We start from the raw sequence: 67,509 nt of genomic DNA on the forward strand, positions 1-67,509 counted from the left end.
GGCGGGAGAGATACATAATAATTTACGCGTGGAAAATAATTGATGGGCTGGTCCCAAACCTGCACACAGAAATAACATCACATGAGACCAGAAGACATGGCAGGATGTGCAGAATACCCTCTTTGAAAAGAAGAGGTGCAACAGGTACTCTGAGAGAGAACTCTATCAACATCAGAGGCCCGAGACTGTTCAACACGCTTCCACTACACATAAGGGGCATAACTGGCCGACCCCTTACAGTGTTCAAGAGAGAACTGGATAAGCACTTCCAAAGGATACCTGATCAACCAGGCTGTGACTCATACGTCAGGCTGCGAGCAGCCGTGTCTAACAGCCTGGTTGATCAGTCCAGCAACCAGGAGGCCTGGTCGACGACCGGGCCGCGGGGACACTAAGCCCCGGAAGCACCTCAAGGTAACCTCCCTTCTGCATAGGCAGAGAACGGAGAAGGCAGACCCCAAACAGGGCCAACAGAGACACGACAAAACCCAGCAGGCCCAGAAACCTGCACACCAGGCGACCGACGGCGGAGAAACCCCGCTCGATACCTGCTGGATGGGTTACTGGGAGCTCATTTACACCCCAAGCCCGACCCGAGGCCAGGCTAGACCGGCCAGAGGGTGGCCCACCAGGCAGCTGCTTGGAGCGGCCCGCAGGCCCACATACCCCCACAACCAGGATGGGCAGGAACATCTATTCGAAAACAGGCTAGTATGCTCCGGAAGTCCATGGACTTACCAGCTATAAGGCTTATGCTCGCAAGTAGGTCATGTAACAACCGCAGACCTCTGATGGTTATACAGTGTTCCCCAATTGTGCCTATAGCACCACTGCACTCCACTGGTACTATCCCGCAAGTTCTACCAGATAGGCAGGACCCAAGAGCCAGAGCTCAAACCCTGCAAGCACAGCCAGGAGCCTTACCAGGTGAGTACAGAATCAACCCCACAACCCCCACACCACACAATATTGGATGGGTGACAGGTACGCTTCTAACATGGATGAAAAATTTTCTGACTGATAGAAAAATGAGGGCAGTGATCAGAGGCAATGTATCGGACTGGAGAAATGTCACAAGTGGAGTACCACAGGATTCAGTTCTTGCACCAGTGATGTTTATTGTCTACATAAATGATCTACCAGTTGGTATACAGAATTATATGAACATGTTTGCTGATTAGGCTAAGATAATAAGAAGGATCAGAAACTTAGATGATTGTCATGCCCTTCAAGATGCCCTGGACAAAATAAGTATATGGAGCACCACTTGGCAAATGGAGTTTAATGTTAATAAGTGCCATGTTTTGGAATGTGGAATAGGAGAACATAGACCCCCACACAACCTATATATTATGTGAGAAATCTTTAAAGAATTCTAATAAAGAAAGAGATCTAGGGGTGGTTCTAGATAGAAAACTATCACCTGAGGACCACATAAAGAATATTGTGCAAGGAGCCTATGCCACGCTTTCTAACTTCAGAATTGCATTCAGAATTACGGTGTATGCGCATGACACGCTGGCCGAACCGCACAACCCTCTCTGCGGGAAGGCGCCAACCAGGACTACTGCACTAGAAAAGTAGCCAAAAGAGGAAGCAGGAACAATAAAACCGGCCAACGAAGCAAAGACAGAGCCAAAAAAGGAACCCAACAGGGCCACAAGCAGCCCAACAGGGCCACAAGTAGCCCAACAGGGCCACAAGTAGCCCAACTGGGCCACAAGTAGCCCAACAGGGCCACAAGTAGCCCAACAGGGCCACAAGTAGCCCAACAGGGCCACAAATAGCCCAACTGGGCCACAAGTAGCCCAACAGGGCCACAAGTAGCCCAACAGGGCCACAAGTAGCCCAACTGGGCCACAAGTAGCCCAACAGGGCGACAAGTAGCCCAACTGGGCCACAAGTAGCCCACACGGCGACAAGGACAAGGAGCCAACAGACGTTCCAATAATGCAGGAAGTAGCGAAAAACCTTCCCGTACACTCGAGAACACAGAAGCTAACACTAGTCCCGAAGGCACACAAAGGCGTAGGCGCACCCGAGACTAGAAGTCACGTAGAACCCCAAGAACGGGGAAACATGACGAAGACACCATCCCAAAAAGGGGTGGGAGGAAACATCCACCCACAGGACGGAACCAACCGACTCAAAGGCCAAGGAACCGAGCCCGGGGAGAGGCCGACGCCCAACAGCACGTACGGCGAGTGGGGAGGAAAGACCCCACTCCGCGTAACCAAAAGCCCCGCCTAGAGAGGGATAAAAACCCCCACGGGGTCCAATGGGGACAAGGCCCTCCCAAGTCAGCCCCTCCCCAGCCCCGGGAACCTACACGACAGGCCCCGGGGCCGAGCCGTTCCCCCAAAGCCCCGGACGTACCAGAAAACCGGGGCAGCCATGAAAACACTAAGGAAGGGAGCCCACTGGCAGACTCTTACAACACGGCTGGAGGAACAGGCTCAAATGCCCCCGTCACTACCCCAGAAGGGGAAGTCCCCGAGACTGCCAGTCTCTCAACACCATCAAATCCCCGCCCCGAACCTACAGACGGTAAGGAACCGGATGCAGGCAGGAAGGGTGATCCAGGGGAAAGACAAGGGAGCGTGGATGGAACCGAAGTAACCAACACCCCCAAGTCCCAAAACGAACCAAAACGCGGCAGCCCCGGGGCTCCCGGGGAGTAAACCATGAGAACGTTGCCACCACCAAGGCTCAAGTGCAACTCCCCTGCTGCCCGCACCCGCTTAGTCAGCACAACTGGGTAACCGAGCCACAACGAGCAACCAAACTCGTAGGACTCTGGGTCGAAGGTGTCACTGACCCCACAGGCAGCAAACAGAGGCAAAACAGAGAGTCACCCAGAGACAAAGGGTGAGAGCAACCCTCAAACTCGCTGGAAGCGAGGGGGGGACTCTGGGGTCACATCCATCGGACCCGCGCGCCCCCAGGGGTTTCCCAGGGTTCCGAGCGTTTACTATAAGAGGACTCGCGCTCAGGTAATCCCAGGCAGGGTACTGCTAACCGGCACCCAAAGCTACCAAACAACTTTCTAAGAGCTGAACCCCCGGGACGTGTACTCTCACGGGGACCTAGCAGGGGGTACCACCAGAAAATACTCAGAATACAAGGGACACAAGGGGCAAGAACGAAGGCAGACCCCCCCCCCCCACCAGGTAGATAAACAAAAAGAAAAAGAAAAACCCTGCAAGAGTACAGCATACCCAAGCGGAACAGAGCCGGCCGCCATGATTGGTAAAGACAAGCTGCACAGTACCCTGCGCCCCACCAGTGCAAAAACTGCTCCTTACTCTAAGGCGAACAAGGGAGACAGAACTCCCGAGCACACAAAGAGCGGCCGAAAACCAAGCAGTAAACGGCCTAGCAGGGGCAGGACCCAAGGAACTTGTGGAAGGTGGCCCCCAAGCCCCAAGGGCAGTACTTACAGGGCACCTAGGGAAGGGAACCCTAGACGCATGCAGCCCGAGTACTGGAGAATCACTCCCAGCTCACGCACCACCTAGAAAACAGACACCACACTCTAGGTAGAGTGCTGAAACAACCACTGGAGCCGGAGCACATAACCGGTGCCTATAGCATCAGCCGAAGAACTAATGGGTGGATAGCCGGCGTGGAAGGTCTGGGGCTCCCCCTTCCCTCTCCCGGGGAGGGGGGAGCTGCGCAGACAGCGGCACGGGGACGTATGACGTCATACTAGTTTGCTTGTTTTCTGTTGAAGAGTTCTATCCACTAGTTCGGCTTTAGGTAGCAATTTTCACCAGAATAGGGGTTTGTTTTGGAATGCTTACCTTTCTGGATGCTTGACCCGGTCGATGGCAGACATAGAATGCTTCCAACCACACGGGGGTTTCTATAGGCCATTGCTCCCCTTGCCTTTCTGAGGGGGGCCAGGTTCTGGCTGTGGTCCCCGGTAGGCCCTAGAACTCCATACACATGACTGATGCCAAAGTCTGACATTAGCATATCAGCCTGGTAAAGCTCTGGGAGGCGACGGGGCTCCTCCCAGAAACAATTATCAAACACAAGTGTCAATTGAAATCATGTATATGACTCTCAGCTATCACAATAGAATATACAGTGGCACCTCGATTAATGAGCGGCTCTATCTACGAGCATTTCGAGTAACGAGCGAGCCGCTCGCAGCAAATTTGTCTCTACTGACGAGCTTCACCTCTATTAATGAGCAAAACCACATGGTGCTTCCTAGCGTCTCGCGGGTTCTCGCAAATTCTCGTACGCCTCCGACCCCAGTGTTGTTGTTGTATCGTGCACGACAAGCATCCCTCTGCATTTATTTGCGCTTTGGGTTTTTTGGTGGATTTGTGACTACAATTTGTAATGCACGAAGTCATCAAAGAAGCTGCTTGCTAAAGATAATGTTGTCAAGAGGAAGAAAGACACAATTACTGTGGACTTGAAGGAAATTATAGCAAAGCATGAGCGTGGTGTCCGTGTGACTGATCTCACAAGGTAGTATGGCAGGGCCTCATCAATAATTTGCACCATTAGTAAGGGGATGAGGAGGTAAGGGAGGATGCTGCCTCTTCCAGCGAGATCAGGGAAGTGTTGGGAATCTTTGAAAAGGTGAACACATTCTTAGAAAAGCTGCCCTGATAAAGCACTAACAACCCGTTGTGTGACAATTTGCCGTCCCATTTTAGGAACATCCTAAAACAAAGATAAAAGCAATTGTCAATAGATAGGTTCTTTGCAAAAGTAGAGGAAAGAAGAGCCGGTGATAATGAACCACAACCTGGTCCCAGTAGGGTGAAATTCCCAAGAAGAGAGAGCCCGCCTGACTCAAGAGGTGGATTTTCCTTCCACACCATAACCCCTCTCCTCCATCCCATAGTCTCCCTCAAGCCAGCAACGACTCTTCATAAGGTAAACATGAAAACAGTACAACAAAACATTTATAATTACATGTGCAGTATTATATTTACATTATAAAATGTTATACAAGTATGGATGTTTTTGGGAGTGGAACGGATTAAATTTATTTCCTTTATATTAAATGGGGAAATTTGTTTCTTAATGGGATTCTGCGCTATTCTTGAGCATTATTAGACAGGCACGTGACACAAACCTCCTCCATCCACATAGGAAAAGTTTCCAAAAATGAAACAAGAACAAGCCCCCAAAACGACACTCCAAGCAAACTAGTAACCAGAGAGAAATGTCAGCCATCGAATAGGTAGCAGACTATGCCAGCCACAGTGCATTCCCCCCCCCTCCCCCAGCCAATAACACTTCCCTACCCAGGGCAAGACGGAAAGCCCCAGACCCTCTACTTCCCCCTTCCTCGGGGAAGACAACGACAAGTGACAAAGCCCCCAAATGCAGAGCTAGCTCCGAACGTCCAGAGAAGTCGACTCCAATACACAAGGGTAGTACTTTCAGAGCACCCAGAGAAGGGTACCCTAGGCACGTGCAGCTCCAAGTACAAAGAACACCTGGGCACCACACCACACACACACAGCTGGTACAGCCACACAGGGCACAATCCAGAACAGGAACTCGAGACCAGAGGTGACTGAAACACCCGCTAGCACATCAGGATGAGAACTGAGGCGGTGAAGGTCGGTTTGCCTGAGCAGATTCCCACTCCTCCCTTGTCAGGGGAGGTTATTATAAACTATCTCCTCTTCTGCCTTGGAAGTCAAGTTATTCTAACACCTTGACAGAACCAAAGTCACACATGGCAAAAAGAAATGGAGACTTCCAGGGGTTAAGAGTGAGTACAGAGAACATATACGGCATACACAGACACAATAAAGCACCTAAATTATTGGGATCGTTTCAAAGCTCTTCAAATGTACTCACTGGAAAGGAGAGGAGAGATATCAAATAATATACACATGGAAAATACTGGAGGGGCCAGGTCCAAAATCTACACAACAAAATAACAACATACTGGAATGAACGATATTTAAGAAAATGCAGAATAGAACCAGTGAAGAGCAGGGGAGCCATAGGCAAAATCAGAGAACACTGTATAAACATCAGAGGTCCACGGTTGTTCAACATCCTCCCAGCGAGGGTAAGAAAATTGCCGGAAGAACCGTACTCACCTAGTTGTGCTTGCGAGAGTTGAGCTCTTTCAATCAATTAACTGATTTCAAGAGGAAACTAGATTGTTTCCTCCAAGGAGTGCCGGACCAACCAGGCTGTGGTAGGTATGTGGACCAACAGCCTAGTGGACCAAACTCTCACAAGTCAAGCCTGGCCTTGGGCTAGGCTTGGAGAGTAGAAGAACGCCCAGAACCCCTATCAAGCAGGTATCAAGCTTCAGAGAGCCTCCGGGGCTACCCCCATAAAATAATTGTTTTATTTGCTTGATATTTCAATTTTGAATGCATATAATATGTATATGATGGTAACCGGTAAACAACTGTCAGTGAGAACATACAACTATAATCTGGTAACACAACTTCTAACAAAGTATGGTACACTGATGCACACCATTCTTGAAAGAAATATACCTCCTTTATACCTACTTGATGGGGTTCTGGGAGTTCTTCTACTCCCCAAGCCCGGCCTGAGGCCAGGCTTGACTTGTGAGAGTTTGGTCCACCAGGCTGTTGCTTGGAGCTGCCTGCCGGCCCACACACCCGCCACCGCCTAATTGGTCCGGCACGTTTTTTAGAAAACAGTCTAGTTTTCTCTTGAAAATGTCCACGGTTGTTCCGGCAATATTTTTTATAGGTTCTGGTCCAGACAGAATTGCAGCCAAGGATCACATTTGCATGCCAGTACCTAGCTAGTGTGCCAGGGACAGGTTCACAAAACATAGGCCAAAGAGAATGCCATATGTGTGCAGGCACAGTGAGACACAAGACAACTTGTACATGCATGGTGTGTGGAGTTGGTCTCTGTTGGAGCAGGTATCACACACTACCACGTGTTAAAGTACTGAAGTAAAAACTTGCATTGTAATACATTGTAAACTAGATACACTAGAAACAACAAATGTGTGCAATAGTATTTTTGGTGAATTATTTGAAACATCAAGTTATTCAACACACATACTCTTGAAAATATAAAGACAAACAAATGATAAATAATAAACAAAACATCCAAGTAGCACATAGGAGTCATATCTTGTATACTCGGGTGTGTCAGCAAAGTGGCTATTGTGTGATGACTGACACCAGACAACACAGGCACCGCACATTTCACATCTCCTCTACCCAGTATGAAGGTAAATATCCACTTAAAGCAGAGGTGAAATAGGTACGCTGAGAGACAACTATAAACATCAAAGCCCCAAAACTGTTCAACACGCTCCCACATTACTGGGGCAAAACTGGCTGCCAAACACCACCAAAGGATACCTGATCAACTAGGTTGTGATTCAAATGTCAGGCTACGAGCAGTCACATCCAACAGCCTGGTTGACCAGACCACCAACCAGGAGGCCTGGATCAAACACCGGATAAACAGGAATGGTGATCCTCGGAATAACAGCAAGGTAAGGTTAGAGGCAAAGCAGATAATAAAACTGACTGAGGCTGTCACATCAAAGTTGGTAGTAAACGCAACAAACAAGAAATGGAAAAAGCGTAATCAGTTCTTGTAAACAACTTGACAGAACCAGAGGGTATGGAACATGGAAGGAGCAAAAAATGGAGACTGCCAGAGGTTAAAAGGAATCTTAAATAAATTACAGGCAAGAACAACCAAACAAATAGAAAATGTTTGTAGGACAGGAGGGGCACAACATGGCCGACAAAGACCAGTGAAGGTTACTTTCAAAACACATTCAAGTATGGTATATACTTGCATAGAAGAAAAGATTAAGGGATGGGGGAAGATACAGTCAGGTTTTCACTGACAGATATAAGTAAGGAAGAAATGAAGCTAAGAGAAGGAGAGAGGAAACGTGATGGGAAATTGAAATTGAAGGGAAATTGAAAGAGAGCAGAAATGGAGTTGGGATGGAACAAGAAGCTAGACCAGGACAGGGAAGGATAACTGGGCACAGTAAAAAATTGGGCCTAGTCACACTGGCAAGGAAAGAGCCCAGGGAAAATGAGAGTACAGGTATAAGATATACCATCACAATGCCACCGTCTACAATGGCACTAGCCCAAAGGGAGAACCTGCCCCCTTGGGAGGAAACAAAATGCGCAGAAATGAGTAGTATAAAAATTTAGTACATAAGTGCAAACAGCATTACAAATACAGTACAACCTCGATTCAACGAATCTCCGGCTAGTTCGCACACTTTTCAGGCTGGATTTACTCACCCGGTTGACGAACAATGGTTCACCGAAGCAGGGGATGTTTGGATTTGCTTACGACGTCGAGACAGAGTTCACAGATTGGTGGAAAACTTTCACATTTTTCACAGAACAGCCGTACCCAGCACGAGAACAGCCGTACCCAGCACGAGCACAGTTGTACCCAGCACTGGTACAACAACAGCCAGCACCAGCTCAGAAGCAGCTGAACCCACAGCAGCAGCGAGCACCAGCAAAGCTGATGCAAACATCTAAAAACATCGTGTGTGTGGCATGAACAGTTAGAACAAGTGTTAAATTTAAGTGTGTGTACAGTGTTAAAATTAAAGTTGTAGTAATTTTAGTGTACCTGTACAATAGTTTTCATAAACAGTATTGTAGTACTCAACATTCAGCAGAACTACTTTTAATCAACACAGTGCTAACGGCATAAGGCACTGCAGTACGTATTTACTGTAGAGCATTCACAACTTCACGAAACTTCAAGATGGACGTAACTTCAACAATAAGGTAAATTTATGAATTACAGTATTTTTTAGTAGAGAAGTAATATATAGGTACAGTATGTAATATGATAATGCATTTTTATTGTGTACAAGAAAAAAAAGACACTGACACAAACGCCTCCTGAAGGTCACCTCTTGCAACGAATCAAACGCTCCAACAAACTGGGGTTGGTCCCAAATAGTACGTTGAGTCGAGGTTGTACAGTAAAAGAGTAAAGCAACAAGAATGGACGGGAGAACTGCAGCCTCACAAGATCTCGGTTACCGAGACAAAATTGACAACGTAATGGAGAATAAAATATTCCCAATATGATGCTAGGTAGTAAGAAATGAAAGGATAAAAAGGAGTGTGTAGGGAAGTGAAGTAGTCTTTGTGATACAACAATGAGGCTTCAAGAAGATAATCTGGAGGTACTGTAATCAACCAGAAAGATTTTATGCTAGGTATACCAATAATGAGGACCATGAAGATAGTGGTAGGCATTATTTATAACCCTCAATTAACTACAAGAAGGTCAATGGAGGAAAATGATAATTGCAATACCTGGATTGTACTTGCTACTACTTTACTTTCCTTAAAGGCTACTTTATTACACAATTTCATTAGATTTAGAAAGGGTCGAGCAGGAGGCCTTTGGTGAATTCACATGGAATGACCCCATGGAGTGATAGCACACAAAACGTGATCAATGGGAATAACTGGTCAAGTAGAACGCTGGATACTCAATTTCCTGTCGAACAGAACACAAAGAGTAATAGTCAATCAAAATCGAGTCTAAGCGTAGTCAAAAGCTCTGTACCTCAAGGTACAGTCCTTGCACCACTGCTGTTTCTTTTTCTCATATCAGACATAAGACAAAAATACAAGTCACAGCTTCATGTCATTCTTTGCAGACGACACAAAATCATTATGAAAATTACCTCTGCTGAAGACATTGAAAAATTACATGCAGATATCAACAAAGTTTTCGATGGGGAGCAGAAAATAACTTGATGTTTAACAGTGATAAATTCCAGGTACTCAGGTATGGCAAAAATGAGGATCTGAAACATAATACAGGGTACAAAACACAATGGAATCTGCCCATAGTAGGAAAACAGCATGTCAAGTATTTGGGAATAATGATGTCTGACGATCTGACGTTTACGGAGCATAACCAAGCAAATTTTCACAGTCTCCATGTTGTAGTGGTAAGACACTTGCCTGGCGTTCCGTGAGCGCTTGTCATGGGTTCGTATCCTGGCCGGGGAGGATTTACTAAGTGCAAATCCTTAACTGTAGCCTCTGTTTAACGCAACAGTAAAATGTGTACGTGGTTGTAGCAACGATTCTTCGCGGCGAGGATCGTATTCCAGGGACCTGCCCGAAACGCTACGCGTACTAGTGGCTGTACAAGAATGTAACAACTCTTGTATATATCTCAAAAAAAAAAACTTTCAAATCTAGGGATCCCATCACAATGGTTGTACTCTTCAAGTCACTTGTGTTGTCCCGTCTCGAGTACTGCTCAGTATTCACTTTCCTTTTGAGAGCAGGAGAGATTGCTGAAATAGAGGGAATACAGAGAACATACGGCACGCATATATGTGATAAAGAGCCTAAATTATTTGGATCATCTCAAAGCTCTCCAAATGTACTCACTAGAAAGGAGACGAGAGAGATACCAAATAATATACACATGGAAAATACTGAGGGGCCAGGTCCCTAATCTACACAGTAAAATAACAACGTACTGGAGTGAACGATATGGAAGAAAATGCAGAATAGAACCAGTAAAGAGCAGAGGTGCCATAAGCACAATCAGAGAACACTGTATAAACATCAGAGGTCCACGGTTGTTCAACATCCTCCCAGCGAGCATAAGAAATATTGCCAGAACAACCGTGGACATCTTCAAGAGAAAACTAGACTGTTTTCTAAAAGAAGCTCAGGACCCACCAGGCTGTGGTGGGTATGTGGGCCTGCGGGCCGCTCCAAGTAACAGCCTGGTGGACGAAACTCTCACAAGCCCGGCCCGAGGCCAGGGGCCGGCTTGGGGAGTAGAACAACTCCCAGAACCCCATCAAGCAGGTATCCCACCTCACAGCTGGCTCCCAGCTACCACCCTGGGGCAACAACTGCCTCACAGCTGGCTCCCAGCTACCACCCTGGGACAACTGCCTCACAGCTGGCTCCCAGCTACCACCCTGGGACAACTGTCTCACAGCTGGCTCCCAGCTACCACCCTGGGACAACTGCCTCACAGCTGGCTCCCAGCTACCAACCTGGGACAACTGCCTCACAGCTGGCTTCCAGCTACCACCCTGGGACAACTGTCTCACAGCTGGCTCCCAGCTACCACCCTGGGACAACTGTCTCACAGCTGGCTCCCAGCTACCACCCTGGGACAACTGTCTCACAGCTGGCTCCCAGCTACCACCCTGGGACAACTGTCTCACAGCTGGCTCCCAGCTACCACCCTGGGACAACTGTCTCACAGCTGGCTCCCAGCTACCACCCTGGGACAACTGCCTCACAGCTGGCTCCCAGCTACCACCCTGGGACAACTGTCTCACAGCTGGCTCCCAGCTACCACCCTGGGACAACTGTCTCACAACTGGCTCCCAGCTACCACCCTGGGACAACTGTCTCACAGCTGGCTCCCAGCTACCACCCTGGGACAACTGCCTCACAGCTGGCTCCCAGCTACCACCCTGGGACAACTGTCTCACAGCTGGCTCCCAGCTACCACCCTGGGACAACTGTCTCACAGCTGGCTCCCAGTTACCACCCTGGGACAACTGCCTCACAGCTGGCTCCCAGCTATCACCCTGGGACAACTGCCTCACAGCTGGCTCCCAGCTACCACCCTGGGACAACAGCTGGCTCCCAGACCCCACCCTGGGACAACAGCTGGCTCCCAGCTACCACCCTGGGACAACAGCTGGCTCCCAGCTACCACCCTGGGACAACAGCTGGCTCCCAGCTACCACCCTGGGACAAATGCTGATGAATCATGACATCATCACAAGACTTCCCGGCATCACCGTGGCCAACGTAAGACATGTACAATTTTTGTACTATTTTTCCCCATGATGAGGGAGTTTATTTTAACAATATTAGAAAGTAATCATTTGCTTAATTTTTTATTGCTCCCCGTTGGTGATGTCGGCAATAATAAGGGGCAGAGCTTAGGGGTTAAAGGCATCACCCCCAATTACCATACCCCACACAATGCTCTTGCATAATCCATTAACACACAACTTCACCTAATTTTGTATTTGCAACACTTTTTATAATTTTCCTTTTACCTAATTCTCCCCGATCACTCACAGCAAGGAACGCCCTAATAATATCTGTTTCTCCATATCACACACATAATAGATATCTTATTGTATATGTGTGATACTATATAAGTAATACTATATAAGCAAGTAGTGATATGTAATACTATATAAGAAGTGCTACTGCATCACACAGAGTACAGTACAGTATCACACTGTTATAACTAGTGTGATACTGCATTATTTGATGCATTACTGTATACTATCTACATAATACTCACATTCTGTAGACCAGATGGCCCAGGAAAATCACTTTGGTTAAAATCACTCATAGCAACTGGCTCTTCCTTTTCTATTGTTGACTGAAGAAACTCGGGAAAGTAATTTGTGTTGCTGTCACGAATCTTATTACGATTCTGCCAATTCTCCCGAACCTAGTATTATGTTATTGTTTTCTCTACGTAAATATTGTTGTCAGTTGTATAATTTTTGTGTATATAGATATATATACATTATATATATATAACATAGATAGCTGGGTAGAGTGTGTAAGGTTTGTTTTGGTGGTGGATGTCACGTGAAATTAGCCGTGTGGGCGTTTGACAATATTTGGGAATGGCCAGGGCGATTGTTGGTAAATCAATTGCCTATAGTTTTATATTTATTTATTCCCATATGTGGTAGCCGTAATATTTCAAGGAACGTGAGACCGGTAATTACAACTCTTAGTTAATAATGTTGGAGTTAGGGCTGACCTTTGTAAATAGAATGTTCACAATGTTCATGCGAACGTTAATTGGTGTTTGGGTAGACGGTTAGTCGACGTTGGGCCTGCGGACCACGTCCTGGGCAGTAGAGTGGCGGCTGCGGTCGAGTGAAGTTGTGTTTAAGCTAAGTTCTTGGTTTTTGTTATTTTAAGCCCATATAAATATTAATTTATCTGGATAGACGATTTTAGTGTATTTATGGCTTACTCCATATTTTGGTGATAGTGCTCAGGTCTCAACTAATTACTTGCATTCTATAGTATCACATGCTGATAAATATTTCTGGCTACTATTTATTTAATTGTTGTTAAGTTGTCACCCTTAGCAAAATATATTGTTCTTCTGTTTTTATACAGTGATTAATTATACCCCTAGACACCTATTGGCATGGCAGATTTTTATTTGTTCTTTACACTGTGGGGAGAAGAACATTATTTAGTCTGAAGGGTCGTGACACATGGGGGCCTGTCCGGGAGTGTGATAGATTATACTTTAACTCCCTGAAATAGTTGTTCAATTAACAGTACTACTTATTCCTAGGTACTCTGTGATTATCTAGTGAAACCTAAACCAGCCTGTGAAATGGACTGTTCAAACTAAGCTGCTGTGAAAAGTTCTAAACACTTCACGATTGAGGTAAGTGTTTAGCTTGTGCCAGGGGCCAAGTATAGTTTGTGTTGTTAAGTGTAAGCTGTGATTATTGAACCAACCATGGAAGATCAGGTTGCTGCGCTGGTGGATCAGCCCAATTTCAGTAAAATTAAAGACTTAACGAAGTCTGGTTTATTATTGCTGGCTGATAGATTGAACCTAGCTATTCCTAGTAAGATGTTGAAAGCTCAAGTGTTAAGGACGATTGTCACACACTTGGTGGAGGAGGAGAGGCTGGAAGAAGAATGTTTGGGAGAGTTAGAAGAAAAGTCAAGTGACAAGGTGGCAATCATAAAGTTGGAGATGGAGACTAAATTAGAAATGGCTAAGTTGGAGGCTCAGTTAAAACTAGCAGAGCAACAAACTAAACAATTAGAAATTCAGCAGAATATGGCTGAAAATAATAACAGGTTGGAACAGCAGAGGATTGCGGCAGGTTTGGGTAACACTAGTAATAATCCAGAGAGTACAAATAGTTCTTCTAAGTACAGTAAACATGTAGAATTACCTAAGTTTAATGAAGAAGATCCAGAAATATTTTTCTTGCATTTTAAGAAACTAGCAGTCAGCATGAACTGGCCTGTCGATCAATGGGTTAGCATATTACAAGGTCAATTTATGGGTAAAGCTCAAGAGGTATTTGCATCTTTGCCTGCTGAGAATTCTTTCGATTTTCAATTTGTGCAGCAAAGTATTTTGAATGCTTACCAGCAGATCCCAGAGGCACATAGAATAAAGTTCAGAAGTTTAAAAAGAGCACAAGACCAGACTGTTTCTGATTTTGTAAGCGTAAAATTCAATCACTTTGACAGATGGATTAAAGCACTTAATATTACAGAGTTTGAGACTTTAAGAAACCTCATAGTAACTGAAGAAGTAGTGGGATGTCTACCAGAGAAATTAGCTTTATTTATGGCTGAAAATAAACAAACCACTGATCTTATCAATTTAGCCAAGCTAGTTGATGAGCATGTACTACTCACTAAAGGGCCTTTTAGAGCCCCAATGAGTCATTTTAAGGCTAAAACTAATTATGCTCCTAACCATAATGTTTTCAAAACTCGACCAGCTAATTCACCTACTCCCCTTAACCCTTCTCCTGTAAAGCCAGGGTTGTCAACCTCAAGTAGTGTAGTGCCTAAACCTGCAGTGGGTTCGGCTGTTCCGACTACTAGCAGATATTGCACGCAGTGCAGGAGAAGAGGTCATGTGGTAAATTCATGTTATGTTTTGCACCCAGAGTTGAGACCAACTGGTCTAATTATGAGTAGGGGTTTGCAAACTTTTAATGCCAATGTTGCTCCAGTCATGCCCAAGTGGACGACTAATTTTGATCCATACCTACATTCGGGAACCCTATTATGTACTAGTGGAACCTGGAAACCAGTCCAGTTGTTAAGGGACACTGGTGCTTCCCAGTCTTTAATTTCTCGCCATGTTCTTACTGATGTTAGCACAGAAGACACTGGAGAGGTAGTGTTATTGCAGGGACTTGGAGGGCATATACAGAGTGTACCCTTAATTAAGGTTAACCTGAATTCTTCTATTACACCAGGTTGGTGCACTGTAGCAGTCAGTGAGCAGTTGCCCATTCCTGGGGTTGATATTATTGTAGGTAATGATTTTGACAAGTGTCAATTTAGTGGGACCGATTGTCCTGTTATGTATACTAAACCTGATGCAGTACTGGCTTAACCAGATGCGGATGATGTAATTTATCCAGCCTGTGTTGTGACCAGATCCATGGCTAAGCAGAATGTGGTAAGTCCTGCTACTACCAAGGTGGACGTTCTCGAGGCCAGGACCCCTTCAGACAGAGGTGGAGGTGGACCTTGAAGATACATGTTTAGCTGACATGGATGACGAGAGTGAGACCGGTGCCAAAGCCCTAATTTATTCTGACCCAGATGGTCTGGAAGATGTGGCCCAGGTACCAATTCCTTGCCCGCTCGCTCCAGTTGCAGAGTTCCAGACCTTGCGTAAGTTACAGAGTACTGATCCCAGTTTAGCTGAGTATTATGCAGAAGCAGCCGACTCCATTGATACTTTGGAGGAGAGTACGGGTTGTTATTTTCAAGATCGTTGTCTGATGAGAAGATGGAGACCAGCAGGAACTCCCGCATCAGATGATTGTGAGTCTAGAACCCAGCTCGTTGTGCCAACAGAGTATAGGGAACAGGTATTGCAAGCTGCTCATGATGACCTTATGGGAGGCCATCAAGGCATTACCAGTATGTATCATAAGATCTGTAAACTTTTTTATTGGCCAAAACTTAAAAAGGATGTTGTCAGATATTGCCACAGTTGTGTTGTGTGTCAAACTATTGGTAAGCCAAATCAAACTGTGCCACGAGCACCATTATACCCTATTGTAGTGCCAGAGGAGCCTTTTACTCATGTGGTACTGGATTGTGTCGGACCTTTACCCCGTACCAAATCCGGAAATATGTATATATTCACAATTTCATGTATGACCACCAGGTTCCCTGAAGCGTATGCTTTACGGAACATTAGAGCTTCTACCATTATAAGAGAGTTGGAACGATTTTTCTCACTATTTGGTATGCCCCGTACAATTCAAACTGATAATGGGAGTAATTTTGGTTCCACCACTTTTACCCACTTCTGTAATACTTTTGGTATAAAACACAATTTTTCCAGTCCTTGCCATCCTCAGAGTCAGGGGGGAATCGAGCGGTTCCACCAAACTCTCAAGCAAATGTTGAAGGCAACTGGGGAAGATTCACCCAGGCATTGGGATGATCATCTGCCATTTGTTTTATTTGCTGCCAGAGACGGACTGCACAATGCACTAGGCTGTTATCCATTCGAGCTGGTTTTCGGACATCAGGTGAGAGGACCTTTAAAGATGTTATATGAGAAATTGTTAGATGTTACAGCCAGGCAGAGTGAGCGTTATCTGACGGATGTCAAGAGCAAGCTGTCCAGAACGAGGGAGTTGGCCTTACGACATCTAGGTGAACAACAAGAAGTCATGAAGCAGAAACATGACCAGAGGTTCAAGGCCAAACTCAGAAATTTTGAGCCAGGAGATTTGGTATTGGTCTTGAAGCCTCGTATGGGTACGTCTATGTCCAACAAATTTGCAGGACCATATCAAGTATTAAAACGTCTTGGAGAAGTGACTTACAAGGTTTGCCATCCCAAGCAGAAAAGACAGACCATGAGTGTACATGTAAACCGGTTGAAGGCTTATTGTGGGCCTAGTATATTGGCTTGTTGTGTGGCTGAGGAGGTAATTCCTGAAGAGTCGAGTGTTGCTGAAGATGATGGTAATATTTGTTTATCTAATTCCAGTAGTTCCGGGGAAGAATAGTCATTTGCAGGATGAGGAGAGAACGGAGTTCCAGGACCTTCTGGAGGCGTCTTCTAGCTTGTTTGGGGAGGTCCCCACTCAGACTCCTCTCATTACGCATGATATCACCCTGACAAATGTGACTCCAATTCGGCTGCGCCCTTATCGAGTGACACCCGTGAAACGTCGTATCATCCAGGAGGAGGTTGATTATTTTCTTCAACATGGATTCATTAGACCCAGTCAGAGTTCCTGGAGTTCGCCATGTCTGTTAGTACCAAAACCAGAAAATAAGTGGAGATTAGTAGTGGATTATAGAAAACTCAACCAGGTAACTGTAGTTGATGTTTACCCTTTACCATTATTGGAAGATTGTATAGATACTATAGGTCAGGCTAACTTTGTATCTAAGTTGGACCTATCTAAGGGATATCATCAGATACCTCTTACAGATTTTGCAAGGGAAGTGACAGCATTTATCACTCCTGATGGAGCTTACGAGTTTAATGTCATGCCTTTTGGATTAAGGAATGCTCCAGCCACGTTTCAGAAATTAATGAAGTCTTTGTTAAGGGATGTCCCAGACTGTAGGGCATATCTGGATGACATTGTAATTTTCAGTCAGACTTGGGTAGATCATATGTCTAGTTTAAGGAAATTGTTTAATGTGTTACAACATGCTAATTTGACTGTCAATATGAAGAAATGTAGTTGGGCTAAAGGAACTATAGTGTATTTAGGACATGAGGTAGGACAAGGAAGGATAGTCCCATTGCACGACAAGATTCAGGCAATTGTGGAGTACCCAGTCCTAACAAATAAGAAGTCGGTGCAAAGATTTATGGGAATGTGCGCATATTATAGAAGGTATTGTAAAAACTTTTCCATTGTTGCCCCCTCCCCATCCGGCCCGTTGGCGTTGTGAGGGGGCTTGGTGGACGGCTGCCGGAGTGTGATGCTCCGTTGGGCAGTCCTCTGTCCTTTTCTGGCCTTGCACTCCTGCTGCTGTCTTCTTCAATTGTGCCGGATCGCTTTTCCTTTTCCTTATGTTTCGTTTTTCTCCCCCCTCTTCTCCTATCTGCTTGTCGTTTCCTGCCGACCTTTTGCTTGTTTTGGATTCTTCCTTTGGACTTCTTCTATTTTGACGCCCGGGTGCTTGAGGAGGCATACTCTTGCACCCGTAGAACTGTAGTACCCAACGTCTCGAGCGAGGGGAACCTTTTATTGTCAATCCCCCTTTCGTCGCTGAACCCGATCTCGACGGACTGACGGTTCTTAAGGTGGCGTTTGTGGGGCGTATACTCACGACGCACCCCTAGGGGGCCCCGGCATGATCGGCGATAGCTTCCTGTTGGGTGTCCTGCCTCTAATTGTGGCTCCATGGTGGGTATGGGGGCACATTCGTGGATGAATTTGTCACTTTTCGTCTCTATGTCGTTGAATGTTTCCGTTGTACCCTCTCAGGCTCGTGGGGTGGGCGACCAAGCCCCCGGAGTCGGCCTGTATTGGAAGACCAGGCTCTATAGCTCCCGCTGCATTGGGCCCCGACCTTGCTCCTCCTTTCACCGTCCTGACTTCTTCCCCCAGCTCCCCTCCCTCCTCTGTGGTTGGGTCGAGCCTCCAGCCCCCAGTGGTGACCACTTCGTCCCCTGGTGCGGCTAAGTCTCTCGTTGTGACTACTGCGCCTTTTGACCCCTCTCTCTCTGGGGGTTCTCTACGCCGTTCGCGCCCCAGCCGCACTCGCTCGATTCCTTCCCGTGCTGACGCGTATCAGGCCTTGTTTGGTCCTGCTTCATGGGCCAAATACTTTGATCTCCTCCCTCTTGATTCTGCGCCTCCTGACGATTTCTCCCTCCATCGGCATCTTGTAGATTCCGTGGATGCGTCTGTTACTTTCAACTCCACTCGTCTCGGTACATGTGTCATTACTGCTCCTTCTCAGGATGCAGCTTCCCGCTTGGCTGCCTTATCTTGCCTTGGCGAGATCCCTGTTCGGGTCTCCAAGAACGTTCGGATGAATGCCAGTGTTGGCACTATTCTCCTCCCACCCCATGTTGCAACCGGTGTTCGGAATCTGCAGGATTGCCACGATGATATTCGGCATATCCTTGATGCCCAAGGCCATTCTGTTCTCCAGGTTGACTCATTTACTCGTCCCCCCTCGTGGTCGTCGCCGTCAACCCCTTCGCGTTGTGAAGATCAACTTTGATGATAGGACCCTTCCATCCTTTGTCATTCTTGCTGGTGCTAGGTGCTCTGTCCAGGAGTATATTCCTTCTCGACTTTGTAACAAGTGCTGGAGGTTTGGGCATGGTGCCCTCTGCTGCTCTGGGTCTGTCTCTCTCTGTCCTTTGTGTGGGGGTGAAGGTCACTCTAAGTCGGAGTGCAGTTCTCCCCAATCTCGCTGCCTCAACTGCGGTGAGGCCCATCCTACCTTCTCCCGTGCCTGTGTCCATTACAAGCTTGAGGCAGCCGTCCTTAACCTGAAGCACCGGGAGCGTTTATCTTTTCCTGAGGCGAGGCGCCAGGTTCGCCGGCTCCTGCCGTATACTAACGTCTCTTATGCTCGCGTGTTGCGCTCTTCCTCTCCTCGTCCTTCCCTCCTTCCTCAGACTCACAACCGTTTCCGGGCCTTGGACCCTGATACGCCCACTGCCCCCTCCTCTGTTCCTTTGCGTTCTGTCCCGAGAAGTCCCCCTCCTGGTCCTCTGTCTGGGGTTCCCCTTCTTTCTACCCGGTCTGTCATGTCTCCTGTGTCTTCTTCTTCGTCTCCCTCCGATCCTCCTTCCCATCCTCTTCCTCCATCTATCGGCTCTCCCCGCCGCCTGTCGGTGCAGGCGGATGTCCATCGCTCTCCTAACGGCCGTCGTGTGTGCTCTCGTTCAGCTTCTCCTGTTGAGACACTGGAATCCGTTGCCCGGTACGTAGTTGCTGGGTCACCGGTCTCTAAGTCAGAAGCGTAAGCCTGGCTCCTCTCCTTCCTCCTCCCCGGCGGGTAAGAAGGCTTCGCTTTCTTCCTGAGCTCCTACTTCTGGCTCTGTTGCTCCTTCCCCTCCCATTTCAGTGATTGCGCCCCCTGTTCCTGCTATGGAGGTTTCTTTGGCCCCTGCTTCCCTTTCGGTTGCTGCTCTTGCCGAGGTGCGCTCCCCTCTTTCTACTCCCCCTTTTCCTGCTGCTGTCCTTGACTGCTCCTCTCCGTTGTCTCCTCCTCTTCCTCCTCCTCCTCCTCCGGACCCCGCCCGCCCACCTCTGATCTGTTCTCCCGTTTCCTTCCCTCCGTCTTTGCTCAGTTTACCCATGCCCCCTAACCCTGACTTTGCTCACCCTGATCCCGACCCTGATATTCTTTAACGTGCTCTGTTGCTCTTTCGCCTTTGTTTCTTCCTTGTTCTCTGTTTTCGTCCTTTCTCTTCTCGTCGTTGTCCATTCTTCAATGGAACGTTCGAGGTTATTACGCCAATTTCCTCGAACTCCAACTTCTGATTTCGCGGTTTTCGCCCCTTTGTGTCTGTCTCCAGGAGCCGATGCTTGGTGGTCGTCCTGGTAGTTTTCGTGTCTATTCCTTCCCCCCCCCCCCAGCCGTTGCTGGGGCTTCTAATTCTTCTGCTCTCTTGATTCGTGCTGATGTTCCCGTTGTTCCTTTACTTTTTCCTTCGCCTCTCCATTGTTCTGCTGCTCGTATCTTTGTGGGGAAATGGTACACAGTTTGTTCCATTTATCTCCCCCCGAGTGTCCCGCTTTCTCTTCCTGATTTGAAACACCTAGACTCCTTGCCGGAGCCTGTGCTCCTGCTGGGTGACTTCAATTGTCGTCATTCTCTTTGGGGTGACGTTCTGACGAATACCCGGGGTCGCCTTCTTGAGCCGTTTCTCCTCTCTTCTTCCCTGTCTCTTCTGAATTCTGGTGAGCCCACTCATTTGGACTCTCGGACTCGCACCCTTTCCTGTCTTGATCTTTCTCTCTGCTCTTCTTCTCTTTACTTAGATTTCACGTGGCAGGTTCTTGATGACCTCCATGGAAGTGATCATTTCCCCATCCTTGTTTCCTTTTTCTCTTTTCGCCCTTCCCTCTCTTTCCCTAGGTGGCAGTTTGCTAAGGCGGACTGGACCCTATTTACCCTCAGTGCTGCTCTCTGACCTCTCCCTTCTGCCTCTCTCTCCCGCTCTCCTCCTTTTTCATGACACTGTCTTCAATGCTGCCCTCCGCTCTATTCCTCGCTCTTCCTCTCGGAGTCCACGGAAGTGCGTTCCCTGGTGGAATGTGGACTGTGCTTGGGCTGTCCACTGTAAGCGTGCAGCCTGGAAGAGGCACCGCTGTAGGCAGACGACTGATTCTTTTCTTTTCTTTCAGAAAGCGAGTGCCTGTGGCCCGTAGGGCCATCCGTACAGCTAAACGTGAATGTTGGGCATCTTATGTCTCCACATTTACGTCCGAAACTCCTCTGGCCCAGATCTGGAAGCGTATCCGCAAGATAGCGGGTAAGTTCGTTCCGATGTTTCACCGGTCCTTCACCTTGTTACTCCTGTGGCGGACCCGTTGCAGGTCGCTTCCGTACTGGGTTCCCACTTTTCTTCTGTTAGCTCTGGTCTTCATCTTCCCCAATCTTTCCTTCTTCATAAACCTGTTCTTGAGTCTCGTCCTTTAGATTTCTGCACTCGTCTTCAGCTTCCCTATAATGATGCCTTCTCTCTCTCTGAACTTCGTTCTGCCCTGGCCCTCTGCGGTTCTACGGCGGCGGGCTCCGATGGTATTCATTATGAGATGCTTCGCCATCTCCCTCCGTGCACGTCTCGGTATTTACTGAGTCTGTATAATCGGATCTGGGAGTCGTCGTCAGTCCCTGAGGACTGGCTCCATGCTGTTGTCCTCCCTGTTCGCAAACCGGGGTCTCTGGGTACTTCCCCTAAGGACTTTCGCCCAATTGCCCTCACAAGTTGTGTCTGCAAACTCTTTGAATGTATGGTTAACGTTAGTCTGATGTGGTTCCTGGAACACCATCACCTCTTCTCACCTTCTCAATTTGGCTTCCGCAAGTGCCGCAGCACGACTGATGTCCTGGTGAACTTGGAGGTCTATATTCGTACTGCTTTTGCTGCAAAGACCTCCGTTGTTGCCGTCCTTTTTGACCTGGAAAAGGCTTACGACACTACTTGGCGGTATCATATTCTATCTCAACTCCATTCTTTTGGCCTTCGTGGTCGTCTCCCTCTCTTTCTCCGCAGCTTCCTCTCTCGTCGTTCCTTTCGGGTGCGCCTTGGTACCGCTCTCTCTGCCTCTTTTCAGCAATACGAAGGTGTGCCCCAGGGTAGTGTTCTGAGCACTACTCTTTTTTCTGGTTGCCCTCAATGGTCTTCTTTCCTCTCTTCCTTCAGGTGTCTTCTCCGCTCTCTATGTCGATGATCTTACCCTTTTGCTGTCAGGGTGATGATTCGCCTCTCCTTCTGCGCCGGCTTCAACTTGCAATTGATGCCGTGTCGTCTTGGGCTACCGATCATGGCTTCAAGTTTTCTACTTCTAAGACTTGTGCCATGTCTTTTACGTGCAAACGGGTCATTCTTCGTCCCTCTTTGTCACTTTATGGTCATCCCCTTGAGTACAAAGATTCCGCGAAGCTTTTGGGGTTATTCCTTGACACTTGTTTGTCTTGGTCTCCCCATATCTCTTACCTCCGTGTTGAGTGCTCTAAGGCCCTTGCCCTCCTTCGGGTCTTGTCCCATACTTCTTGGGCGCAGATAGGCGCACTCTCCTTGCTTTACATTCCTCTCTCGTCCTGTCTTAGCTCGATTATGGTTGCCCTGCTTACTCGTCTGCTTCTCCTTCTACTCTTTGCTGTCTTGATGCTTTGCACCATACTGGGTTGCGCCTCAGATCTGGTGCCTTTCGTTCGACTCCCGTCCTTAGCTTGTATGTTGACACTGGCTTCCTGTCTCTCCAAGACCGCCGTGATCGCTATTGTCTTCGCTATCTTGCGCGGTCCTTACAACATCCTTCCTCTCACCTCTGTCGTGCTTTAACTTTTACCCCTCCTGCGGTTCCTGTTCCTCTTCACCACCTCCCTCTTTCTGTCCGGTTATCTCGCCTACAGGACTCTTTCCGTTCATATTTCTAATGTTTCTCCTCGTGTTGTTCCTTCTTTGCCCCCGTGGAGAGTCCCTCTTCCACGGTTTTGTACATCCTTGATCCGTATCACTAAAGCTTTTACCCGTCCTACGGTTCTAAAACGCCTTTTCCTCGAGCACTTTTCTTCTCACTCCCGCTCCGTTTCTGTCTTCACCGATGGGTCTAAGTCTGCGGACGGTGTTGGCTACTCTGTTGTTTTTCCTGATCGCACTTATATGTGTCGCTTACCTCCGGAGACTAGCATCTTTACAGCGGAGCTTTACGCTATTCTTTATGCTCTTCGTCTCCTGCTTTATTGTTGTCAGTCTTCCTTTGTAGTTGTTGTTGACTCTCGTAGTGCCCTCATGGCTCTCGGGTCTTTTAATCCAGTTCATCCAGTAGTTGTCGAGATCCAGCATTGGCTGTTTCTTGTTCACAGTAAATTTAAGTTGGTGTAGTTTTGTTGGGTTCCCAGCCATATTGGTGTGTCTTTAAATGAACGTGCAGATGCTGCCGCCAAGGAAGCTGTCCGCTCTTGTCCCATCTCTCGTAAAGGTATTCCGTATTCCGACTTTTACCCGGTTATCCATTCCTCCGTCCTTTCCCGTTGGCAGGCTTCTTGGTTGTCTGTTAATGGTAACAAACTACGTTCTCTTAAATGTTGTGTTTCCTCGTGGCCGTACTCCTTCCACCGTAACCGGCGGTGGGAAACAGCTCTGGCGAGGTTGCGTATTGGCCATACTCGCTTAACCCATGGTCACTTGATGGAGCGCCGCCCTGCTCCTTATTGTCCTAGTTGCATTGTCCCTCTTACGGTCGTGCATGTCCTTCTTGAATGTCCTGACTTCCAGGACGAGCGTGTGTCTTGCTTTCCGACCGCCCCTCGCGGTCACCTGTCCCTCAATAGAATTCTTGGTGACTCGGATACTTTTGATATTGTTCGCCTTATGCGTTTTTGTTCTTGTATTGGCATCCTTGGTGATATTTAGCGCCCTCTGATTATTTTGCGCATTTGATGGTGCTACATAGCCTTCCCGGTTAGGTGCCTTCTTTTGATAATTACTTACTATATAATCATTTATAATTAATGTATACTTAATTTGAACTTAAAATTTAAATTTTTAAGTGAATTTTAAATAAAAATAATTTTTTGTTATTTTTTTTTTGGTTACTTAAAATAACATTATATAGTTCATGTTTTTCTAGAAATGATAATTTCTTCTTTTGTCCGTTTAGGCTGTGTGACCAAAGGCCGTTTGTTCCTATCTTCTTCATCATTCATCGAACCGTGGTTGCACAATCAGACCCACGTACACTGGTTAAAAGCAACACCTAAAAGCAACAACAAAAATGTAGTACATTAGTAATTTTGATTATATATATATATATATATAAAATCTTATCATAAATAACTTATTTATGATAAGGAATCTTATCATAAATAACATCTCAACAAAAATCACATCATTCTAGGTGATTTCAATATTGACCTGGGTCTACAAAATAACCCTCTAGTTGACTATTTCCATAACAGCATGTAATCCTCTATGATAATCCCCACAATCACCAAGCCCAAGCCAAGCACTAGAACAAAGTTCTCAAGTAAAGCCTAGCCTCAGGCCGGGCTTGGGGAGTAGAAGAACTCCCAGAACCCCATCAAGCAGATAAGTTTGTGGGTTATGAAGAGAGATAGATCTCAACGACTAACAAAATTAGCAAGAGAAATATAGTCGTTGAAATGTAAGCCTCATCCTTACCATACACTCAAAACCTTGAGAAAGCACTCAGGAGTGTGTGAAAGACTTGGTGTTAATATTACATAATTTACAAATACGTAAGTGTTAGATTTTATCCTATCCTATAAAAACAAGATTATATCATTATTCTTATTATTTAGCAATTTTATCTTTTCTGCATGAACTACCAAAAAATTTTAATTAGAAAATTAGCAAGTTATTTAATTATCAAGAAAATTATTTAAATTGTTTAATGTATTGAATGGCATTTTTCAAGTTGCAAATTTTTTTAAATTACTGTTGTAGCTTATCAATGCTTATGTTTGTTATTCTCGGAATTCTCTGCTTCATATTTGAAGCATGGTTTCCTTTTTCGTTGTTGAGGATAGCCCATATCGCCTTCAGTTTCTTATTTGAAGTGTCTTCCGCAGCTAAGCATCTTTGTTTTTGCAACGTCAAAATCATCTGTAATAATTGAATATACCTGTAATTAGTAATATATCAGTGAGATATATATTTATCGTTACCTAGTAGAGTAATGAACACTAAGAAATAACTTAAATCAGCTTCCTAAAGAGATTATCTTGAGATGATTTCGGGGCTTTAGTGTCCCCGCGGCCTGGTCCTCGACCAGGCCTCCACCCCCAGGAAGCAGCCCGTGACAGCTGACTAACTCCCAGGTACCTATTTACTGCTAGGTAACGGGCATTCAGGGTGAAAGAAACTTTGCCCATTTGTTTCTGCCTCATGGGGGAATCGAACTCGCGCCACAGAATTACGAGTCCTGCGCGCTATCCACCAGGCTATGAGGCCCTCTGTGATGTTTAATAATACGACGTACATGATTTGGAACTTATAGCTGGGGCACACAAGTCTTAAGTAGATATGAGGAAACCCATCTTGTGATTAAAATATAATTATAATGCTGTTTTTATGTCTGCAATGTTAAAGTTATGGTGAATGAATGAATAGGTGTCTTGTATCTTAAATCTTAATAATTATAAATTTAATACCTACCGGTTGTTGATAGGATTGTTGATACGACATGCACTCGCCAGTTTGTCGTGTCTGGCTTTTCATGCTTTTGGGCACTAACTGTATGCCTGCTCCGAGGCCACCAGCACAATATGGTTTCCTGAAAAGTCAAAATAAATTGTTACATGCTTATTTTAGCACTAATTTGGAATATTTTTAAACCAACTCAATATATGCAATTTTTTAGTTTCAAAGTAATGCTTACATCATCAGATTTTTCAATCCAGGTTGCTGAGATGATACCCACACTATGATCATTGAAGCCTACCACAGCGTACCGCTTTTCAAATGTCATCTACAAAATTGAAAAATCTTATTAAGGGTTGTTCTCCCCAAAAAAAAGAAATTAGCATAAAGTTAGTAATAGATTTATGGATTAAATTACTTGAATATGTCAATCTTAGATTAGCCACATTTGTAAATGATTTTCGGTTGGTATAAACAGTAACTGCCATGTATGGACTAAAAGGCTTAATACAGTTTTATCTCTTAATGTGCTCTCAAAATATTAATAATTTTCATGAAATACAGGCTAATGGGATTTTTAAACAGGTAAATGTGGTATTTGTGTGTTACTGAGGAAGTCATGGTTGTAGGGTTGATATAAAGCCATTGCTTGGTTATTGACTTTAATACTTAAACTGATACATGACTAGTAGCTACCAAGCTTGGCGGGTGTCCTGTATGCTCTCTGTTTACCTTCTCTCGGCGTCTGAGTCGCCGCACATAGAAAACGGATGGTACCGATTTCTGTGAACATGACATCACTCCTTTTCTTTAAAAAGAATAAATATAGGATGTCTACCATGCTTGTAGTACAAAGCAAAGTTATTGACACAAAGTAAGTTATTAACATATCAAGAGATATTGCATACATTTAACATTAATTAAGCACACAAAGAATTTAAACAACTTAATCTTTACCACATACGATATCAATGTTAAAAATACATATGCAATGTTAAACAAACATGAAAGAAACTGTAATACAGAGTTACAAAATATTGAATGAGAGATCTGCATTATTCAAACAATATTAAATTTAGTTCAGCATAACAAGTAAATACTTTACATTACATGAGAACACAATTAATCATCAAATCGTGTAGGACGTTTAACATAACATTTAGGATGAGAGTCCTTAAATACAAGAATATCCCTTGATGAATTGTTTGTCGGGTTATATCTCATTTTTTTTTTCGTTCGTATGACTTTGCACTTCATCATTTTCTACACTAGTTGGAATCACTTTGAAATAAGCCATATTACGTGTTATACTATGATCTCTATTACTAGCTGTTACCATAGTTCCTTTTACACTAATCACTTTATATGGTTTTGTATCATACGGCATATCTAGCTTTCCCTCTTTTTTTCTTTTTAACTAGAACTGTGTCTCAAACCTTTATGAATTGTTCCTTTGCACGTTGATCATGAGCAATTTTCATTTTGCCCTTGGCTAGTGCATCCTTCTGAGCGAGACGTTTAGACGTTTATCCGTTACCTCGGCTGGCATGACAGATAGTCCGATTCTCATAGGACGTCCAAATAAAAGTTCGCCAGGCGACTTGCCCAGTGTTCCATGCGGTGTTGCACGGTAGTTCCTGAGAAAAGCATACATAGCTTGTTTCCAGGATCGTCCTTCGGCATGAGCACAGCGTACCGCTTTCAGGAGAGGTTGCATGAATCTCTCGACTTCTCCATTTGCTTGAGGATGTAGTGGCATTACACGGCGGTGTTTGAATCCAGTATGCTCAGCAAAGTTGACGAAGTCTTGTCCATTGAATGGCGGTCCATTGTCCGACTTGACAACTTCAGGAATGCCAAAGTTTGAAAAGATGTTGTCGAGTTTTGGGATGACAGCCTTTGCAGATGTGGAAGTGATGATTTCTACTTCTGGATAACGTGAGTGATCATCAATGACTACCATCAAGTACTCTCCAGTTGGTAGCGGTCCGCAGAAGTCCATCGATACTTCCGTCCATGGTGCAGCAGGTAGTGGTGAAGGTTGTAGAGGTGTTGGTCTTGAAGTATCCACTGCAGCTTGGCAAGGGACACAGGCATCATGCATATCCTTTGCTTGACGATCAACGCCAGGAAACCACACCTTTTCTCGTAGCAGCTGTTTGGTCCTAACAAGACCTTGGTCTCCTTGATGTGCAAGCTTCAGAGCACGTTGCTGGAGAACAGCTGGAATGACAATACGAGTACCTCGCAGCACGGTGTCGCGTAACACTTAATTCTGTCTGGATGCGTTCAAGTGCTTTGAATGCATCTTGGTCAACTCCTGAGGGTGGGATGCGTTATAACTTTTTCCTAGTCAATGCATCCACTGTTACTTGCAGAGTTGGGTCCTCTAGGGTTGCAGTACGGATTTCATCAAGAGTGAGAGCCTCAGGGACTGCATCACAGGTTACAGAGTGTACATATTCCTCGGCAACTTGCTGATGCTTGGTGATGGTGAAACTGTTGGCAGGATGACAACTGATGTAATCAGGGGGATTGCCTGCACCGGCTTGTATTTCACAATAAAGTTGTATGGTTGCAGACGAAGAGCCCATCTCTCAATGCGAGCTGGTGGTTTGGACTTTGGATTATTGAAGACGGTCTCCACCACGATAGTCACTGACCACAAACCGTTGAAGGGTGCACCAAGCAGATACACATTGAAGTGTTCACAGCCCCATACAAGAGCAAAAGCTTCCTTCTCTGTCTGCCTGTATCGTTGCTCAACATCTGTGAGAGAACGGCTGGCATAGGCAATTACTACTATGGGATCAGGTTGACCAGGTATGTGTTGGGCTAACACAGCACCTAAACCAATAGGACTAGCATCCACCGTTAACTGGTGTCCATTGATGGATCAAAGTACGCAGCAGTCGCATTCTCTACTAGTGCATCTTTCACAGCATCAAATGCATTTTGCTCGATATCACTCCAGTACCATGATGCATTTTTTCTTCAGGAGCTCACGTAGAGTTTTTCATAATGGTAGCAAAATCTGGAATGAAGCGAGAACAGTAGTTTGCCATTCCCGGAAAACTATGTACTTCAGTAGATGTTGAAGGAGGTGCAGCATTCTTGATATCTGCAACTTCGTTAGGATCTGGAGACAGACCTTTGTCACTAAGTACATGTCCGAAGAATTAAATTTTATGTTGATTGAACTCACGCTTTGCTCGGCTTAGCGTCAGATTTTTGTCTCGTAGGCGTTGCAATGTTGCACGAAGAGCTTTGTCGTGTTCAGCTTGGGTACGGCCATAAATAATGTCATCAGACATATTGTCAGCATTAGGTATATCTTGCAATACCTGGCTGATGATGTGGTGGAATACCTCGGCAGCACTGTTAATACTGTGACGGGGAAGTGTTGGAGTGTTGATGTTCGGCAGTCCTCCAATGGCAGGTGTCAAAGCCTGGTCACACTTAAATCAAAAATATAAACTGCTTGCCTGTTGTCTGTGGTAAGTTAGAGGGAGGAACATGTAAAACACAAAGTATGAACAATGAAACTTTAATACATTTACTTTAAACATAAATGAAAAATAAAGGCAAATCTTGGGCAAATGACTAATGAAATAAAATGACAAAGATAAATACAAAATCACAATAGATTAAATAATGTTGAAATGGTGCTGAGAATATCGGCTATGGCTGAAACCTCCCTTCATATACGAGCTAATGAGCTAGTATGCCAGGGAGAGATGTCAACGCTAAGAGCACAAGGAATATTCTGAAGTTGATAGCTGGTCAGGCTCAGACGTCGACTCTGGTAGAGGGTGCCGAGGTGCTGTGTGCAGGTGTGCGGCTGGCGAGTCACCAATCAGGGGCAGGCAATCTGGTGAAGGGTAGTTAGCTGGTTTGATGACGAGCCGGCGTGTGGAGTGGGGGGAATTGGGTACGTTTTGCCTCCTGGTCAAAACGTTTTGTGCTACCGGTGACGTATCTTGAATGTAGCATCTTATACTTGTATTTTGGGACGTAACTTGAAGTAGGGAAGAGCAGGCTCAATCTCTCTAGAAAGAGATTATCGTCACAATACCAAAACTCAGGCGCTTGTACCCATACAGACCTCGATGTGTCGTAAACGTTGTGATGAATCGACTCTCATCATCAAGTTCAAGCTGATGATAGCCCTTGTTTAAATCTAACTTGCTGAATACAGTTGCACCATTCAAACGGTAGATCATATCATCTACAGTGGGTGTAGGATGGCGTTCACGCATTATTGCCTTGTTGGGAACACGCATGTCGACACAAATGTGTATCTCATCTGGATTCTTCGGCTTTGGTGGAGTGACAATTGGGCTTACCCATGGTGTTGGGCCTGTTACTGGTTCAATGATATCTAGTTCGATCAGCCTATCCAATTCGGCATCGACTATCTTGCGAGTATGGAATGGCTGTTGGCGATGTGGTTGGGCAACTGGAATTACATCTGGATTGATATGCAGATGTACTTTGCTATCAGTATAACAACCTATGGATTCAAATCGATCAGAAAATTCAGCAACAATAGCATCAACATTGTTTGCAGATTCCACTGCTACAGCATTAGAAAGCTGAAGTAGCCCCAATTTGGTTGAAGTCTTGTAACTGAATAGAGACTCCTTTGCATTCCTAACAACATGGAATGTAGTAGTGAGCAATGCACTTTTTGACTTAATCTCTGCAGTGAAAGTTCCAATCACTGGCAAGGCTACCTTTGAAGCATAGGCAGTGGCTTTGCCATTGTAGTTTTCAAGCTTTGGGAACTGTTTTTTGAAATTCCCATAGTGACATTCAGCAATGGTGTCAGTGTTTGCTCTAGTGTCAATAAGAACTTTGAGACAAATACCAGCAATGTATACTATAGTCTCTGGGTTGTTTCGTAGATCATTCCATTCTGTGATTGATTGTACTCCATAAATATAGTCACATTCACTGTCATCTGAGACTGGTTGTAATGAAATGTTGTCTTGTACATTATTAACATTCTGAATATGAGGTGCAAGATTGTGTTTACCACCTCGACCCCTCTGACCTGATCCTCGTACAGTGCTTTTATTCACTGACTGTGGTTTCTTTAGTGCAGAACGACACATAGCACCAAAATGACCGAGTTTTCCACACTCATAACACTTCTTACCTTGAGCAGGACAAACATTACCTTGGTGTGGGTAGTCTCCTCCACAATTGTAACATTTATTGTTGACACCCTCTGATGTGGGTCGTTGTGACTGCTTGAGTCTTGTTCCATGACTCCAGTTGTGATGTGGCTCTCGGTTCAATTTACTGTTAGGTTTGCCATGATATCTTCTTTGATCATGGTGTCCTCCCTGAACCTTACGTACCTCATCACTGTTAGTAACAGTGGCAGAACCGTTGTTGGCACTGCACTCCATGACACGAGCATCACGTGCAGCATCTTCCATTTGAAGAGCCATATCCAGTATCTTGATAAGAGAACTTTCATCATCATTGTTATAAAAATGGTGGGCTTGCTATGGGGGATCTAGTATTAAATGGGTGTTGGGGCAGTAGTTAGCATTAAGGGTTATCAAATATGGGAGATCTCAAAGGCCCGGCCCCCACTATATAGAAATATATATATTTCAATATAAATATATTGCCTAGCCTCGCCATACTCCCTTACTCCATTGTACCCCTGTAAGCCCCTTGTAAGCTACCTCATTTTTTTCTTTTGTTGTTCATTTTGTGTTTGTTTTGTACAGTATTGTTTACATATTTTTCCCCCTTTTATAGCTTAATTCTACCTTGTAACTTGCCTTTCTTGCATTGTTCTCCTGCAATCAGCTTTTTTATGCAGACAAGTATAGACCCAGAACTAAACCTCTTATCCACAATCTATGACAATCATCACTTTAATGATCTAAATTGCAGATATTTTGCAGCACATGATGTAAACAATGTATTAACTCATAATCACAAAATCTCTGTAATCAACTTGAACGTTAGATCCCTAGGTAAACACTTCGATGATGTTAGTGCCTTGATTGAAACTATTGACAACAAATTCTCTTTTATTATACTTATTGAAACATGGTTGAAAGAGGATACTACTCAACTCTTTAACATGCCTAACTACTCGGCAATTCACAACTGTCGTCAACTTCAGAGAGGTGGTGGCACTGCTCTTTACTACCACCAAGAACTAACATGCTTAAAAGAAATTAGAACTAGAGACTGCTATGGGGAGTATATCTTCGCCAGCTTCAGAGTCAAGGGTGCCGAGTCTGTCCTGTCTGTGGGTGCAGTCTATAGAATTCCTAACACTGATGTGTCCGAATTCAACTCAAACCTTAGAAATCTAATACTTGATAACAGACTGAACAAAAACCATCTAATTATCGCAGGGGACTTTAATATTGGCCTCTGCGAGCCTGAACACCCTACTGCTGTTAGCTTCCTCAACTGTATGAATTCCTGCTTCCTCATACCCTTAATCACTAGACCTACTAGAATCACAGATAGCACTGCCACGACTCTAGATCACATCTAGACCAACATAACCTCTCCGCTTAATTCAGGTATAATCACCGATAGCACTACAGACCATTACCCCACATTTCTCTTAACTAACATTAGCAAACCACCTCTAGAGTCAAGAGAAATAAGTTTTAGACTGCACAATGAAACTGCTATATACAATTTTATAACTGCTGCTGATAATGTCAACTGGGAGTCCGAGTTAGGTAACATAGTGGACATCAACCTAGCAGTGCAATCTTTTCTTCAAAAAACTCTTAGCCTTTATAACACCCACTGTCCTATGCTTACAAAACAAGTCACAACCAAAAGGCTTAACAATCCCTGGCTTACAAAGGGAATACTTAAATCCATTAATAAAAAACATGACCTTGAGAAGAAGTATAGGTTAGGAACCGTCTCCAAAGAATTCTCAAAGAATTACTCGTTATTGCTATCTAAAATAATTAGACGAGCCAAAACTAAATACTATGAAGATAAATTTACCCAAATAAAGAGCAACATTAAAAAAACTTGGAGCACAATTTCACAAATATTGGGATCAAAGAAGATTTTAAATAACAAACCAACACTCCTGTCCAATAACATTGGTCAGCTTTCAGCCTCTGATTCTGCTATTGAGTTCAATAGGTTCTTCTCTTCCATTGGTTCAGAGGACGAAGGTAATATCAGTACGAATCAAGAGAGCGGTACTCTTATGGGCCATAACAAAAGAGGAGAGGGAGAATGGCATAACCACGGAAGTGACTAGGATGAGTGACAAGCATCGGCTCTTGCAGACAGACACAAAGCGGTGAAAACCGCGTTATCAGAAATTGGAGTTCGTAGAAGTTGGCATAAAATACACGAATATTTCAATGAAGAATAAACATTGTCAAAAATAATGAGAACAGAAATAGTGAACAAGGGTCAAACAAAGGCAAATTAAAACACAACAAGGTAGAGAAGCAACTGAGTAAAAGAACATGGAGAAACTACAGAAATAACAGAACACCGGATAGTAGGGAGAGATAGCAGAGGGCCAGAAATAAGTACCTCAGAGTAAGAAGGGAAGCAGAGAGACAGTTTGAAAATGACATAGCGAGTAAAGCCAAGACCCAACCAAAGCTGCTCCACAGCTACATCAGGAAGAAAACAGCAGTGAAAGAACAAGTGATGAAACTGCGAAAAGGGGAGAACAGATACACAGAGAATGACAAGAAGGTGTGTGAAGAACTCAACAAGAGATTCTTGGAAGTCTTCACAATAGAACAAGGAGAAGCCCCTGCACTAAATGAGGAGGAGGCAAACCAAGCAACCTTGGAGGAATTTGTCCTCACCAGTGATGAGGTCAAAAGGTGTCTGCTGGAGCTGGATGTGACAAAGGCTGTTGGGCCTGACAGAATCTCACCATGGATACTAAAGGAAGAAGCAGAAGCACTAAATGTGCCACGCTCTCTCTATGGTGTATAACAGGTCACTGGAAACAGGAGACTTACCAGAAAGTTGGAAGACAGCTAACGTAGTCCCAATATACAAGAAGGGTGACAGGCAAGAGGCACTGAACTAATGGCCAGTTTCCCTAACTTGTATACCATGCAAGGTGATGGAGAAGATCGTGAAGAAAAGGCTCGTAGAGCACCTAGAGGGAAATAACTTTGTAACGCACCACCAACAAGGGTTCAGGGATGGTAAATCGTGCCTCACAAGTTTAATAGAATTCTATGACCAGGCAACAAAAATTAGGCAGGAAAGAGAAGGGTGGGCTGACTGCATTTTCCTGGACTGCCAGAAAGCCTTTCATACAGTACCCCATAAAAGGCTGTTAAAAAAGTTGGAGCAACAGGCAGGAGTAAAGGGGAAGGTGCTCCAGTGGATAAGGGAATACTAAAGCAACAGGAAACAGCGAGTAACGGTGAGAGGGGAGACATTAGAGTGGCGAGATGTCACCAGCAGAGTCCCACAGGGCTCAGTACTTGGACCCATCCTGTTTCTAATATATGTAAACGATCTTCCGGAGGGTATAGGCTCGTTCCTCTCAATGTTTGTTGAGGATGCAAAATTTATGAAAAGAATCAAGATGGATGAAGATAGACAGAGACTACAGGATGACCTGGACAAACTGGAGGAATGGTCTAGAAAATGGCTGCTAAAGTTCAACTCAGGAAAGTATAAGGTAATGAAATTAGGCGAATGGAGCAGGAGGCTGAATACAAGGTATCATCTGGAAGGTGAAATCCTGCAAGAGTCAAATAGAGAGAAAGATCTAGGGGTTGATATCACACCGAACCTGTCCCCAGAGGCCCACATCAAAAGAATATCATCAGCGGCATATGCTAGACTGGCCAACATAAGAACTGCCTTTAGAAACTTGTGTAAGGAGTCGTTCAGGATCCTGTATACCACTTATGTAAGACCAATCCTGGAGTATGCAGCTCCAGCCTGGAGTCCATACCTAGTTAAACACAAGACAAAGTTAGAGAAGATTCAGCGGTGTGCCACCAGTCTCGTCCCGGAACTGAGAGGAATGAGCTACGAGGAAAGGCTAAAGGAGCTGAACCTCACATCCCTGGAAAACAGAAGAGTAAGGGGAGACATGATAACCACCTACAAAATTCTCAGGGGAATTGACAGGGTGGACAGGGACAAACTCTTTAGCACCGGTGGAACACGAACAAGCGGACACAGGTGGAAACTTAGTACCCAGATGAGTCACAGAGATATTAGAAAGATTTTTTTCAGTGTCAGAGTAGTTAATAAATGGATGCACTAGGAAGTGATGTGGTGGAGGCTGACTCCATACACAGTTTCAAATGTAGATATGATAGAGCCCAGTAGGCTCAGGAATCTGTACACCAGTTGATTGACAGTTGAGAGGCGGGACCAAAGAGCCAAAGCTCAACACCCGCAAGCACAATTAGGTGAGTACACAGTATTCTAAGATCAGGATCAGTGAAATCGGTTATGGGGCATAGGTAAATCTAGCAAGAACAATGAATCAAGGGAGTGGTAGGACGGACCAGAGGTGACCTGACAGGGTCCGGAGCAGGAGGCATCGGAGAGGGGCGGTCAAGGCAATCAGGGGGGGGGGGGAGGGGGAGGACGGACAGAAACAGGGCAGCCCCCCCCTCATCAAGGGCAGCATCCGATAATGAGAGAGAATATTGAGGGCCAAGGGAATCTCCATATCCGGGACAGGGGGGACTTAACCGCCAAAATGGGAGGGGAGGCTACCTTACCTTACCTTGAGGTTACCTTGAGGTGCTTCCGGGGCTTAGCGTCCCCGCGGCCCGGTCGTCGGCCAGGCCTCCTGGTTGCTGGACTGATCAACCAGGCTGTTGGACGCGGCTGCTCGCAGCCTGACGTATGAGTCACAGCCTGGTTGATCAGGTATCCTTTGGAGGTGCTTATCCAGTTCTCTCTTCAACACTGTGAGGGGTCGGCCAGTTATGCCCCTTATGTGTAGCGGAAGCGTGTTGAACAGTCTCGGGCCTCTGATGTTGATAGAGTTCTCTCTCAGAGTACCTGTTGCACCTCTGCTTTTCAACGGGGGTATTCTGCACATCCTGCCATGTCTTCTGGTCTCATGTGATGTTATTTCTGTGTGCAGGTTTGGGACCAGCCCCTCTAATATTTTCCACGTGTAAATTATTATGTATCTCTCCCGCCTGCGCTCAAGGGAGTACAGATTAGGCTCTTTAGTCGGTCCCAATAGTTTAGGTGTTTTACTGAGTGGATTCTAGCAGTAGAGGATCTCTGCACACTCTCCAGGTCAGCAATTTCTCCAGCTTTGAAAGGGGCTGTCATTGTGCAGCAGTACTCCACTCTAGAGAGCACAAGCGTTTTGAAAGTGTCATCATCGGTATAGCATCTCATGTGTGAAAAGTTCTTGTTATCCAACCTGTCATTTTTCTTGCAGTTGTGACGGATACTTTATTGTGTTCTTTAAAGGTAAGGTCTTCCGACATGAGTACACCCAGATCCTTTACATTGCCTTTACGTTCTATGTTATGATTTGCCTGAGTTTTGTACGTGGTTTCCGTTTTTATATTTTCATTTTTTCCATAGCGCATGAGCTGGAACTTATCTTCGTTAAACACCATATTATTTTCTGTAGCCCATAGAAAGACCTGATCTACATCTGACTGGAGGTTTGCCGTGTCTTCTATGTTGCCTACTCTCATGAAGATCCTAGTGTCATCTGCAAAGGATGATACAGTGCTATAGGTTGTGTTCTTATCTATGTCCGATATGAGGATGAGAAAAAGTACTGGAGCAAGCACAGTGCCCTGGGGTTCTGAGCTCTTCACGGTTGATGGGCTGGATTTTAGTTTGTTGACTATTACACATTGGGTTCTGTTGGTCAGGAAATTGTAGATCCATCTGCCTATTTTTCCGGTAATTCCTTTTGAACGCATTTTATGTGCAATAACACCATGGTCACATTTATCAAAAGCTTTTGCGAAATCTGTATAAATTACATCAGCGTTTTGTTTGTCTTCCATAGCATCTAATGCCATAGCATAGTGGTCCAGCAACTGTGACAGGCAAGAGCGCCCTGTTCTGAAACCATGTCGTCCGGGGTTATGGAGATGCTGTGATTCCATGTATTTTGTGATCTTACTTCTTAGCACTCTCTCAAAATTTTTTATGATGTGCGATATTAGTGCTATCGGTCTGTAATTTTTTGCCTCTGCCTTATTTCCTCCTTTATGAAGTGGTGCTATCTCTGCTGTTTTTAGTATATCAGGAATAACGCCAGTATCTAGGCTTTGTCTCCAAAGAATGTGGAGGGCCTGCGATAGTGGTTTTTTACAGTTCTTGATGAATATGGAGTTCCAAGAATCCGGGCCTGGTGCAGAGTGCATAGGCATACTGTTTATGGCTTCCTCAAAATCCAGTGGGGATAGGGTGACGTCTGATATATGATTTAATGTTGGTATCATATCCATGAAAAATTCATTTGGGTTATCAATCTTTAATGCGTTTAATGGCTCGCTTAAAACAGAGTCGTACTGCTTCCTCAGTAGCTCGTTCATTTCTTTGTTGTCATCGGTGAAAGTTCCATCTCCCTTTCGTAGGGGCCCGATACTAGTTTTGATCTTGATTTTGCATAGGAGAAAATTTATTTCAGATTTCTCTCTATTTCACTGATGGCCTTTTGCTCTCTTTGCCTCTCCTGGGTTTTGTATGATTCTTGTAGCTTGAGTTAAATTGTTTCTATTTCTCTACCTAACCTTCTTCGTCGTTCTTGAGATAGGGTGCGACTCTCAAGTTGTTCCACGATTCGTTTTCTTCGCCTATATAGGGAACGACGTTCCCGTTCCAATCTGCATCTCTTCCTCTTTTTTCTTAGAGGTATGCGGTTTGAACATATTTCTAGTGCTACTGAGCTTATTTTTTCCAGGCACTGGTTCAAGTTTGCATTTTCTAGCTGTTCTTCCCAGTTTATTTCTGTGAAGTCCTGGTTTATTTGCTCCCAGTTTATCTGTTTATTATTGAAGTTGAATTTGCTGAAATCTCCTCCACCGGGAATCTGGACTGGTTTTGAAGGTCTATGTCCCCATGGCTTGGGTAGTAGAACCCCAGTCACAAATACCATAGTTGAGATACAGATAGATGAGAGAATAATAGAGCGTCACCAGGGCAGGGCGGGGTACATAATATCTGATCTTAGAAAGAATGCCAAAAGTTTTAGAAACTTTTTTTGCTATATTTAGAATGTGTCCCTGGAAATTCAACTTGTTAACGATGAGGACACCAAGGAATTTACCATCAACTTTACTACTGATTTGTATATTTGTATTTTATGGGAACATATTGGTTCCCTGTTCCCATATATACAGGGAACCATCAGTGTATATGATTTGAGAGAGAGAATGCTCTGTGGACAGAGCATCAATATGGCTTAAGGCGTTGAGCTTTGCCTCTAGACGAAGCTTGGGCTGATCTCTAATTTGCTTCTTGGGTGGAAAGGGAGGGATTAAAACTGGAAAGGGTGTAACCTCCCACGGTGCAGGAAAGTGCCGTTGTTGTTTCTCTTGGTACAAATCATGAACCTGATACATTCTGAGTTGAGTTCCAATTTTTGTTATCCATTTGGAACAATGCTGATCTTCAATAAAAAAATTCTGGAGGGCTTCTGTGCAAGGACTAGGATGAGTTAGCCTAAGCATTTTTATACCAATTTGACAGTTAATTTCAGTAACACGATCAACAACGCTCGGAATATTAAGTTCCTTTCTCATATTAAGTATCTTTGAGGTACGAGGGCACCCAAGGATTATCCTCAAGGCTTCGTTCAGCAATTTTTCAAGCCCTCCAAGCTTTCTTTCAGGCATCAAAACAAGCAGAGGTGCAGCATAATCCACTAAAGATCTGATGTATGCAAGGTACATCATTTTGACAATTGTGACATTGGCACCATAGCCTGAGTGATAACCTGCAACAGCCTTGAGAGCTCGGAGCCTCTCTTTATACTGACGACAGAGTCTGAATACAACAGGACCATACAGTGGCACCTCAAGGCCAAGGTATTTGAATCTGTTTACATAGTCAAGCTGGGAGCCATCAGACAGTTGCATCTTGCGAACAGCTCCTCCCTGCCTGGGTGGGCGCCGATTTAGTATCTTTGTTTTCTCTGCTGGGATAATTAAATCTAGGTCCTGACATGAGTCTAATACAGAGTTAAGAGTGTTCTGCGTGTTAGCATACCCAGTTGTGTGTATCATTATATCATCAGCATACCCAGTTGTGTGTATCATTATATCATTGACAGACCCAGTTGTGTATATCATTATATCATCAGCATACCCAGTGGTGTGTATCATTATATCATCAGCATAAGCAGTGGTGTGTATAATTATATCATCAGCATACCCAGTAGTGTGTATCATTATATCATCAGCATACCCAGTGGTGTGTATCATTATATCATCAGCATACCCAGTGGTGTGTATCATTATATCATCAGCATACCCAGTGGTGTGTATCATTATATCATAAGCATGCCCAGTGGTGTGTATCATTATATCATCAGCATAGCTATAATGATGTGGACGTTGGGTTTGCTCGGTACAGAGTTTAACAGCGTGTTTATTAAGATATTAAATAAGGTAGGACTGAGGACACCTTCCTGTGAGGTACCCAGTTCGAAGTCTCTTGTTATCATTAATAATTTTGTTGTATTTGTGTCTAGCTTCAGACACGTGCATGTTACAGTATGTCTTAAAGAGTTGAGAGCAATTAAGGATGATAAAGAGTCACAATTAATGTATCAGTTTAGAGAATTGTACACATTTCAGTGCAAGAAGCAAGGAAAATAGTTCGGATTGAAAGGGGGGTAGAGGCCCAGTTGTTTATACGGACTTCCCACTCATAATATAAGCTTTTGATACAGTGCTACATAAAAGACTGATTAAAAATATAGAGGCTCACTATATTGTGGATTCTATATTAAGCTGAATTAGGGCATGGCTATACCAAAGGAATCAAAGATTTAGAATCAATGGGGTTAAGTCGCAACACATGGTTTTACACATGGCCGTTCATGTTTAACAAATTTGCTCTCTTTTTTATTCCAGCATAGTTGAGGCAGTTGATAGTGGTAAGGATTGTGATGTTGTGTACCTTGACTTTAGCAAAGCTTTTGATACAGTGCCACATGAAACAATGTTGACCTTCAATAAAGACATTCTGGAAGGCTTCTGTGCAAGAGATAGGATGATCTAGCCTTAGCATTTTTATACCAATTTGACAGTTAATTATAGTAACACGATAAACAACACTCGGAATATTAAGTTCCTTCCTCATGTTAAGTATCTTTGTGGTACGAGGGGCATCCAAAGATTATCTTCAAGACTTCGTTCTGCAAGTTTTCAAGCCCTTTAAGCTTTCTTTCAGTCATCAAGGCAAGCAGAGATGCAGCATAATCCACTAAAGATCTGATGTATGCAAGGTACATCATTTTGACAATTGTGACATTGGCACCATAGCCTGAGTGATAACCTGCAACATCTCCAAGAGGGCTTATGGAGCCTCTCTTTATACTGACGACAGAGTTTGAATACAAAAGGACAATACAAGGCAAATTTTAAGGTATTTGAATCTGTTAACATAGTCAAGCTGGGAGCCATCATACAGTTGCATCTTGTGAACAGCTCCTCCCTGCCTGGGTGGACACCCATTTAGTATCTTTGTTTCCTCTGCTGAGATATGATTAAACCTAAGTCCTGACATAAGACTAATACAGAGTTAAGAGTGTTCTGCATGTTAGCATAACAAGTAGTGTGTGTCATTATATTATCAGCATACCCAGTAGTGTGTATCATTATATCATCATGTATGATGATACATGATACAAGGAGATCTAAATTGATCGATCGAACGATCTAAATTGGGTACTGAAATATGGTCAAAAGATTGGCGGATGCCGTTTAATACTGACAAATGTAAGGTTTAAAGGATAGGTAATGACGATAGATCGAGTTACAAGATATAAGCTAGATGCATGCATGGTGCTAAGATTATGGAGTCGAATTATGAAAGGGATCTGGGAGTTATGATTAGTAAGAATTTAAAACAAACAAAAATCAATGAATAAGGCAAACAGAACACTGGGATTTATGTATTGAAAAATTAGTAATAATTAAGATATCGGTTCATTGTTCTTCAGATATATCTTGCTCTGGGTAGGCTCCATTTAGATATATATGCACTTCACTTTTGGTCACAGTATATCCACAGCATGGTTATAAATTTACTAGAATGCGTCCAGCGGAGGATAACAAAGTTAATACTGCAAAATAGAAACCTGTCATATGAAGAAAGATTGTCAAAGCTTAAATTACATTCTCTAGAAAGACAAAGAATTATAGCTAGGTGACTTGTGGTTTATGTTTTTGTTGATTTGTTTCTATATTTTCATAAATAAAGCATGCTTACTGTCTTATTCCAAGTTTTACGACAATTTTACAAGGTTTAAAATATAAAGCTCAATATATTTCAGTTTTTTTATACAGGAATTATACATTAATATAACATTATAATAATGTAACGATGTCGTGTAAATAACGTTATAATGACGACATATAAATGTTATATTTATGTTATAAGAATATAAATTGGATAGGTTTACATAAAGTAAACAAAAAAAAAACGAAATGTTGACTGAAAATTGTTTATTTTTATATATATAAAGCATGAAAACATTATAATTCCATAGCATTCACTACTATTTTTAAATTTTTACATAAATCTTAAAAATCTGTGTCTCAAGAATGCATGTTTTTAGTTATATCTAGTGGTTTTAAGAACGTCAGAAATACGTATTTATGTCAAATGTTAGAGTATTACCTTTGTGGCACCATTTAAAAACGTTCACAAACGTTCTGTGTTTGCTGGGTAGAAGAGCTCCCAGAACCCCATCAAGCAGGGAGAGTCAGGAGCTGCCTGATCTGGGACCAATGTAGTGTGGGCTACAGAGCCCAGCTTTCCATCACAGTTCGACTTAGGGGCCTGATCTCCCACCCCTCACGTCTTAGAAGTTAAAAAGAGGGTCAGATATCAGCATGTAAATGAATGAGTAAACATTTCATCAACAAACAAGGCCCCATACCCACCATGGAGCCACAATTAGGGGATAGGACACCCAACAAGACAAAGCCCCCCCCCCCCAGGGGTGCACTGTAGATATACGCCCTACAATCGCAACCATAGGAATCATCAGTCCGTCAAGATATAATGGAAGCTCAGCATGGTATAATTGGGCTCAGCAATGAAGGAAATGATTGACAATAAAGGTGTCCTCTTGCTCGACAATGACGAGTACCATAGTTTTACGGGTGAGAGGGTGTGCCTCCCCAAAAACCTGGTGTCTAAACAGAAGAAAACATCTGAAAGAATAATCAAGAATTGCAAAACGTCACAAGGAAATAGCAATTAAACAGGAGAATTGGGAAGGAAAAATTAAACTTAATAGGAAAAAGCATTCAGCACAATTAGCGAAGATGGCAGCAAGAGCATTAGGCTTCAAAAGGACAGAGGACACTGTCCCATGGAGCATCACACTCTAGCATCCGCCAACCAAGCCCCCTCATGATGGCAACGGGCTGGAAAGGGAGGGGGGAATGAGAAAGACGAGAGGGTGAAGAATACTGCCCAGTGTAACACCAGTGTTAATAGGTAGAGTGGGTGAATTGGAATCATTCACAGACATACTGGAGCCTGTCACTAACGTAAGACTCTAGGTATTGGAGGGATTAACCTCTTACTCTGTAATGTTGTAATTTAAGAAAGTTAATGTGTTAACAGTGTAAAAGTCTTAATGTAGGTCAACAAATAAATGAACAAGGGTACTCATTTCTTCCAAGAGCTGCACATATAAAGTTAATCATACTAATTGGTGCATGATTGGTCCTTTTTTGGGCCTGAAGCCATTATAGTAAGAACTAAGTAAATTTTGTTTTGCTAAATGAGAGAGGTGGTGGCACTGTTCTTTACTACCACCAAGAACTAACATGCTTAAAAGAAATTAGAACTATTGACTGCTATGAGGAGTATATCTTCGCCAGCCTCAGAGTCAAAGGTGCCGAGTCTGTCCTGTCTGTGGGTGCAGTTTATAGAATTCCTAACACTGATGTGCCCGAATTAAACTCAAACCTTAGAAATCTAATACTTGATAACAGACTGAACAAAAACCACCTAATTATCGCAGGGGACTTTAATATTGACGTCTGCGAGCCAGAACACCCTACTGCTGTTAGCTTCCTCAACTGTATGAATTCCTGCTTCCTCATACCCTTAATCACTAGACCTACTAGAATCACTGATAGCACTGCCACGACTCTAGATCACATCTGGACAAACATAACCTCTCCGCTTACTTCAGGTATAATCACCGATAGCACTACAGACCATTACCCCACATTTCTCTTAACTAACATTAGCAAACCACCTCTTGAGTCAAGAGAGATACGTTTTAGACTGCACAATGAAACTGCTATAGACAACTTTATAACTGCTGCTGATAATGTCAACTGGGAATCCGAGTTAGGTAACATAGAGGACATCAACCTAGCAGTGCAATCTTTTCTTCAAAAAACTCTTAGCCTTTATAATACATACTGTCCTATGCTTACAAAAACAAGTCACAACCAAAAGGCTCAACAATCCCTGGCTTACAAAGGGAATACTTAAATCTATTAATAAAAAACATGACCTTGAGAAGAAGTATAGGTTAGGAATTGTCTCCAAAGAATTCTCAAAGAATTACTCATTATTGCTATCTAAGATAATTAGACGAGCCAAAACTAAATACTACGAAGATAAATTTACCCAAATAAAGAGCCACATTAAACAAACTTGGAGCACAATTTCACAAATATTGGGATCAAAGAAGTCCTTAAATAACAAACCGACTCTCCTGTCTAATAACGATGGTCAGCTTTCAGCCTCTGATTCTGCTATTGAGTTCAATAGGTTCTTGTCTTCCATTGGTTCATCCCTTGCAAATGATATTCCATCTTCCAGTACTGACATTAAGGACTATCTTACAGGTAACTATCCACAGTCTCTGTACCTAAAGCCTATTAATTTCACTGACGTCAATGAGATAATCCTTTTCCTTAAAACCAAGTCTGGTGCCCTTGAGGAGATACCAACTTTAATTACAAAAAAGCCTCCAGATCTTTAGCCCCTGCTATTGCTTTGCTCTTCAACAAGTCACTTGAACTCCAAACCTTTCCAGATATTCTAAAAAAAAGCGAGAGTAACGCCTGTCCACAAATGTGGTGATCTCACAGATGTTAACAACTACAGACTGTTAATCAATCCTGCCAAACTTGTCAAAAATTTTTGAAAAACTAATCTATAAGCAGCTTTACTCATATCTAGCCAAACTCAATATACTTAGCCCTTGCCAATATGGTTTCAGATCCAAAAAAAGCACTAACGATGCACTTATTAGTATGCTTAACTCGATTCATACAGCTCTTGATAAAAATGAGTTCCCTGTTGGGTTATTTGTGGACCTGCGTAAAGCTTTTGATACTGTCAACCACCAAAACCTTCTTCTTAAATTACATCATTATGGAGTCAGAGGACACTCCCTACAATACCTCAAATCCTACCTTACTGACAGGCTCCAATATGTTTCTGTGAATAATACAATTTCTCCCACCCTACCCATCAACATTGGTGTTCCTCAGGGCAGCATACTTGGCCCTCTCCTCTTTCTCATCTACATTAATGACCTTCCAAATGCCTCCCATCACCTCAAACCAATTCTATTTGCTGACGACACAACCTTCATTTACTCCAGTCCTGACCCCCTTGCTCTAAATGCCACAGTAAATACTGAGCTAAATAAAGTCCATCTTTGGCTAACTGCCAACAAACTCACCCTTAACATTGACAAAACTTTCTATATTCTGTTTGGCAATAAATCCTCTAATCAAATAAATCTCAAAATAAACAATACCCAAATTTGTATCAAATTAGATGGCAAATTCCTTGGCATTTTCATTGACCACAAGCTGAATTTCCAGGGACACATTCTAAATATATCAAAAAAAGTTTCAAAAACTGTGGGCATTCTTTCTAAGATCAGATATTATGTACCACGCCCTGCCCTGGTGACTCTCTATTACTCCCTTATCTATCCATATCTCAACTATGGTATTTGTGCTTGGGGCTCTACTACCCAAAATCACTTACGTCCTCTAATTACTCAACACAAAGCTGCTATTAGGACAATATCCAACTCTGGCCCCAGGCATCACTCGGTACCCCTACTCAAATCTCTGAATATGTTAGACATTAAGTCACTGCACATTCTCTCATGTGTATTATACATATATAAAACACTAAACTATAATGCCAATCCTGATCTCAAAAGCTTCATAGAAGGATGTAACAGAACCCATGAGCACCACACCAGAAATAAATACAGTTTTGATATTCCTAGAGTACGACTTAATCAAACTAGAAATGCTCTACAAATCAAGGGGCCCAGAATGTGGAATGACCTTCCCAGCCATGTTAAAGACTGTACCTCTCTCAACCAGTTTAAGTTAAAAACGAAGCTATACCTAATAAATTCCCTGTAACCTACCTTACCCTTTTATTGTCAACCAATGTCTGTTTTTTAAAGAGCGCTGTTTGTCGACATAATTGTATTTGTGCTGCTTTTTCATCTATGTTTTCATTTCTTGTTTTCATTCTACTCATTATGCTCAATTAGTATTAAGCTTGTCATTTAAGTTTATCATGCCCGAAACGCTTTGCGTAATAGTGGCTTTAGGCATTGTATGTACTAGCTCTACCTATAAGTCAACCAATCTTTGTAAAAATTTATTGTATGTATGTACCTTATCTAAATAAACATTTTATTTTATTATTTTATTTTATTTTAAATAGGATTAAGGCTGCTTGTAGATTAACTCTTTAAAATATTTTAGACAAAATCTGCAGAGTTGATATTGGTCTATAATTGTTGACTTCAGTGAGATTGACACTTTAATGGACTAAGGTTACTCTTGCTTTTTTTCCCCTTAGAATATCAGGAAAGGTTTGGAGTTCAAATGGTTTGTTGTAGAGCAACGAAATGGCTGGAGCTAAAAATCTAGAGGTTTCTTAGAAAATTAGGGTTGGTATGTGAACATATGGTATCTGTGCATGGGGTTCATTCAACCACTGCAAATTACCTGATGCTCATCACCACCCAATAAAAATCTGCTATCAGAACAATGAAACTGTCTTCAAACAACACACAGCCTCTCTGTTTAAATTCCTGAACATGCTAAATATACACTCGCTCTACACATTCTCTTGTGCTATTTACATGTACAAAACCTTGTTCCTAAATGCTAAACCTGATCTGAAACTCTCAATTGATAGATGTAATAGAACCCACGAGCACCACAACATAAATAAATATCTGTTTGATATAAATTGACAGTCATGCTAATATAATTGCCAGTAAGGTTTATGTAATTCACAATCATCTTAATATAATTGCCAGTTTGGATAATATAATTGACAGAGGATTATATGAATCAGGATAATATTATTGCTAATCAAGCTAATATAACTTTGAATCAGGCTTTTTCACCTACAGGGTTATTGATCGATGGAACTGACTACCTGCCAACGCCATAACTGTCAAAATGTGCTGAAATTCAAAATATACCTGGATCAAGCAAAATCAAGCAAAATGGGGGGGGGGGGAAGGAAACCTTCAACAAGCTGCCAGCTTCCCGTTTTTATCGAGGCCACTAGGGTTAGTGGCCCCTCAGGTAAATCGGGTAAAATATTATTCCAAGACAATTACAGCATAACTGATAAAGTTAGGCTAGAGTAATATAAATTTCTGGTAAATTTAGAGTGATGTAAATTTCTAGAGTAATATAAATTTAAATTTCATATTAACTTGACTGACAGTTATAAATGCCAATCTGCCTTCAATTAACTCTTCGGTGAAATATTTATAATCAGGAGTATTATTCATAAATATGCCTAAACAAAAAATATAAAATAGACATCAGTTTGCATATGAATCTGATGAGAAAATTCCTTGATTAACCTACATTTCCCTATCAATCAAATGGTCTCATCTTAAGTACGTCTCAGACTGTCTTCTTCACCAGCACCAATGCTAAATAATATTACAACAATAATGTCATTACAATAATGTAATGAATCTCTTAGCTACAGAGTATATTACATTTTAAATAAATTTTCACAGAGAACAAAAACAGAAATCACACTATTATTTACATAAATATGAAGAAAAACATTTAAAGCTTTGATTTATCTTTGCTAAACTAAAGAGATATTTCTATACTTATAAGCAATTTTGAATTTTCCTATAGTGGCAGCTTCTCTAGTTCTTGCTTGGTCATCTAACTTTCATAAAAGAACAATATAATAAAATATCTTGATCTTTACCTTTCATGGTGAAGTGTATTTCTCAAACAAAATAAAATTACCTTTGAAGAACATCCAACTGACATTGTGATAGCACACTGTTAGATTAAAGTTAAGTTAATATACCTGTATGTGCCTCATTCTCCTTCAACATTCTCTTAATTACCTTCCACACTCTAAGTGTTTAGCCTATTATCTGCATTTTGTGCCTCTTCATATCACTAAGACGACTGAATCTCTTCCCACACTCTGGGCACTCGTGAGGCTTGTCACCTGAATGCACTAACATATGTGTCTTCATACTTCCAAGACGACTGAATCTCTTCCCACACTCTGGACACTCGTGAGGATTGTCACCTGAATGCACTAACATGTGCCTTATTATTATTCCACGTTCTCTAAATTTTTTGCCACACTCAGCACATTGAAAAGGTCTCTTATACGCATGCACCATCCTGTGAGTCTTCATACGTCCATGCTGACTGAATCTCTTCCCACACTCTGGACACTCGTGAGGCTTGTCACCTGAATGCACTAACATGTGAGTCTTCATACTTCCAAGACGACTGAATCTCTTCCCACACTCTGGACACTCGTGAGGCTTGTCACCTGAATGCACTAACATGTGCCTTATTATTATTCCACGTTCTCTAAATTGTTTGCCTCGCTCAGCACATTGAAAAGGTCTCTTATACGCATGCACCATCCTGTGAGTCTTCATACGTCCATGCTGACTGAATCTCTTCCCACACTCTGGACATTCATGAGGTTTGTCACCTGAATGCACTAACATGTGAGTCTTCATATTTCCACGCTCACTGAATCTTTTCCCACACTCTGGACACTCGTGAGGCTTGTCACCTGAATGGACTAACATGTGAGTCGTCATATTTCCACGTTGACTGAATCTCTTCCCACACTCTGGACACTCGTGAGGCTTATCACCTGAATGCACTACCCTGTGGCGGTCCATAGAATTACCCCAATCACCCCAAATCAGGCCAAAACTACCCAAATCGTCCTAGCATTACGTAAGTAATGAAGAAATATGGCATATTTACTTACTATAATGTTGGTGCTACACATAGAACATGATCAAACCTATTTTTACTCTGAAATAATCTAATTTCATAACGAAATTAGAGGTATATATGTGAGAGGTGACGCCATAGGAAGTCGACGGTCCAAGCGACAATTGTGTGGAGCGACTTATCCAAGAAATATGGTCGCCAGGAGAGTGTTTTCTGCCATATCAGCCTCCTGTACACAGTGATCCAGTCCTTTTCGTTCATTGAACACCGAACCCTACACGCCCTCTGATATATTGCTTAATTAACAAATAAAGATTATATTTGTATATGTTATCAGAAAGGCAAATATAAAATAGTTTTTGTGAATCCATCACAGAGATTATACCTTATTAGAGAGGAAAAATATTCATACTTTAAACAAGGCTTCATGGCCGACGCTCTCCTTACCGATATGGGAATGTTACGAACCCGGATCCAGCGTCCGAGCAAGGAGCAGTAACAACTACGCCATCTGTGGGTCAGCTCCAGAAATCCCCGCCAAACGAACGACGACACCGGATGAGGACGGCGAATATCGGCCACAAGGGCCAGTTTCCAGTCCTGTGCAGCTCACAACACAGCCGCTCCTGACCTCTGGTGAGGTGGTGCTCCGACGACAGCGCCATCTATGGACTGGATACGTCAGGTGTTTGCGCCCGAGCCCGTAAGTGAGATGTATTAGTGTCCCGGTTATTGATGACGTGTCTGTTTACAGAGCCGACCTGGGACCACTGTGTTGAAGGTTGAGTCAGTCTACCCGAGGCAGCCAGTCTCCATACTGTGAAGTTTGCTGCAGCTGTTGTGACGTCGTCCCCCCGGAAGAACACGGTGGTGTGTTAGCCTGCCAGTGGAGTGGCAGTGAAAGGATTTTCCCGGGACCGACTGTTGGAGACGATCATCCACTGGGGTATTGAGGACAGGAGGGTGATTTGTGATATCACACGAGACTCCTGTCTAGGGCGTACCCCTTATATCGTTCGTGGAGTGGCCGTACCAGCCTTGGTGGCTCAGTACCTGCCAGCAGACCAGCTGGACGTGTGGTTGACGGCCTCCACGACGGTGCCCCCAGTGGACCTTCGTTTTGGCTGACCTGTGGCCCGGGTAGGCTCGGCATTCTCAGAGGACACGTGTTGAGGCCACGAAGAAAGCACCAAGGAATCGGCACCGAAAGTGGTGTGGCACCAGCGTCTTCAGCAGAAGACCACGATTATGGATTAATCCCCTTGTATAGTGTTAATACCCTCCCCCTGTGCAAGTTTGATTTTTATATATTTAATAGGTGATGGTAATAATTATAATATTAAGTTCTTAGCTTTCTTTCCCTACTCCCTTTTAAGTTACTTGCGTCACGGATCTCATCCCTTGATAGCCAATACTGGCTCGGGAACGGATACATATATCTTCCTCTAACAACATCAGAGTAAGGACCCCGTTGCGTCCCGAGAGGGCCGTAACAGGGAACTATGACTTGGGGGGGGTAGAAATAGCCTAAGCTACTCTATCCCTTTGAGATGTATTTATTGCTTATCTCAATAAACATACTTGAACTTTAACTTGAACTATGACCTTCCGAAGATCAATGTTAATTTAATCTAGATATTGTAATAAACGAAGTTTTCTATGTCATCATAAAGACATAAATATAAGCTGCATGTTAATACTTTGGCATAAATATAACTGAATTGAAAGTTAAGATATATGCCTTTTATAGTTACTTGATGGCTCGCTCAGGGAGTGTGAAGGCCTCCACACAAGCCAATCAATTTTATAATTACTTTGCATATATGCAAAGTAACGCCATAGGTCTTTGTCAGAATAAAGCCATGTAGATGATAATGTAACTACATTTCAAGGAAAACATATCTTAATATAATTATTAATGTAATGCAAAGTTATGGTTAAATAAATAGCCAATACCACACAATCGCCGGTGTCCGGACACATGAATAGTCGCATTAGGTGAAAGGAAATGTACCCAACCATTTCCATTTACCCAACCAGTTTGTGCACCCTATACTCATCCTCTGTGCGGTAATTTATTGTGCATCCCATACTCGTCTTGTTACCAGTAGTTTGTGCAACCCATACTCATCCTGTGACCCGTAATTTATTGTGCATCCCATACTCATCCTGTTACCGGTAGTTTGTGCAGCCCATACCCATCCTGTGACCTGTAATTTATTGTGCAACCCATACTTATCCTGTGACCTGTAGTTTATTGTGCAGCTAATACTCATTCTGTGAGTCATAGGACATTGCGCAACCCTTTCTCATCGTGTGAATCTTTGTTTACTTTGCTCTCCATATTCATCCTCTGCGCGATAGTTTCTTGTGCAACCCATACCCATGATGTGAGTGGTAGTTTATTGTGTACCCTATATTCATCCTGTGAGTATAGGGTACACAATTCTTGTTTGGATTTTTGTAATGTTATTTGTCTATTTGTAGTCACAGTATTTGTGCGCCCCTTGAAGGACTTGAATTAGAGGGGGTTTGAAATAGCTTAAGCTACTCTATCCCTTCGAGATGTATTTATTGCTTATCTCAATAAACATACTTGAACTTGAACTTGGGTACACAATGAGTTCATTTGTACTCCATACTCATCATCAAGTGTATTTTACCAGCATTGTAATATAAATTAAGAATAAAAGCTTAACTGGATTACGGACCCATAATCAAAATAAGTCATCACTAATTATCATGACAAATTGTCTAGGCTACACTTCCGCCTTCGACAAGCTGCCGCCGGATGTGGGTATAGTTTATTGTACACCCCCGCACCCCCAGTCCTGGAAGGGCGGGCATTGGGATGTGGACATGTGTACCATTATACCCCCCCCCCCCACACACACACACTCCTCTCCTGTTAATAATAATAATAATAATAATAATAATAAAAATTAAAAATAATAACGTTAATAAATATTATAATTAAAACACTTACTGAAATACCCTAGTGCTTGAATGAAGGTGAAGGAAAGACCCAATAAATGTGTAAGTGTATTAAAAACCAAATTTTCGTTGGGTGAGCTGGCAGGTGAGCACCACCTGCCAGCTCACCCAGTAATGAACATCACCTGCACACTGCACCGAACCACTTGCCAGCAGGTGCAGAAGTACGATGGAGAGAGCAAAGTATACAATATTTCAAGTATAATATTAAAGATATATTTAGGATTTAATGTTTTCCTATAAAGTTTCAATAATACCTTTATTTGATTTTTTGTATTTTCTACCGCAGACGTGGCCACACATTAACAATGCTAACCAGCATATATACATTTTCTTCAGTCCGCCATGGACTCTAACCCTTTCCACTACCGCCCACAACCCCCTCTCCGCTCAGCTCGTTGTCGCCGTGTGGGGGCTTCGTGGGCGGCTGCTGGAGTGTGATGCACCTTAGGACAGTCCTCTGTCCTTTTCTAGCCTTGTGCTCCTGCTGCCGTCCTCTCCAATTCTGCTGGGCACCTTTTCCTTTTCCTTCTGTTTCGTTTTTCTCCCCCCTCTTCTCCTATCTGCTTGCCGTTTCCTGCCGACCTTTTGCTCGTTCTGGTTCTTCCATGGACTTCTTCTATTTTGACGCCCGGGTGCTTGAGGAGGCATACTCATGCACCCGTAGAACTGCAGTACCCGACGTCGAGAGCGAGGGGAACCTTTTATTGTCAATCCCCACTTCGTCACTGAACCCGATCTCGACGGACTGTCGGTTTCTTAAGGTGGCGTTTGTGGGGCGTATACTCACGACGCACCCCTAGGAGGCCCCGACAAGATCGGCGATAGCTTCTTGTTGGGTGTCCTGCCTCTAATTGTGGCTCCATGGTGGGTGTGGGGGCACATTCGTGAGTGAATTCTTAATTTCGTCAAGATGATAACCCCTGTTTCGGCTGCTTCTGGCTTACCTTTTCAGGCTCGTGGGGTGGGCGACCAAGCCCCCGAGTCGGTCCGTATTGGAAGACCGGGCTCTGTAGCCTCCGCTGCATTGGGCCCCGACCTTGCTCCTCCTTTGGCCTCTCTGACTCCTTCCCCTGGCTCCCCTCCCTCCTCTGTGGTTGGGTCGAGCCCCAAGCCCCCAGTGGTGACTACCTCGTCCCCTGGCGCGGCTCCTTCTCTAGTTGTAACTACTGCGCCTTTTAACCCCTCTCTCTCTGGGGGTTCTCACCGCCGTCCTCGTCACGGCCGCCCTCGCTCGATTCCTTCCAGTTCTGCTACCTATCAAGCCTTGTTTGGTCCCGCTTCGTGGGCCAAATATTTTGATCTCCTCCCTCTTGATTCTGCGCCTCCTGACGATTTCTCCCTTCATCGACATCTCATTGATTCCGTGGATGCCTCCATTACTTTCAACCCCACTCGTCTCGGTACACGTGTCGTTGCTGCTCCTTCTCAGGATGCTGCTTCCCGCTTGGCTGCCTTATCCTGCCTTGGCGAGACCCCCGTTCGGGTCTCGAAGAACGCTCAATTGAATGCCAGTGTTGGCACTATTTTGCTCCCGCCCCATGTTGCAGCCGGTGTTCGGGACCTGCGCGACTGCCACGACGATATTCGCCATATCCTCGCTGCCCAGGGCCATTCTATTCTCCAGGTGGACACGTTTACTCGTCCCCCTCGTGGTAGTCGCCGTCAACCCCTCCGGGTTGTGAAGATTACCTTTGATGGTAGGACCCTTCCACCCTCTGTCATTCTTGCTGGTGCCAGGTGCTCTGTCCAGGAGTACATTCCTTCTCCTCGGCTCTGCAACAAGTGCTGGAGGTTTGGGCATGGTGCCCTCCGCTGCTCCGGGACTGTCTCTCTCTGTCCTTTGTGTGGTGGCGAGGGTCACTCTAAGTCGGAGTGCACTTCTCCCCAGGCTCGTTGCCTCAACTGCGGTGAGGCCCATCCTACCTTCTCCCGTGCGTGTGTCCATTACAAGCTTGAGGCAGCCGTCCTCAACCTGAAGCACCGGGAGCGTTTATCTTTTCCTGAGGCGAGGCGCCAGGTTCGCCGGCTCCCGCCTTATGCTAATATCTCTTATGCTCGCGTGTTGCGCTCTTCCTCTCCTCGTCCTTCCCGCCTTCCTCAGACTCACAACCGTTTCCGGGCCTTGAACCCTGATGCGCCCACTGCCCCCTCCTCTGTTCCTTTGGGTTCTCTCCCGAAGGATCCTCCTCCTGGTCCTCTGTCTGGGGTTCCCCTTCCTTCTACCCGGTCTGTCGTGTCTTCTGTGTCTTCTTCCTCGTCCCCCTCCGATCCTCCTTCCCATCCTCTTCCTCCATCTATTGGCTCTCCCCACCGCCTGTCGGTGCGGGCGGATGTCCATCGCTCTCCTAACGGCCGTCGTGTGTGCTCTCGTTCGGCTTCTCCTGTTGAGACACTGGAATCCGTTGCCCGGTACGTAGTTGCTGGGACACCGGTCTCTTTAAGTCAGAAGCGTAAGCCTGGCTCCTCTCCTTCCTCTTCCCCGGCGGGTAAGAAGGCTTCGCTTTCTTCCTCAGCTCCTCCTTCTGGCTCTGTTGCTCCTTCCCCTCCCGTTTCAGTGCTTGCGCCCCCTGTTCCTGCTATGGAGGTTTCTTTGGCCCCTGCTTCCCTTTCGGTTGCTGCTCTTGCTGGGGTGCGCTCCCCTCTTTCTACTCCCCCTCCTCCTGCTGCTGTCCTTGACGGCTCCTCTCCGTTGTCTCCTCCTCTTCCTCCTCCTCCTCCAGACCCTGCCCGCCCACCTCTGCTCTGTTCTCCCGTTTCCTTCCCTCCGTCTTTGCTCAGTTTACCCATGCCCCCTAACCCTGGCTTTGCTGACCCTGATTCCGACCCTGATATTCTTTAACGTGCTCTGTTGGTCTTTCGCCTTTGTTTCTTCCTTGTTCTCTGTTTTTGTCCTTTCTCTTCTCGTCGTTGTCCATTCTTCAATGGAACGTTCGAGGTTATTACGCCAATTTCCTCGAACTCCAACTTCTGATTTCGCGGTTTTCGCCCCTTTGTGTCTGTCTCCAGGAGCCAATGCTTGGTGCTCGTCCTGGTCGTTTTCGTGGCTATTCCTTTCTCTCCCCCCCCCCCAGCCATTGCTGGGGCTTCTAATTCTTCTGCTCTTTTGATTCGGGCTGATGTTCCCTTTGTTCCTTTACTTTTTCCTTCGCCTCTCCATTGTTCTGCTGCTCGTATCTTTGTGGGGAAATGGTACACAGTTTGTTCCATTTATCTCCCCCCGAGTGTCCCGCTCTCTCTTCCTGATTTGAGACACCTCCTGGACTCCTTGCCGGAGCCTGTGCTCCTGCTGGGTGACTTCAATTGTCGTCATTCTCTTTGGGGTGACGTTCTGACGAATACCCGGGGTCGCCTCCTTGAGCCGTTTCTCCTCTCTTCTTCCCTGTCTCTTCTGAATTCTGGTGAGCCCACTCATTTGGACTCTCGGACTCGCACCCTTTCTTGTCTTGATCTTTCTCTCTGCTCTTCTTCTCTTTACTTAGATTTCACGTGGCAGGTTCTTGATGACCTCCATGGAAGTGATCATTTCCCCATCCTTGTTTCCTTTTTCTCTTTTCGCCCTTCCCTCTCTTTCCCTAGGTGGCAGTTTGCTAAGGCAGACTGGACCCTATTTACCCTCAGTGCTGCTCTCCCTGACCTCTCCCTTCTGCCTCTCTCTCGCGCTCTCCTCCTTTTTCATGACACTGTCTTCAACGCTGCCCTCCGCTCTATTCCTCGCTCTTCCTCTCGGGGTCCACGGAAGTGCGTTCCCTGGTGGAATGCGGACTGTGCTCGGGCTGTCCGCTGTAAGCGTGCAGCCTGGAAGAGGCACCGCCGTAGGCAGACGACCGATTCTTTTCTTTTCTTTCGGAAAGCGAGTGCGGTGACCCGTAGGGCCATCCGTACGGCTAAACGTGAATGTTGGGCATCTTATGTCTCAACAATTACGTCCGAGACCCCTCTGGCCCAGATCTGGAAGCGTATCCGCAAGATAGCGGGTAAGTTCGTTCCCGATGTTTCACCGGTCCTTCACCTCCATGATACTCTTGTGGCGGACCCGTTGCAGGTCGCTTCCGAACTGGGTTCCCATTTTTCTTCTGTTAGCTCTGGTCTTCATCTTCCCCAATCTTTCCTTCTTCGTAAACCTGTCCTTGAGTCTCGTCCTTTAGATTTCTGCACTCATCTTCAGCTTCCCTATAATGATCCCTTCTCTCTTTCTGAACTTCGTTCTGCCCTGGCCCTCTGCGGTTCTACGGCGGCGGGCTCCGATGGTATTCATTATGAGATGCTTCGCCATCTCCCTCCGAGCACGTCTCAGTATTTACTGAGTCTGTATAATCGGATCTGGGAGTCGTCGTCAGTCCCTGAGGACTGGCTCGATGCCGTTGTCCTCCCTGTTCGCAAACCGGGGTCTCTGGGTACTTCCCCTAAGGACTTTCGCCCTATTGCTCTCACAAGTTGTGTCTGCAAACTCTTTGAACGTATGGTTAACGTTCGTCTGATGTGGTTCCTGGAACACCATCACCTCCTCTCCCCTTCTCAATTTGGTTTCCGCAAGTGCCGCAGCACGACAGATGTCCTGGTGAACTTGGAGGTCTATATTCGTACTGCTTTTGCTGTGAAGACCTCCGTTGTTGCCGTCCTTTTTGACCTAGAAAAGGCTTACGACACCACTTGGCGTTATCATATCCTATCTCAACTTCATTCTTTTGGCCTTCGTGGTCATCTCCCTCTCTTTCTCCGCAGCTTCCTCTCTCGTCGTTCCTTTCGGGTGCGCCTTGGTACCGCTCTCTCTGCCTCTTTTCAGCAATACGAAGGTGTGCCCCAGGGTAGTGTTCTGAGCACTACTCTTTTTCTTGTTGCCCTCAATGGTCTTCTTTCCTCTCTTCCTTCTGGTGTCTTCTCCGCTCTCTATGTCGATGATCTTACCCTTTGTTGTCAGGGTGATGATTCGCCTCTCCTTCAACGCCGGCTTCAACTTGCAATTGATGCCGTGTCGTCTTGGGCCACAGGTCATGGCTTCAAGTTCTCTACTTCTAAGACTTGTGCCATGACTTTTACGCGGAAACGGGTTGTTCTTCGTCCCTCTTTGTCACTTTATGGTCATCCCCTTGAATACAAAGATTCCGCGAAGCTTTTGGGGTTATTCCTTGACACTCGTTTGTCTTGGTCTCCCCATATCTCTTACCTCCGTGTTCAGTGCTCTAAGGCCCTTACACTCCTTCGGGTCTTGTCCCATACTTCTTGGGGGGCAGATAGGCGCACTCTCCTTGCTTTACATTCCTCTCTCGTCCTGTCTAAGCTCGATTATGGTTGCCCTGCTTACTCGTCTGCTTCTCCTTCTACTCTTCGCCGTCTTGATGCTTTGCACCATACTGGGTTGCGCCTCAGTTCTGGTGCCTTTCGTTCGACTCCCATCCTTAGCTTGTATGTTAACACTGGCTTCCTGTCTCTCCAGGACCGCCGTGATCGCTACTGTCTTCGCTATCTTGCGCGGTCCTTGCAACATCCTTCCTCTCGCCTCTGTCATGCTTTAACTTTTACCCCTCCTGCGGTTCCTGTTCCTCTTCACCACCTCCCTCTTTCTGTCCGGTTATCTCGCCTACAGGATTCTCTCTCCGTTCGTATTTCTGATGTTTCTCCTCGTGTTGTTCCTTCTTTGCCCCCGTGGAGGGTCCCTCTTCCGCGGTTTTGTACTTCCTTGACCCGTATCACTAAAGCTTTTACCCCTCCTACGGTTCTAAAACGCCTTTTCCTCGAGCACTTTTCTTCTCACTCCCGCTCCGTTTCTGTCTTCACCGATGGGTCTAAGTCAGCGGACGGTGTTGGCTACTCTGTTGTTTTTCCTGATCGCACTTATATGTGTCGCTTGCCTCCGGAGACTAGCATCTTTACAGCAGAACTTTATGCTATTCTCTATGCTCTTCGTCTCCTGCTTTCTCGTTGTCAGTCTTCCTTTGTGGTTGTTGTTGACTCTCGTAGTGCCCTCATGGCTCTCGGGTCCTTTAATCCGGTTCATCCAGTAGTTGTCGAGATCCAGCATTGGCTGTTTCTCGTTCACAGTAAATTTAAGTCGGTTGAGTTTTGTTGGGTTCCCAGCCATATTGGTGTGTCTTTAAATGAGCGTGCGGATGCTGCCGCTAAGGAAGCTGTCCGCTCTTGTCCCATCTCTCGTAAAGGCATTCCGTATTCCGACTTTTACCCAGTTATCCATTCCTCAGTTCTTACCCGTTGGCAGGCTTCTTGGTTGTCTGTTACTGGTAACAAGCTACGTACTCTTAAATGTTGTGTTTCCTCGTGGCCGTCCTCCTTCCACCGTAACCGGCGGTGGGAAACAGCTCTGGCGAGGTTGCGTATTGGCCATACTCGCTTAACCCATGGTCACTTGATGGAGCGCCGCCCTGCTCCTTATTGTCCTAGTTGCATTGTCCCTCTTACGGTCGTGCATGTCCTTCTTGAATGTCCTGACTTCCAGGACGAGCGTGTGTCTTGCTTTCCGACCGCCCCTCGCGGTCACCTGTCCCTCGATAGAATTCTTGGTGACTCGGATACTTTTGATATCGTTCGCCTTATGCGTTTTTGTTCTCGTATTGGCATCCTTGGTGATATTTAGCGCCCTCTGATTATTTTGCGTATTTGATGGTGCTACATAGCCTTCCCGGTTTGGTGCCTTCTTTTGATAATTACTTACTTACCGCCCACAAGATGAGTATAGGGTGCATAATATAAGAACTAAACTAACTAACTCCATTGATAGGGTTAGAGATTTGTTAAACATATAGTTCAGGGATTTATTGAACAATCAACCACATAAGGTGATTGTAGTGTTTTTAAAATGCTAGGCTAAGCTACATACGTAAATACATAAATACACAGATTTACGTATGCCCTACATAAAGTGTTCGATGTGTCTTTTACATAGTGTCATTAACGTGCATTTACAAAGGTGAAATTGAATTCTGACCAGCTTCCACATATACTTTATACACATATACACACACAGACGTATGCGTACATATACATATATATACATACATATATGCACACATACATACACATATATTTGTCTCTTTTACTCTGACAAGGTGAGATAACTGATAGAGAAACTAGTGTGCAATTAAGCACTTAATCACTGAAGGTGATTAAGGTGCTTTCACAAGCTCAGGTTATAGAGTTACATCACATACATTCATTGTATAATTGATACGTTACATGGTCAATCTAGGGTACAAGTTCAATATATCATCAAGTGTTCCAGTACTCAAATAGTAATTACACAGTTCAGCATACCTTAGCCCAGGAGGGCGAAAGTCAGTCAGTATGGGACATTCTACAATATAATGTTCAAGGGAGTAAATATTTTCTCTTTCACAAAGTTGACACATTGTGTACTCGACATTTGGGTTTTGAGAAAGCTGCCAGATACGTCTATATCCCAAGTGTATTATGGCCACTATAATATCACATTGCTGGGTTCTTGTTCCATTAATCCTGTATGTGAATGTCTCCGCACGATATCTATCATAATATTTAATGCTACAATTTTCAGGTCTTTGTGAATTTGTTAGGTCGGTGAGATTTTCATTAGATGTTTGCTTAAGTATTCTCTTTGTCACTGCTAATGAAACACCCATATAAATTTCTACCACTGGTTTTCTACAGGCTGTCTTTGCAAGCATATCAACAGTGTCATGCCTTGAGATGCCAACATGTGATGGTATCCATAGGAATTTAATTTCAAATCTCTTTTCTTTGGCAGCTAAAATATTCATTCGAATATCACTGACTATTTTCTGGGTGTCACTACTATGTGCGTTTAATACCAGGAGTGCACTCTGCGAATCACAGTATGTAAGTCGACTGCCTTTGTGTTTTAAAAATTCAGTGGCAAGGTATATGCCTGCAAGTTCGGTTTGAGTTGTACTTGCCCAGTCATTGACGCGCTTCATTCATGTATGTACGAGAGAAGATTGCTCAAATATATTACATGCACATCCGGTACATCGTCCACCTTCTTCTACAGAACCGTCGGTATAGCACTGATACACATCGTTACCCATACTCTGAGTACTTTCAGTGATGCTTCACAGTGTTAACTGTTTTAATAATGTAGAGTGTACATTATCTTTCTTGGGTGCATTTACAAAATCAACTGCTAGATCCAAGTTATCCCATGGAGTAATTGGTTGATTAATCGTTAATTGAGTTGGGTACATATTTAATATTTTGATGGAGTTGGCTACCTTGTAGAACCAAAATGCATAATCAGATTTCGCTCTTCTACGGACCTCAGGTGAGTGTAGCATATTAGAAAGTTTAGCTTGAAACTTCTTGTATTGCCGAGATCTACTCAATGCCTTCACGCCGAAAACTGTGCTAATAGACAAAATTATGTTAGAGATATGGGTCTATAATTATCTGAGTGTGCTTTGGGGATGGGAACAATGACACTGTCCAATCATCAGGTAATACTCCTTCACTTAAACTCATTCTGTACAACACTAAAAGTGGATTACCTGGTACTTGTGAGACTAATCTCAGTAAACTGTAAGTAATACCGTCCTCTTCAGGAGCAGTAGACTTATTTTATTGTGCTGCACAGCCTTCCCGGCTTGGTGCCTTCTTTGGTAATTACTTATCAAAGGCAGCTCCATACGAGGAGCTGCCTCGTATGGGCCAATAAGTCTTTTGCAGTTACCTTCATTCTTATGTTCTTACTTACATTTATTGAACTTTATCATCATCATCATTTACAGAAATAAATTAACATAAAAAGTAGTCATTTTAATACACAAAACAGAAGTAGATATTATGTAAATTATGATGCAGGATAGGATCACTATTAAGAACTTAATTATAAACCACAATATGTTTTATATCGTCAGAAATTCGGAAACATACCATATATTTTCAAATATTTACAATTAAAGTATTTATTTAGGAAATAAGTATTTTAGTTACCCTAGTTAGCTCTGAGAACACACATTCTTGCAGCAAGAATTTCTTCCCACTAATCTGATAGATGCTAATGAGACCAGTCTCGACCCACTGGACAGGTCATGAACAACAATCAACTACAGCACCATCTATGTCAGAAGATATTCAAAATATTCTTGATATCATTCAAATTGTCAATACGAGAACAGAATACATAAGTTGAGTGATGTCAAAGGAATCATATTGACTGACCGAGCCCCATTGTAAATATCCGTGGCTTCCTGACCATAAAGGTACCGACGCGGTCGAGGGTAAGAGACCGGATGTACCCATATACCTATGAGGCCATCAAAAATAGTGAGTCACGCCAAACAAAAAGAAGTACTGGTAAACAGGTCAGACACAACCAGTACTATGATGATGCTAAACTGAAAGAGCTTAAATCAATTGCTAGACAGACAGGTAAAGCATATAAGAGCCTTAGAACTCCTCAAATGTTAAAACTGTTTCAGGCCGCGCTTGCAGCGGCAAGGGAGAGAATGACTGAACTGAGACAAAATGAATGGGAGGGTTTTGTTAGTGGACTTAACCTGCATACTCCCCTGGGCAAAGCCTGGAAAGGCATAAACAAAATTATTGGTAAAAATAGTAGACAAGTTTCACACCCAAACCCGCTACAGAAAGCCAATCAGTTAATTGCAAAATGGGCTCAGGTTTCCAGCCTTGGAATGCTACCAGCTAGCACTGGGGAGAAATTGCAGGCGAGGTTCACAGACAGAAATTCTCTCATAAATTTCATGTTGAGCAAGCAACATGATGAATGTGATGTTCCATATACAGATTATGAATTGGATGCAGCCCTCTCCAGGGACAGTAGCACTGCTCCTGGTGAGGACGGTATCACCTATGATATTCTAAGACTCCTACATCGTGTACCCGGTAACCTATTATTAGAATTGTTTAATGCCAGCTATGTCTCTGGGCAGTTGCCTGTATCATGGACCACCAGTCTTACGGTACCTGTACCAAAGCCTGGCCAACCTGATGCTTTCCGTCCCATCTCACTGACCAGTTGCATGTGCAAAACCTTTGAGAGAATGGTGCTTAATAGATTATTGTATAGAGTTAAAGAGCACATGTCACCTGATATCAATGGTTTCACACATGGTAAAAGTGTACACAACTGTATCACTACCTTTCTTACTGTTCATGGAGATAAAAGGCACAAGTACACAACATTTCTTGATTTAAAAAATGCCTTTGATATTGCTAATAGGGAAGTGATTATGTATGAATAAGCGAGAATGGATATAGGGGGACATTTATTACAGTGGATACGAGGCTATCTTACCAACCGGAAGTCCTCTGCGCTGTTCCAAGGCTACAAGAGTGAAACTAAAGTAATGCAACTAGGCACCCCACATGGAAGAGTACTTAGTCCTACCTTGTTTAATGTTCTAATTAATGCTTTACTAAAATCAATCCCAACTAGTCCGGCAAACATCACTATCAGCTATGCAGATGACATCCTTGTGCATACTAAAACCCACCGCAAAATGCAAACAGTCTTAAATTGTATACATACAGCTTGTGAGAGCCTTGGTCTTGTAATCAACGCTGCTAAAACTAAGGTATTTAACAGACAAATTGGCAACCGCAAAAGTGGACCACGAAAACTTAAGATAGACAACATACCAATAGACTATGTCTCTTCTTTCAAATACCTTGGTGTCTCTGTCCCTTGTACCTCAACTGCAGTCAATAAGTTACATCAACAATGTAGAGACAGACTCAAGGCTCTCAGAACTGTAGTGGGGTACAGCCCGAAATATGGTGTTAATATTAGAATAGCAAGAATGATGTATTTAGCGTATATAAGGTCTCTGATAGACTATCATGCACCAACTTTGGTCCTGCAGAATGGCAAAAGTATTGATAGACTGGAAAAAATGCAAAATGAAGCACTCAGAATTATACTTGGCTGTCCTATAACTACCAAAGTTCTCAACATGCGGAAAGAATTAAATATACTTAGCATTAGAGATAGAATATTTGAAATTAATCTTATGATGGGACTAAAGCTGCTGCGTGATAACAAAAACAACATTGTGTCAGTTGCACTGTTAGAACACATACGAAATGGAACTAGCGAGTCTAAATGGATTCAAAGAACTGCCACTCATATTAAAATGATGGGACTGCACGATGTATATACAGATGAAAGAGCACAGCCCTTCCTTCCACCCTGGCAGATAGTACCTTTTGACATCCTGACCCCTGCATACCCCACCAAGAAACTAATCACAAGCAACCCTCATGCTCAGCTTGCTGCTAAATTAAGCACCATAGAACACATTCACAATATACAAGCTGAAAACAACATTGCACAGACCATATACACTGACGGATCACTCAATACAGCTACAGGGAGGGCAGGAAGTGCTGTTATTGCTCATCAGCCCGATGGCAGCACAATTCAAAGAAATATCCGAATTAGTAACTGGGCGTCCACAATGCAAGCCGAGTTGGTAGCGATACTGGTAGCACTCGAAATTATTGACAACACTGAAGTAGACAGCTTAATTATTTCTGACTCCCTATCCTCACTACGAGCAATAAGCAATTTGCAATCAAGTAATAACGTGCTTGTCTTGGAAGCTAGACGTAGATATATAAGAATACTTAGCAAGAGGGTAAATATAAAAATGTTGTGGATTCCTTCTCACATTGGCATGCAGGAACATGACAAAGTTGACGCCCTTGCTAAGGCTGCAGTAAATAAAGACAGTATTGAATGGAATCTTGAGTTATCAAATAGGTCCCTTAAAAGTGTCATTAGACGAGAACTCCTGGATGGATCTGAAGAAAGTAGAACAGTGCAAACTGGAACTAGCAGGTCCATCGTTCATCACAATGAAATGTGTGAAATAAAACATGTGTATGGGGCAAGTAACAAAGTCAGTAGACTAACAGATGTTGTCACAGCTCGTATAAGACTTGGCTACAAGTATCTCTGGCAGTTGGGCTTGTATAGGGATCTAGATGAAGTAAAGTGTAAAGTGTGTGGACATAGGCAGGGACACACACTCGAACACTATATCTTGGATTGTTGTAATATTGAGCCTTTTAGAGATAAATCTAAGCTCACTCTGTATGATATGGCAACCTATCTTATTACCATGGATAAATTACCTGAAATCCTTGCACTGTACCCACATTTTGCTTCCAGTAGATGAACGACATATGAGATTCAGAAACAAGTAGTGTATTGTGAGGATTAATAATAAACAGAAGCTCCCCTGTGACTCTGTAATATCCCCATTGGCCAAACTATTATGTATTAACGACAAGACCTACCATTAATGTATGATGACTTACTGTAAATATGTAGCTCTTGTAATAGCACTTTCTCTGTAACTAGCTGACATTGTATCTATAAGGTGTGAAGGATTGAAGAAATTGTTTATGTAATAATCTAAGATGAGGTCTGATAAAGACCTTTTGTGCCCTCTGTAATGCTTTTGCGCTACCGCTCACAGGATGAGTATGGGGTGCACAATAAACTAGCCTCCTTCGGCGGCAACAATCAAATCAAACAAGCCGCACTAGCTATTAGTTCTTATAAGCTGACAACTTACCCAAATAAACATTACTTCCTAATTATATATATATATATATATATATATATATATATATATATATATATATATATATATATATATATATATATATATATATATATATGTCGGAAAATCCGACACCATTTAATAATCATACAGATAATAGCTGTATTGTATAAACAAGTTACCCATAGAAAACGTAACTTGTAGTGGAATTACCGTCTAAAGAAAACGGGATATCATCACCACATACTATTATAAACCACCACCTATTATGGTGGGAATTATTCTTAAATACATTAGTCTTTGGACTTTACCATCATAAAAACATCTTATATAAATTAACTTAATTATCAATATTAAAGTAGAGTAAATGTGACCCTTCTATCACTTTCTGACATGTGGACAATGTAAGCCAGGCGTCATGGTGGGGAAGGAGGGCAGCCATTGTTGTGTCACCTCCGAGACGTGTGGAGCAAATACGGCTCCTATCATATCTGGACAATGTCGGCCAGTAACGTCAATAGTATGGAGTGTTAAACAGCCATTGTTTATACGAGACCAGAGGCTCACACGGGAGCAAATACGGCTCCTGTTAATTTTACTTGGACGTAGTGTTATGGAAACCAAAGGTGTACCATTTTCAACACGCTGTCTACAAATTCAAGTTAAGTGTTCTTTCCGAAACCCATTATCTATCATTAGTGGCCATTAATGTCATTGGGTAGGGTTATACGGTTAGAACGCGAAATCGCCTCATACTAAAGGTAATTAAGCCAGGTCTTTATTGTTCCATGTACAATGTTTCTCTGAAATACCTGTCATATACTAGGTTTCTGGCTTCACAGCTAGCGCACTTTTGACAGGTCAAGACGAGGATGCAAGATTTGTGCACCAGTTACTGGGTGATGGAAGCTACCTCAAAGAGGATAATTTGGTGTCTACACCCTAGTTATACCTGGTGGACTAGCCTGCTGTACTATAAGATAAGGAACCTCTTCAATGTATGTAGTTAATTCTGTAGTTTGATTGGCTGCATATATATTAATTTAATAACCCCCCCCCCTAATGTGTAGAGGATCGATTTGTGAGATTAAGAGATTATTGCAGAAATACAGTCCACTTATCATTATACAAATTGCTATCGAAGTATATAAATTAACGAAAATATAAATTCATGTAAATTAAATTCATATAAATCTCACAGGTCGGTTCCCACATTATATATATATATATATATATATATATATATATATATATATATATATATATATATATATATATATATATATATATATATATGTCGTACCTAGTAGCCAGAACACCTTTCTCGGCCTACTATGCAAGGCCCAATTTGCCTAATAAGCCAAGTTTTCATGAATTAATATATTTTCTCTATTTTTTTCTTATGAAATGATAAAACTACCCATTTCATAATGTATGAGGTCAATTTTTTTTATTGGAGTTCAAATTAACGTAGATATATGACTGAACCTAACCAACCCTACCTAACCTAACCTAACCTATCTTTATAGGTTAGGTTAGGTTAGGTAGCCGAAAAAGTTAGGTTAGGTTAGGTTAGGTAGGTTAGGTAGTCGAAAAACAATTAATTCATGAAAACTTTGCATATTAGGCAAATCTGGCCTTGCATAGTAGGCCGAGAAGTGCGTTCTGGCTACTAGGTACGACATATATATATATATATATATATATATATATATATATATATATATATATATATATATATATATATATATATATATATATATATATATCTTATATATATATATATATATATATATATATATGTATATATATATATATCTTATATATATATATATATATATATATATATATATATATATGTCGTACCTAGTAGCCAGAACGCACTTCTCAGCCTACTATGCATGGCCCGATTTGCCTAATAAGCCAAGTTTTTATAAAATAATTGTTTTTCGACTACCTAACCTACCTAACCTAACCTAACCTAACTTTTTCGGCTACCTAACCGAACCTAACCTACAGAGGTAGGTTAGGTTAGGTTAGGTAGGGTTGGTTAGGTTCGGTCATATATCTACGTTAATTTTAACTCCAATAAAAAAAATTGACCTCATACATAGAGAAAAGGTTTGCTTTATCATTTCATAAGAAAAAAATTATAGTAAATATATTAATTCAGGAAAACTTGGCTTATTAGGCAAATCGGGCCTTGAATAGTAGGCTGAGAAGTGAGTTCTGGCTACTAGGTACGACATATATATATATATATATATATATATATATATATATATATATGTCGTACCTAGTAGCCAGAACGCACTTCTCAGCCTACTATGCAAGGCCCGATTTGCCTACTAAGGAAAGTTTTCCTGAATTAATATATTTTCTTTAATTTTTTTCTTATGAAATGATAAAGCTACCCATTTCATTATATATGAGGTCAATTTTTTTTTATTGGAGTTAAAATTAACGTAGATATATGACCGAACCTAACCAACCCTACCTAACCTAACCTAACCTATCTTTATAGGTTAGGTTAGGTTAGGTAGCCGAAAACGTTAGGTTAGGTTAGGTTAGGTAGGTTAGGTTGTCGAAAAACAATTATTTCATGAAAACTTGGCTTATTAGGCAAATCGGGCGTTGCATAGTAGGCTGAGAAGTGCGTTCTGGCTACTAGGTACGACATATATATCTTATATATATATATATATATATATATATATATATATATATATATATATATATATATATATATATATATATATATATATATATATATATATATAAATTTTGTGAGGGTACCACCTCTGGTGCCAATGTGGGGACCCATAGCCTCGGAGAAGAAAATAAAAAGTATTCAGAGGAGACCTTGTGGTTTCTCACTGAACACTAATATTATCTTCTCCTACCACCCCCATTCTTTTGTATGTACACATATATATTTACTTTATTTGAACTTTGTTACAAAAAAGGAGTTACATATGGGTTACAAAGATGGTTGTCATAGGTTGTCGAGTTCCTCCAGCTCCTCAGATGGCGGGCAGGAACCCTGGATGCAGTGCGCATTTCCCCTCTGTATCGCCACACTGAGGCGCTGGAAAAGAAAGCTTGCAGCTCTCGGGTCCCTTGTTGTTTCAATGAGCCTAGAACCCAGTTCCTTCAAAAAACTGGTAGCACTTTTACCTCAGGCGCCGAGCGTCTCAGAAGCAATGGGGCAATATATATATATATATATATATATATATATATATATATATATATATATATATATATATATATATATATATATATATATATATATATACACATATTTATAATATACACACACACACTCATCCTAGCGCAGTAATTTATTGTGCAACCCATACCCATCCTGTTACCAATAGTTTGTGCAACCCATGCTCATCCTGTTACCTTTAGATTATTGTGAAACCCATAGTTGACAGAACCATTATTATTATTCACTATGATGAAGTTGCACACTTAATGCCTGAATATTATTACATATTTATTACATGAGTACATATTTTGCTTGTATGTACTCGATATTTTTGTTCACTACCTTTTGTTCAAAATGGACTCGGTAAGAGATGCCGCAGTTTCGCATGATTACTAAATTGTCCTGGTTTCTAGGAACTGTGAGCATGGGTCTGAGGAAAAACTGTCCTTACTCTGAATACCGCAACGTCTGTGCTTATATGAATATATGTCACATACACATATTTTATAGCACACATTTAATTTGTATCTAGTTCTTTATTGTTAACTTACATAATCAAAGAACCTTGCAACATCTGCATTCGAGGAAGGATTCCAGAAGCAGTTAACAACTGCCATTTCTTGTTTCTGGAATTCTTCTTTATGCTGTAGGTAAAGTAGTTAATAGAACTACTGTCTCCTGCTCCTGGGGTTAGTGGTTCGAG

General features: G+C 43.3%; 1 protein-coding gene across 2 annotated transcripts; it reads right to left on the bottom strand.

Annotated features, from left to right (window-relative positions):
- Window positions 1–24,057: 24,057 nt before the first annotated feature.
- Window positions 24,058–49,544, bottom strand: LOC138356331 (uncharacterized). 2 transcript variants are annotated; one of them, XM_069312301.1, is made up of 4 exons: window positions 48,504–49,544; window positions 25,838–25,927; window positions 25,615–25,732; window positions 24,058–24,193 (listed from the first exon to the last, which is right to left on the bottom strand). In XM_069312301.1, the coding sequence occupies exons 2-4, from the start codon at window positions 25,925–25,927 to the stop codon at window positions 24,162–24,164; spliced, it is 240 nt and encodes a 79-aa protein (XP_069168402.1). In that variant the 5' UTR covers window positions 48,504–49,544; the 3' UTR covers window positions 24,058–24,161. The 2 variants fall into 2 exon arrangements, with proteins under 2 accessions (XP_069168402.1, XP_069168401.1); XM_069312300.1 differs by lacking the exon at window positions 24,058–24,193 and adding an exon at window positions 24,304–25,062.
- Between the last annotated feature and the right edge of the window lie 17,965 nt (window positions 49,545–67,509).

This window comes from Procambarus clarkii, chromosome 71, assembly GCF_040958095.1.
Source record: "Procambarus clarkii isolate CNS0578487 chromosome 71, FALCON_Pclarkii_2.0, whole genome shotgun sequence".
In the NCBI taxonomy this organism is placed as follows: domain Eukaryota; kingdom Metazoa; phylum Arthropoda; class Malacostraca; order Decapoda; family Cambaridae; genus Procambarus; species Procambarus clarkii.

Coding starts and splice junctions, on each gene's coding strand:
- LOC138356331 (XM_069312300.1), bottom strand. CDS start 25,890: ATGATCATAGTGTGGGTATCATCTCAGCAACCTGGATTGAAAAATCTG. Junction 25,733..25,837: donor GGATTGAAAAATCTGATGAT/GTAAGCATTACT, acceptor TTGACTTTTCAG/GAAACCATATTGTGCTGGTG. Junction 25,063..25,614: donor AACAATCCTATCAACAACCG/GTAGGTATTAAA, acceptor CAATTATTACAG/ATGATTTTGACGTTGCAAAA.